The sequence below is a fragment of the Glandiceps talaboti genome, chromosome 21 (assembly GCF_964340395.1).
Source record: "Glandiceps talaboti chromosome 21, keGlaTala1.1, whole genome shotgun sequence".
NCBI classification, from domain to species: domain Eukaryota; kingdom Metazoa; phylum Hemichordata; class Enteropneusta; family Spengelidae; genus Glandiceps; species Glandiceps talaboti.
In genome coordinates this window covers 7,301,172-7,373,260 of record NC_135569.1, presented here as the reverse complement: position 1 = coordinate 7,373,260, position 72,089 = coordinate 7,301,172, and the positions used below count along the sequence as shown (strand labels likewise).

The following is a 72,089-nucleotide window of genomic DNA, read 5'->3' as shown; positions in this document are numbered from 1 at the left end:
GATAGGCAACTGCATAATCATTCAGCAAATATCTAGCATGGATCAACATATGGGTAAATATTTTTAAAAACTGTACAGCTGTGCTACAACGCCATTGGCGGTTTTTTTTTATAATGTCCCAAAAATATTTATGATGACCCAGAAAAATGAAAGTCTCACGACACTACGTGACTATGTCCCACTCTTTCAAAAGGCTGGCTGCAACACTGTTTAATTCATATAGAAGGATTATTGAACAATTTGAAAGTTATATGTAACAGTTTCAGTAAACAAAACAAAACAAACAAAACGTAACAAAACAAATAATGAACATGCATTTCTGGACTTGATATCTTTCATTCATATTTTATCAAAAGATGGAGTCTCGAAGGATTGGATCATTCTAATGAATGGTGGAAACCAATTGCGAGTAGAGGACTCTGATATTGGTTGTAAACCAAAACCCATTGAAATGTTAGAGGAAACGGACACCTCGTCAACAAAGAATTTTGCATCATCTTATGGATGGTGTCATAGAGTTCAAGTCATTGATCTGATTAAGGAAGGGTGCAGTGAGTATGTAATGGATGAAATTCGACCTGATATTGATATATCAGAATGGTAAGTGTGGTCCAATCTATTAGTATTTGTCTGTGTCTGAATTTACTACATAAAATTTAAAACACGCACACACTCACATACACACACACACACACACACACACACACACACACATACACAATGTGAATGCATGCATGCATGTACACATGTGTATGTATGTGCACATGTATGTATGTATGTATGTATGTATGTATGTATGTATGTATGTATGTATGTATGTATGTATGTATGTACGTACGTACACATGTGTATGTATGTGCACATGTATGTATGTATGTATGTATGTAAGTATGTATGTATGTATGTATGTATGTATGTATGTACATATGTATGTATGTATGTATGTATGTATGTATGTACATGTGTATGTATGTGCACATGTATGTATGTATGTATGTATGTATGTATGTATGTATGCATGTACAACAGTACATATGTACATATGTATGTATGTATGTATGTATGTATGTATGTATGTACACATGTGTATGTATGTGCACATATGTATGTATGTATGTATGTATGTATGTATGTATGTATGTATGTATGTATGTATGTATGTACATATGTATGTATGTATGTACATGTATGTATGTACACGTGTATGTATGTGCACATGTATGTATGTATGTATGTATGTATGTATGTATGTATGTATGTATGTATGTATGTATGTATGTATGTACACAAATGTATGTATGTGCACATGTGTATGTATGTATGTATGTATGTATGTATGTATGTATGTACAGTGTATGTGTGCATGCATGCATGTTACTTGTTAGTGTTGGAAATTATGATCTTCAAGTTTTACTAACAAAATGATTTATTTTTCTACTGTAAAAGTGTGTAATTTAAAAAATTGTCAACTTTAAGATTGAGTTACACATCACCCAATTGTTTGTTTTTGTGGTATTATTTAGGTATGCAGCTCGGTGGGACTGTGGTAGTATTTGGGAGATGAGAGTTTCTCTCTCCAAGAAAACTTACAACTCCGTTCAGGACATTAAATCATCTGTCAGTTCTAGACATGGAGGACAGGATGTATTTGATCCAACTGACTGGGGCATTGCTAAAGGTGATATCATTGTAGATACTTTCATATTTGGGCCCCAAACAACTCCTCAGTGGTCAGCTGCCGAATGGCACAAGGTAGGTGTGAAAATTAGTCTGTCTATAGATATGTCATATACCATTTATCAATATTAACAATGTTACAATCGAATTCATATGAGCAACTGAAAGGAATAGACACAACTGTGATTTTCAAGATAAACTCAATTGATAAGACCCCTGTATATAAACAATTACATTCTTTGGAAAGTCCAATTCAAAAAATCAACACCAAGTGTGGTATCTGATAACAGGAGGTAATTATTAGGGTCTGGGTCTGTATACAGCTATTCTGATAACATCAACTTCAGTCAGTCTAGCTAAGGCATGTTGTATTTGATGACCTCCTGTCATCAGATACCATACGTGGCGTTCTTTGTTTGAATTCAACTTTTCAAAGAGAGTAGTTGTTTATTGATGTCTTGTGTTCAATCTCAGTTTAAGGTTCAATCCATTTTATTGCAAGATTGTCTATAAAAATAGTGATTCTAGTATTAAACATCAACTTCACTCAGTCTAGATATTGGCGCCATTGTATTTTTTGACCTACTGTTATCAGATACCACACTTAGTGTTGATTGTTTGAATTGAACTTTCCAAAGAGTGTAATCGTTTATATACAGGGGTCTAATCAATTGAGTTTATCTTGAAAATCACAGTTGTGTATATTCCTTTCACGCTGGTCATTTGAATTTCATTGTATTTCTTTGACGAACAATATATGCACTGGAAATCATTAAAATACCAATAATTCGACATTTTACAAGAAGTCAATTGTAACGATAAATATACTAAGTACAAAAATAGATTTGATCATGATCACTTCAATGTCACTGATTGGATTAGCTTTATTGTACAATATCATGTATTACAGCTACACAAATACTTTTGTGTAGCTGTGACAGTACAGGTGACATTTTAGAAGTAAAATTAGGAGATCACTGTGCATGACTCATTGATTATAAACAGATCTTTAGTTACTCTCTGGTGTTCCCCTTTAAAGCACAAGCTATTCAAACATACACGCTTACAGGTCCCACACTATGTAAATATAGCCAGTAGCTATAAATACTCAGACAAAACTTTGTTTCCAAGCAGAAAGTTACAAAATTTATTAAAGACTCTTGCCCCAAGTGAACTCTATTGTCACTGAAATAAGCTCAACGTGATGGATAGGGAAGAACTGCATGACTTTTCATGCACATGTTTACCAAGAAGGGCTTCTCTCTGACATGCACATCTGACAACCACTAAACTTTGAACACAAAATCTGTCATGTATAGTCATCTTTATTTGGTTTTTATTTATTTTTATAGGTGAAACATACATTTACTGGTTACGGTCCTGGTGTTAGAAGTATTATATTTGAAGATGCATCCAAAGATACACAGTTTTGGGCTGGACATTATGGTGGCAAGATGAGTGCTGCAGTGGTAAAGATTAAAATGTCCAAATGATGAATGCAGTTGTAAAATATTTAGACCAAAAAAGGAAAAAATATGTTAAAATGAAAGTGCCACAGTCTGAGTTTATAAGCTTTTTATGCTAAATTAAAAATGCTCAATATATAAAACATTGATTAAACTATTCTTGTGTAATGTAAAATGTCGTTGAAAACCTTCTCTGACATTGCAGTTGTCCTCTGGTTTTGTTAGAACAGTTGATTGCATACTAAGGGTTTTCTAGACAACATAACACTACCATGTAAATATGTATGAAATTTCACTTTATGGAGACATCACTAGAAAAAGTATCTGTGGGTTGCCTTGTCTCAGTGTGTTTCATACATATGAAAATGTACAACATCAGATGATTTATAAGTTACATCTTAGTACCAAGTTTGGGTTCAGACAATTGCAAGTGATGGTCAAGTATGCTTCAGTAAGTACAATACTGTGAGTAGCTTTTTCTGTAAATGTGCAGTAAAAATCAAACCCAAAATATAAAACTCAACTTGTGCCCCTTTAAATGATTTACAACATACATTTGTATATAAACAGAAAAGAGATAATATGTACAGAATTTAGTCATTTACGCATACTTCGTGATACATTACATATTTAGGAAAGAACATGTTTTGTTGTGTTTTGTCAGGTTTAAACAACTACTCCAAAGAAATAAAAACTACTCCCTTGGTTAAAAAAAATACTCACATGAAATAAAAACTACTCACATGGTAAAAAAAAACTACTCACATGGTAAAAAAAACTACTCCCATGTAATAAAAACTACTCACATGGTAAAAAAATACTCACATGAAATAAAAACTATTCCCAGGGTAAAAAAAACTACTCACGTGGTAAAAGAACTACTCCCATGAAATAAAAACTACTCCCATGAAATAACAACTACTCCAATGGTAAAAAAAACTACTCACATGTTTTAAAAAACTACTCCTGTGTCCTCATTAAGCCTTCGTAGATATCAGTACATTGTGATGTAATATTATATTGTCATATACTAGATTTTTGTGACCTGATGTGGTGCACTCCACTTGAATATTCTGCTGGTGAAACTGCACTGTTGGCATTTATTTGAACTCACTTATCTTTGTCTGATATCAAAAAAGGTTGTATAAAATTTAAAATTTATATAAACACCCCCCTCAACACCAAACACTTACTAATCATTGTTAGTACATTCCTGATAATGATGACGAGATGTCAGTGAAAATTAGGATTCACTTCCAAGAAAATGTTTCACAGTGTGAGTAGACATTTTCACTAGTAACTTATTAAAACAATAAGGCCTCAATGGAACTTGCAATCCAGACTGAGCATGCTCAGACGCAAAGGACTATGGGATTATCTGAGGTTATCGTATTACCTAATCTGGAGCTACCGATAAAAAAACCTCCCACAATAGTCAAGGTAAACTATGAATTGACCATTCGTGGTTGCAAACAATGTAACAGTATTGTTTACAATACCAATTCATTAGTATTTATTATCACATTTCCCATGATGCAACATTCAACATGGCGGGTTTGCAAGTTCCCTATTCCATAGAATAACAGATATTTCCAAAAATTATAACCATGAATAATGTGATACAATGCATGTTCAGGTCAAGCGACAAGCCCACAGGCGAGAACATTGTTTTCCTGCAGGCACTTTGATCAAGCATGTGTTATACCGCTGTCATAAAGAGGAGTGTACTTTTTTCAACAATTGATCAGGTTTACAAGTTGGCATACATACATACAAACATACATATATATGAATTTGCAGGTAAACATAGAGCCTTGATGTCTTTTTTCATCATTCAAATTCTATTGTACATGTAAGTTTGACCTTTGTAAATTCACGTTTTAAGGTCACTGATATTAACATATGATTGTGTTGTTTCCAGTCTGAAATAATGTTAAGCTGTGCATAACTGTACATTGTAGAGGAAAGATAGGGGAACGTGTTTGCTATTGAAGTGGTGATTCAAAAATAGATAATGAGTATAAACTAAGTAATTGTAGATAAGACTGACCTTCCTAGGTATGTCAATAAGTTGATATAGATAGATAAAGTAAGATTCAGAATACCTTTCTGATTTGCCAGCATGGTGATGGTAATATTAGGCTGCATGTAGTCTGGTGTTAACATTGGGCATGTGCAAGCATTATAACCATTCCATTTGATAACACATGGTGAGATGCTTGTAGCAGGTTTGTGTTAGTATTACTGAACTAGCCCAGCGTCAGAAGCAAGTTAGCTTAGTTTTAATACTGATGTAGTCTGTTTGCTAGTTAGTCCAGAGTTAGTGCTGAGTTATCCCAGTGTTAGAAGCAAGTTAGCCAAATGTTAACACTGAGCTAGCCTGTTGGCAAGTTAACACCGAGTTAGCCTGTGTTAGAAGCAAGTTAACCTGGTGCTAACACTGAGCTAGTCCATTACAAAGTTAGCTCAGGGGTAATGCTCGAGTTAGCCTGTGTTAGAAGCAAGTTAGTGGGTTGTTAACACTGAACCTAGCCCAGTTTACAAGTTATTCTTAATTAGATAGTTTGTAAATGTTTTCATTACACAACAACATTTTAATATGAATTGTATTTTTTTAATTGCAAATCACATGTTTATTTGTGTGGGTTACCAAGCAATAATTGTTACCAGCATGTCAGATAATTTAGTGATACTTATAAAACTATCCTCAGGTATCTCTCAAAAACTGTTAACTGTTTTTTTTTCATGACTTGAAGGATAGAACTTTAATGTAGTCAATATTACATATACATTGATATCTGTAAGTGCATGAATTTACACAAAGTGGACATTTAAGGAGTTTTTTACAGTGTTTTTGTGTTAATGCTTTGCGATATCAAGCAATACAGATATCAGCAATACTGAAATCTATTACTGCCACCATATGGGCATTTACATATGTAGATCAGATGATAGTTTTTAGTCTGATGTAAGATAATATAAATACCATTGTGATTTAGGTGACATGCCACTTTTCCTTGTATATTGCCCATGGGCAATATCATCCACCCAAGTTGATTGACACTGTCACTGACCTATCAGTAACTAGAAAATTTTCAGAAACAAATGAAGTCTGTAAGTCAACACAGGAAAATTTGGGGTATGATAAAATGGACCTTTGATGAGACTAGATCTCCTGGTAGTGATGTTTAATTAACAAGTAGTGTACAGACAAAGGGAATAGGATGTGTGAAAGATTAGCAGCATGTCTGAGCCACCAACTAGGAATACATTGCAGTTGGTAACAATCATGAAACAGGGACAATTGTCACTGCATATACATGTACTAGACTCAGGAGAGAACTTTAGAGGTGTGAAACAGTGAATATTAATGAGAATATTTCAAGTTCAACATATGCGAATGGAAACTAAAATTCATAAACTTGAGCTTAGTAAACAAACATCAGATACAGTCTAGGTCAAATAGATAGTAAGTTAAGAAAGTGTCTCTCAGTGAATGTTATCAATATATGAATAATCAAGGTATTATGACTACAATATCTGTCTCTGATATTTTCAACTGCTATGACATTATCCAGCAGCAATTGACCAATCACAGAGTATCTTTTTATACTATCAATGTTGACTGCTTTTCCAATATGGCTGCCTGCGTCACCGAATTTAACTTTGAACTTATTGAAAGGGGCGTTGACATAGTGACATTTTGAGTAAACTATTCCATCAAGGCTTAATTTTGCACCATTGTATTGTGGCGTTATCATTTTTGTTGTCACATTTCACATCAGAGGTAGTATCTATGACTGTTAAAATGAACAAACTGGGATTCTCAAAGTTGTAATCACAACCATAATAACTACATCATTTTTCATTTCCTTGTGAACTTGAACAACAGTTTTAAAGTTTAAAGGCAAGTTGAATCCTATTTTATACCTATTAAACCAAGAAATTATACATTTGATTGTTATGATGATAAGACATACCTCCACCCCCATCCCGCACCCTAGGATATATTCAGTTTCAATTTCATCTGTGTTTTCAAACTCGGCACCAAGTTATTTCAAATGTCTTAATGGATAGGAAAACTTGAGATTTGACCACTGGGTGTAACAACACTGAACTGATACAATAGTAGCAGAAGATATTATACAATGAAAATGAAATAGTTGTGTCATTGCATGGTGGACAATTATTGTATATTATTCAGTTACAATCAAGTTGTATCTTAATCATTCAATTTAGTTTATCAGTGTGGTCTTAGTCAGGACTGTCAACTAGTCATCAAACACTGTTTTCTCAGGACTAGGGCATTTAGGATGACAACATATTACTTTGATATGTGTATTGAGGCTTACATGATCGCCAAAAGACTGTAAATGATAGACACACTTAATGATCAAAGCTGACCATTCAACAATTTGAGGTTGTTTTACTTGCTAGATAAGAGCAGTTTTCACACATTTATCATGTAAACATGTTTTATTTTATCATTTTTGTACAAAGCTCCCTTTTTTGCTTAAATCAGTCAATTATATTTTATATTGAATGCATGTTCTTGAAATTTGAATTATATAAAGACAACACTTACATGCTATATTGTTTATCTTGTTTCAATTTTTATGTGTCTGCTTGGATAACATGAAACAATTGTCATCGTCATCATCATCACCATCATCACCATCATCATCATCATCATCATCATCATCACCATCATCATCATCATCATCATCATCATCATCATTATCATTGTAATCATTATCATATCTTTCTTTTTTTAAATGTATTTATAAAAATAACGTGAACAACAACAGAGCTTAGTACTAAATATGGAATTTGTGGTTTCTAAGGAGATGTAGATTTTTGTTGATATCAAATAAGATGCAAAACTTTCAAAGGTCATTACTTGAAAACGGGAGTACTTGGTCGGGACTAACCCCCTTTGTTTTTGTTTTTAAATATTATCATCATTATTATCATCTTCATCAACATTATTATCACTATTATTATGACCATAGCTATTACCTTTATAACCTTTGTCATAATCACCATTTACATAACAATTGAATTATCATAAACCTCCATGACAGAGGTCAGTTGTAAGGTTACTCATAATCAGTTTACGATTGTATGTTTAGTTAGTGTAATAATCTCCCCAAAGGTAAGATGCGAGGTCACCTGTGAGTGTAACATGTGGTTCAAATCGCAAAGCCTGTTGAACCCCCCCCCCCGACCTTTTGCTCCCTGGGTCACTGACCCCCATGGCCTTTTGGCCCCCCCCCCCCCCCCATAATGTATCGACATAATTTCACATCGTCAAGATGAATTGATCAGGAATATACATAACACTGACTTATAGTCCATGGATATGGATTTCATGCATACTACTATCACACCGGTTCATTCAAATGAAGCATTTAGGATTCTTCGAGGTTATTGAAACTCGTACTGAAATACTGTCGAACTGCATGATGATTGTCCGTGATGTGGTGAACAATATAGAACATATTAGGTGTAAACGGCGTCGTTATTTTAAAACCCCAAGTTAACACCTATGCCATCGTGATTCGTATTGTTACGAGAGAGCGAGAACTCATTGTCGACATGTCTCCTTTCATACTGATAATACATGATGTCTCTATTGTTATCAAACAAAAACAATTGGACAGAATGCTTCTTTGTTGTAAAGGAACGTATGGTGATTCTAGCCAACCAAAGGACAAGGCACAGACTGATTAATATTGTTGCTATGCTTTTTATTTGTGAACAAATGATTTCCTGCATGCAATGACTTGACACCCCAAATCAACACTTTAGTCTGTTGTAAAGTATCCAAGGCATCGAACATGCCAACTCAAAATTTCTTTGGAATAAACAGAACAATATGAGTAATTTCTAATTCGCAACAATTTCTGACATTGGAATTATGCTAAATTGTCGTTAACTGTTGTCATGTCGAGTGGGTTATTTTATCAATTGAACATTCAAAATAAATAACCGCTTGTCCTCCATCAGACAAGAAAAAACACAATGTAATCACCTCCGATTAAATGACAATGTCAGTGTTATATAACAACGACATGACCTTTTTTGACACATTGTGTAAGCAGTCTGGCGGAGCGAAACTTGCACTATACGTGTATTCATGTAAACTGTCAAACGCCAAAGTAACAGCGTACAAGATGACGTCGTTTACTCAGCTCTATTCATTTCTAACCACAGAGCAGATATTCCTTCTAATACTGTTGATATGTTTTGCTTGGATTGCGGTGTTCCAACGTCGCCATAGTAATCTTCCACCTGGGCCAACGGGGTTACCCATCATAGGGTGCTTATTCTCTCTTGGAAGAGTACCATACAAGACGTTCAAGAAATGGGGACAGACTTATGGAGATATCTTCAGTGTTCGACTAGGGACTGAGTTGGTCGTTGTATTAAACAGTCACACGGCAATGAAAGAGGCTCTGGTCAAACAGTCTCATACGTTTTCATTAAGGCCAACTAACTCAGCTACTGCACGACTGTTGAATAACAAAGGTAAGAACGAATGGTGTTTTAAGTTGAGCAATGCTATTTTGCCGAGCTATGCTATATTAATACTTGTGTATATACAGCTCAGACCACCAGAACCTCACTAATCACCCATGATTTCGCCAAATTCGTAGGTAAACTAGCTATGAGCCTCCATGACCTTCTTCGTTAGAATTTGATGTAGTGAAACTTTTTGGGGTGGGGGTTCGAATGTGCCATAAATTTAGAGAAATTGCTGGCCACAAATAAGCACCACAAAGTGTCTGTGATATGCAAGAATGGCTTGATTTTGACCATTAATCCTGAAAGTCAAGGTTAAGAACAGAAGGAAGCTTGCCTCTGATAATATGGTAAATACTTGACTGGATCAATGTATTTTAGCTTTCAGGGTCGGCAGTGAAAAACAAGGTGGGGTCGGGCAACCGGAACCAAAGAATTATTTTTTAGGCCGAAACGATGTGGAAAACATGGCTGAATCACGATTTCGTTGTCAGAAAAATGTTCTTTCTGTCACTGTTTTCAAACGTTGGCCATCTGTTGAATTCGTAATTTACTGTCATAGGATAAGTTTCCCCATATGAGACACTGGCTCAGACTTCAGTTAAAGTTACATACAGGGATCAATTGCCTCAATTTCGAAATAACTGTGATTATTTCTGAGGTGCATAGTTCGATCGTTCAAGGACTAAAAAACTATATTCTTAGACCAATGTATATCTGAAACTATCTGGTGATGTAACAGATCTAGATCTGTTCTATATGGGACAATAAGTCTTATATTTTTTCTTACTTTAATTTGTTACAATTGAGACCGGATTTGCATATCATCATAGCAGTATAACATAGTGGTATGTTGTTAAAACCTTTGAGATCCCAGTATAACTTTGCCTCTGACACAGATAAAAGTACACAGTTGAAATTATTTTGTGTGTCTTAATTTTTTAGGTCTTCTTGATGCCCCTTTTCCTGACTGGCAAGGACTTCGTAAATTTTCAATAAGAAGCCTTCACGAATATGGGATGGGACGAAATCTAACGGAAGGGCGTATCCTTGATGAGAATGACTATCTCATCCGAAAACTACGTGAGCACCTTGATAAACCAATTGATCTACGTCACCTGTTCACGAATGCTGTGTCCAACATCCTGTGTGCAATGCTGTTTGGTCATAGATTTGACTACGATGACAAGAACTTTAAACGACTGCTTACACTGATCAACAATGTTGCCAGAGATTTAAATTCTTCAAGTGTTTTAACGTTTATTCCTATGCTATGGCATTTACCCTTACCGATGAAACGTGGCTTGGAGGCAAGTGTCAACAGTGTAATGGATTACGTTAAGATGAAAGTAGACGAAAACAGAGAGGAGATAAAAGATAAAACAGAGGGGGAATGCTTCATAGATTCATATCTACTGAAAGTCAAGGAGTACCAAGAAAAGAAGCACAATGACAATGATAAATCTCTGTCATTTCTTGAAGATCCTGGGCATCTTGCTTCTACTTGTTTCATCCTATTTGCAGCAGGGACAGACACTACAGCAAACTCTTTATTATGGGCTGTTCTTTACTTATGCCTACACCCAGACGTTCAAGCGAATTGCTTCCAGGAAATCGATAACAAAATAGGGTCTGGTACTATTCCATCCATGTCGGATAAGTCTAAGCTACCATACATTGAAGCCACTACCCTAGAAGTACAACGAATTGCCTCTATAGTACCCCTTGGTGTTCCCCACATGACGTCAGAATCGGTATCTATTCGCGGCTACTGCATCCCAAAGAATACAATGGTGATGACTAACATTTGGGGTGTCCATATGGATGAGAGAGAATGGAATGATCCCAACAAATTTGATCCAGGTAGATTCCTAGATGAAAGCGGAAATGTCGTGAACAGGAACACTATAGTTCCATTTTCAATGGGTAAGTTAGAGCATCAATTGAGATCGGTTCTCAGGGGAAGCTATTTGTGAATAGTGTATCTATATGCAAATGAGGTCGATATGGGTCAATAGTCCATACCACGTGGTACGATCAAAGCTAATCACTGAAGGCTGTATGAACACTAGTATGTGAGCTTTAATATTTATAATATATGAAAGGAAATTCGACATAAAGCGAATTATCTGACCTCTAAGTCGACAATATAAATGGAAGACAAATTCATCAGACCACTCAAAATATATGACATAATCTCAATAATTATCAACATTTATCAATTATTCGTTTGTCTTTCTTTATAGGCTCCCGTGACTGTCTCGGTTCTGAGTTAGCCAAGATGGAATTCTTTCTATTCCTGACTCTGTTGCTTCAGAAATTTAAGTTCGAGCTACCAGAAGATGACAGTCCCTCAACTGATGGAACCGTCGGGATTATTAATATGCCCAAACCTTTTAGTGTCATTATTCGTGAACGTGACAACGTGTACAGGCGCGGAGAACCGTAAAAAAACCATGATCGGCATTTCAGTTTTTTTCCATACATATTATTTTTCTGATTTTTATGTCACTGCGAGAATACTATCATTACTTTGCTCAAACCATTAACGTGGTCCCCTCCACAACTATTCATAATTTACTTAGAGAGAAAATATTAAAACAGTGTGCCAATAGTATGAACACTTGGCTGGGGATACATATGTTTTTTTTATGAGCAAGGCAACATTGAAAGTTAGTGGATATGAGATCATTATCAATGCTGACTGGTCATCCCCACTGAGTGACACAATAGCAGCAGCACACACAGTCAGGTACTAAGATAAACACAGATGTAGAGTAAAGACGCGTGACTTCATCAAAACTTCAGTTGCGCTGTATGCAATAAAGCCAATCAAATTTATTGTTGCGTCTGCACCCACTGAAAAACTACACCACAATTAAATCATTCTTTCAAGTATTATATAGACAAAATAGACCTCGAGTTGACATGTAAAATTTCTAGTTAATGGTATTTTAACAACTTTCATATATTGTTGGCAGTCTGATCGAAACAATAATAATCCGGTTATAGCTAGTGTGGCATATAGTCTGTCCAGAATGTGGATTTACAAAAGCATTGGAAGCACTGTGTTTTATCGTAGGTGACCATATATGATACATGTTACTTTAAACAAATACCAGGTATAATATTTCAAAAAATTAAAACTTAGTAACTAAAATGACTAAGAAATAGACTTGTCCAATTTTTAACCTTTCATATTTTCACATTTTGCTAATACCTAAATGTTTTCGAGACACTTTGTACAATGTGACGTAATCAATTTTGTCTGTATTGGTAATATGATAATTACAGAGAGGAAACCATTGCTAAATGATAACAGGCTAGGAGAAATCTGAAAATTGTGTGTGTGTGTGTGTGTGTGTGTGTGTGTGTGTGTGTGTGGACGTAGTTTCGCGTTGTCACATGTCAAAAACAAATTGAGAACGACACACCCGTGTCCTTACAGCCCCTTGAGATGTTTCAAACGTTCTGCAAACCAACAAAAGGTGGTAGTGTAGCCCCCTATAGAAAATACTTGATGATATTAAAAGCTGAAAGGACTGTATAAATTAGATACACTTCACTTGTATCTTTTGTTGGTGGTGGAATTCATTACTGAAAGTAGAGTTCAGTCACAATCCACTGAAATGGCTTTTTTAACTCAAAGAAATAGTGAATGTTATCAAACATTTTCAGAATTATTACACACATGGTAAAACTGTCACTTTATGTTGTATACAAATACAATTAGAACAGTCAAAAAGAAAGTCAAATCAAATTTTAGATTTTCAACACAAATATAGATGATTTTAACAAAAAAAACTATTTTACAAAAATCAACTAAATTATGACTGAATAAAAAAATAATTTGCCTGGGTCTGCTGTTTTGAGTCATTGCCTAATTTTCATCACACAGGACTTATTCCGCCTAAGATCAACTTTCTGTGTACATTTTCGACGAATACTTTTCCTCGATCAGTGCACTATGAGCTTCTTGGGCATAACCAGTGTTGCTGTTATTTTTTACAAATTTAGTGGACTGACCAGGTAAAATATTCATGACCATGATTTCCAATACGAGTCTCAAACGAAAAAGTGGGTCTCATGTGAAATAATACGGTGTTATTAATAATAACGTTAGTTTTTATATGGTGCTTTCCCACTTTGTGCTTACCCCTGGCACAACAGTCCTTTATACTTCCTCAACTCCCCGGGAAGCATAAAATCCATTGCAGCCTTTATAAGTGTATAGGATTAAAGTATTCACATTGCAACCTCTATCCTACCAGGTCCCCAATTATACACCTGGGTTGACTAAGGCACATTTGTGGTTCAAATCTTACCCAAGTCCACTCAGAAACAAACCGCAGTGATGACGCTTGAACCTGCAACCTGCAAATTCTAAACCATTTGTCAATCATGACTCCACACATGAAAATTTGAGGAGTTCCCCCTTAACACACCCTCTCCCTTTCAGTGTAATTCTATGCAAGTGTACGTTAATTCTTTTCACTGCGCTGTTCTGCTATGACTTTGAACGGTTGAGATAAATAAACAGCTCCAAGTATTCCTTCTGTCGATGGTACCGGTGTATTGTCAGGCAATTTGAACTTGAACTCTTGTATCACTCGTGCTAGGAAGAGAAACAATTCCATCTTAGCCAGTTCCGAGCCAAGGCAATCCCGTGGTCCTGTGTCAAGACGGAATTAGACGAAGAACAAATATTAGTATGAACTAAATCTAGTGTTACACTACTCGAAGAGATAATTAGAATTAAAATCAAAATTAAAACCACAATGAAGTATTACAATTTCGTCCCTCTATGACGTCACAAAATCCCGTGGTCTAGGTGGGACCGGAAATACCCGAAAACTCTCGAAGTAAATCCGAAGGGAACCGACTGAAAAAAAAGGCATTTTAAGGTGTTTGCAGACGCTTTTTTAATGTTTTAAAACCAGAATACGCTTAAATGCTTACTTCCTTCATGAATATTCACAGCTCATCATATAATAATAACACTCGTGTCTGCTAAGACCCCTGAGGCAACAGTGGAAGGTGTTTCTCAGCAAGAGATGGAAATATTTTTGAGACGTGAAATCATGAAATATCTCAATCTCAAGAGGCTATAATTTATGAAAATACCTTTATTTCCTTAAGTGGCTTTCTCCTTTAAAATTAATATAATTGATGTACTTAGCAACCACGTCATTGCAGTCTAAGTTATGCATAGGATATTCGTATAGGTATAATCATAGACAGCGGACCCTGTCTATGGTATATAATAACCCATGCATGTAAAATATACAACTCCTACACCACATTTTACTATCGTTACACTTTCTATAGAGTAAACGCGAACTTACCAACAGCAAATGGCATTATATGATCTCTTTTTGTTACTTTCCCCTCTTCATCCAGGAAACGACCAGGATCAAATTTATCAGGGTTCTCCCACACCCTTTCATCCATATGGACTGCCCAGATATTTGAGAAGATCGTTGTATCTTTGGGTATGACGTGGTCACCCAGGATGACATCTTCAGTTGTCGCACGCGGACCAGATAAAGGAACGACGGTTGAATATCTGTGTACCTCAAGTATTGTTGCTTCAACAAAGGACAGTGCTAATCTATCGCTGTACGAAGGTTGCTTCTCCAAACCAATCACATCTTCAATTTCTAGAAAGCACTTTTCTTGAATTTCAGGGTGTAAACAAAGTAAAAGAACAGCCCAAAGCAGTGCGTTTGCCGTCGTATCAGTTCCTGCACCAAATAAAACTAAGCAAGTGTTTGAAAGATGTTCAGGATCCTCAAGAAATGAGTTTGATGCATCTTTTTTGGTTGATGTATTCTCTTTATATTCTTTCTCCTTCAGTAGATATGAATCGAGGAATGACTCACTTGGGGTATTTTCTGGCAAGTTTTTGCGGTGCAGTTCTACATGTTTGTCAATGAAATACATTACATCACGGTACGTTCTGGTCAAAGTACGTTTTGTCGGTAGTGGCAAATGCCACAGTGCTGGTATGAAACTCAACAGCTGCGAAGAGCAAACACTTTTGGCCATTAGATTGCTAACTTCAAGCAAACGTTTGAACTCATCATCGTCATATTCAAACCTTCTCCCAAAGAGCATCGCACACATTATGTTAGAAACTGCATTCATAAAAATGTGGCGTACGCCTGTCGGCTTGTTGTTCAGTGCCCGAAGAGCGGCTGCGATGTGTTCACTTTCATCCTGTATGTTTTGTTCCGTTAGATTTCGGCCCATTCCGAATTCATGCAGTGTATTTAAACAGTATTTACGTAGTGCATACCATTCTGGCCACGGAGCGTCGAAAACACCTGTATGGGAGAAATAAAGCAGACGATAAAACAATCTGCAAGTACTAGTGTTAAACTTTCTTTTGCAAATGTGGACATTTTACAGCCCGTTACAGGTTACGGTTCACTGGCTGTTTGATACAAACATCCAGAAACCAATAAAGAAACTGTATATTCTACCGGTACACTAAGCCAGCCAGATTGCAATTTTTTACTACAGTTAGTCTGTTATGAATTGAACCGTTTTAATGTCATACAGCTAGATGCAGACACGCGGGCACCAATGTCTTGATGTCTGCATTTGATGTCTGCATAGTGGCACATTGTTTATTAATTCATTTAGACAAAATGTTGCAAGAATCTCTGTTCATTCAATCTAGATATCTTATCCCAGTTTCTGTGTGATTGTATGAAGCTGAGCCTGTGAAAGGCAACTTGAAATGGGCTGTATTTTCTCTCAACAATACTTGGTTAAATATTTTGTGCAAATTGTTTTTCCAAGTATAAAAAAAACCCTAATAAAACATGTTTTATTCATTACGAGTCCCAAACGAAAATCGAGGAGTTATCAGAGCATGGTGTTTCTATTACACTGTTTAAACTTTGTATCGTGTAGTAGGTACCTTACAAGTACAAGGTCAATATACTGGCCCATAGTAGGTCAAGTTCCCTTGAAGGTCGTTCATATCATTTTTGCATAGCATAACGTCTCACCTTTACAACCATCAAGTTGTGCAAGATTCCATGTCCTAGGTCGAGCAGAAAACTTCTTTGATTGCTTCATAAGGGCCTCTCGGATGGCATCCCGGCTGTTTAAGACCACTACGAGTTCCGTTCCCATTCGAACGCTTATAACGTCATCATAAACCTTGGCCCACTTCCGAAAAACTTTCTGTGGCATTTTATCAATATATAACAAGCATCCAATAATTGGCAAGCCAATGGGTCCTGGAGGTAGGTTGCGTGGTCGACGGATTGCCCATCGTAAGGTATAAAATGTTGCTAGAAATATCAAAAAGATTTCAGCAGCATAGACTATTGAAAGCATCTTATAGGATTCGCGCAAAGACACTAGAAGTTCAATGTGTATTTTTGCTGAGTTGGGCAAGCGCTTCACAAGACTTGTATCCTTACACGCTGATTGATGTGAAGGCAGAAAAATGTGCTGTCTGTTCATTAATGATGAAACTCAATTATCAATCCGGCTAGTCACTTAGTGGTATATTCCCACTTCAATATTAAAATATTTCCTAATTTAAAAAGAAAACTGTCCTCGTTTCCTTATATAATTTCACTCTGCATGCCGAACTCTTTGAATGTCGCACAGAGTTAAACAATTTAAAGTGATTAGGCAGTGAATCTTACACTGGGCTTCCATTGTCAGTGTCACTAGGCTTGTCAATTATTTGAACGCACCTGAGTTCGATACAATGTGTTATAAGGACATGATCCATACATTGTCATTGTACTTTTTATTGTACTCTCGGATGCGGATGCCTGCCTTCTATATTGTCAACAGTAATTGCACACGGGACACATCATGCAAGCACCATCGCGACCTTTAAATTTTCCCTTGTCTAAACTAGACTTTAATATTAATAAGACTGATTATAGGGGTCACCGACATCTACTAAGGGTCGCCGTTTGATGATACTTGGTGTAGGCAACTTTAAACGACTGCTTACACTGATCAACAATGTTGCCAGAGATTTAAATTCTTCAAGTGTATTTTATCTAATTTAAAAAGAAACCTGTCCTAGTTTCCTAATATAATTTCACTCGGCATGCAGAACTCTTTGAATGTCGCGCAGAGTTAAACAAATTGATTAGGCAGTGAATCGTATACTGGCCTGCTATACTATTCTTATGGTCACAAGATTTGTCAAACTATTTGAAAGAACCGAGTCCAAAGTACAGTGTGATTGATGAGGGCATCACCTTACATCGGCCTATATTGTAATGTCGAATGCCTGCCTTACAGGGATTGTACACAGGACAAATCGAGCAAGAACCATCGCAACCTTCTTCCCTTGGCTAAATTAGACTCTAATATTAATAAGACTAGCTACAGGAGTCGCCGACATCTACTAAGGGTCGCCGTTTGAGGAGTCGTGGTAGAGGCAACTCATTACTAATTAATAGGGTAGCCAATTTGAGTAAAACGTGTCCATTAAATCAGCAATAGTACAGTTAAATTATATTGTGAAAGAAAAACACAACACCAGCTTTTCAAAACACTACTTTATTAAATAACACCTTTTAGGTAAAACTTATTTTTTAAGTAAACATCCATGCACAATGCACATAGAGGTCAAGGTCAAATGTCAAGGTATCAGTAGAAAGCTCATCATGAATGACAATGGTGTAGACACTCATATGTGGTCTTTATCTTTTAAGCTTCCAGAGTTAAATGCAAAATGTTTAGTTTTACCACAAATATGACCACCATTCGTAGGTTTATCATTCTCATCAAGGATACGCTCTTCCGTTAGATTTCTTCCCACCCCATATTCGTGAAGGCTTCTTATTGAAAATGTACGTAGTCCCTTCCAGTATGGTCACGCAAGGCAGACTAACAAGACTGACCATAGACCCTACACCAACAGGGTCTATGGACTGACTAATCGATGGTTCGCTACATCTCAGTAGAGTAATTAAAACATGATACACACATAAAAAGAATACTGTTAGGTGATTAAATATTTAAAAAGGTTTAAAATACAAGAAAAACATGTGATACCTGTCAGCTACATTCTACCTAAAGCTAAACATGGTTGAAATGGGACGTTCACTCATTGCACCTTGGGCTTCCATACCCAGCAGCATGAGTTCACCGACACCGTGTCCAAGCCTATACCTTACTCTCCACAGCCAGGCCTGAAGACATGTAAACAAATACGTGCATGGACATAAAGTAGCTATGAACACCAGCATAAAACATTCCCCTAGCAACGATATCAGGAGGTCTGTTCCAGACTTCAATGGTTGTACGAATTCAACTTCTCCTCAGGGAATGGGTTCTGGCCTCAGGTGTTGATAGAGCGTGAGATGGTAATTTCAAGCCATCAATATGCTAAGTGTTGGGATAATTTCTAGCCTACTAGTATAGCTCAAATTCTATTTATGTTGTTTTTATGATCACAAGTCTGTGGAATCTGGACCACGTTGTTTGACTTGTTTCGGGTCTTTACATCTGCCACGTCGCTTAACCCTGCCCCTTGCACAAACCTCGAAGACGAACTCAAAGAATTCCACGACTGTAATGATCGATAGGCCAATCCATAGTCCAAGAGCGCCACCTATATCAGCCCACAGCCCACTAAGCTGAAAATCGAATCACCGAAATTGTTTTCATACATGTATGGTATTACGAGATTTTCAGATAATGAGAGAGAGAGAGAGAGAGAGAGAGAGAGAGAGAGAGAGAGAGAGAGAGAGAGAGAGAGAGAGAGAGAGAGAGAGAGAGAGAGAGAGAGAGAGAGAGAGAGAGAGACTTTGAAGTAGCCATATGGATTAGGATTTGGTATTTATTGTACGTACAATAACAACGATTTTACATATTTTGATCAATCTTTTTAAATTTATTGAACAAAGACGAACTTGGCAAATGTTGACATTGTTAGAATGGCAAATGTTGACTTGGCAGATAGATGTTGACATTGACTTTTCAATTAGGAAACCATGATGGAATTGTTTTATAAATTAGAAAGCCAAAATAAATAAACAATCCTCACCCATATGGCCACTTTAAGAAATTGAATGGAAAAAAATCAATGAATTGAGGGACTAGTTTATGATATCACAGAATATTTTCACTGACATTTCTGATGCATGAAGGTATAGTTTCAAAATATAATGAATTTCGATATCATCAGGATTTACTCGTATCTTAAGCTTAATCATTTACCGGATAGTCTTCAACTTCTGATAGGCGTTCACTGTTCAACGATTCAAAATAGAATTTTAGGCGAGCCAGATTACGACTGTAGAAGGTAAGGAGAGGAATTTAGTAAGATAAAAAAAATCATTAAGAGCAACAACACATAAATATAGCACAAGTTTGGTGGTATTGATTAGTTAGGCGTAAAACAATTGTTTGGTTCCGGTTACCCAACCCCCACCTAGTTTTTTACGCCGATCCTTTAACTTTTTTTATATAATAAAAAAATAATAAAATCGGGAAAATTGTGAAGTCTCGCAAGAAATGGTGAATGTCGAAACTGACATCAACTTTGAACAAATATAAAACTGTTTTCCCAATCTTTAATGGCTGTATATTTGATGAGAAGAAACCATTAACACAGAGATCATATGGAAAACAACAGAAAACTAAACAACCTGAACTAGACAGATATGCAAAATAGATATATATATATATATATATACATATATATATAAATAAAATTAAAAAAATCTACCTACCACCTATTCTAGAATTGAATGTAATTGAAACCACACAATTATTTTGTTAGTTTTTTTTAAACAAAGTGTCATTTGAGGAATTCGGGGGGGGGTCGACATGCTTGTCCATTTGACCTGTCGTAGAAGTATCAGACAGTTAGTGTACCAGTATCTCTTCTATTCAATGGTAAAATATAATGTATGATCGCAGTATGCGCCTTAAATTAACACATAAATAGTAAACCAAACATAGAAATTGTAAATTTTGGTGTAACATTATACAAGAAGACCCGAACTCATTGTAAGTTAAAAATCAAGACAATAAATCAGGGGTCACCATTTGTTGAAATTGAGGTAAACAATGGTATTACGAGGAAACAATAATTGTAGAATCTAAAATGGCCGCCGAATACTGTGTTAAACATTATAGGAAAATTAAGACCTTAATGTAATCGCACAAATGATGATTCAAACCTGTTTGATTATCAACTAATTTGCCCTCAATGTAGATTCTTCCTTAAAAACATAATTATTTCATGTCCTTCTGAATATGCATAAATATGTTGTTTTGTGTCCTACCTTAAATCTTTCTTTTTATGGATGGGTCGGATCTTTTGATTAACCGCCACTAGACTGCTCCATAAGCGATTCTAAAATTGAAACCATATCCTAAATTATGAGTAGTTCAACCATAAATACCATAATTAATTTTTTAAACTCAATGAATATAGTTTTAAAAAAAACTATGCATGACTCACTCTTTTTTCTCTATTACATTGTTTAAGAAGTGTAGTGTATTCTAACTTAAAGATGATCTAGACACTTCACTTCTATCACAGGCAAGTAGTCTGTGCTTCTGACAACAAGGTACATATTTTCATGCATATTAACATAGAGTGGATTTTCAATTCATTTGCTTTTACTTTGTTCAAGAAACCTGAGCAGATATTAGTTTAAATCAGGAAATAAATTAAGGTTGTCGCACACAGATTTGAAAGAGAGTTTAAAATGCGCTGGATAATGTATTAACTTTGTGGGAAAATAATAGGTTGTCACTTTCCATTAAATTGCAAACAAGATGGCGAGTCCGGTATGTGTTTGTTGTTGGATTCTTAACTCACCGAATAGACACTGGAAGGCCAGGACGTCTGTGACATTGTCTTCGTATAACTAGTACTTCTATTGTAATTTATGAAATAACAAACGTACATAAAAATTATAGGATTTAAAAAGAAAATGTCAAAAAATATAATGAATCAAATGGACAGATGCGATGATAAGGCATTTTATAACCAAAAATGTCGACAACAAACACAGAAGACAAGCCTTGAGTACACACACAGACACATGAATGAACGAACAGACAGACAGACAGACAGACAGACAGACAGACAGACAGACAGACAGACAGAGACACCCATGAACGAAAAAACATACATACATACATACATACATACATACATACATACATACATACACACATACATATGTACGTACGTACGTAAGACGTACGCAGACACTAATACAGACACACACACGGGACTAGACAATGGTCATGGTCTTAAAGACTAAATACGCACCTGCAAGGTTGCTTACAATCACATCCGAGCTTTCCACTCACGTAGAAGAAATACATAAGTTGTACACATGCATCTGAAACAAAGAAATTGTTTATGTTTAGGGTTTGAAATCTGAACCTGTTTATGTGAAACTTTTCCGTTGCCAGACTGAATATGTTTATAGCAGTGCCATTATCCATCCATCCATCCATCCATCGGGTCAGTCAGTCAGTCAGTCAGTCAGTCAGTCAGTTAGTCATCCATTCAACCATGCATACATATATACATACATACATACATACATACATACATACATACTGCCTGCCTGCCTGCCTGCCTGCCTACCTACCTACCTACCTACCTACCTACCTACCTACCTACATACATACATACATACATACATACATACATACATACATACATACTTGATAAGGTGTTTTAATATTATTTCTATATTCTCACCTTGAGTCTTATTTAGTACGTCACACAGTGGTACATCTGAATACAGTGTATCTACACATCCACATACCTTTGACATATTGCTTTGAAGACAATCCTTCTGACAAGCCTGGAGAGAACAAAATTTCCATTTTAAACAAAGAATGATAGAACTCATGAATATGCTAATTATAAAGACATAAACAAGTGATTGTCTTGTCAATTGAAATATGACCTATTTTTCATCTATTTCGGGAACAACACGGAAATTTTAGAAAGTCATTTTTTTTTCTATTTTGGGGGTCTAATGAGCATGAAACAACACATTAACTCAATCTAGCTAGGAACATGGAGAAGGATGAGACCAATTTTACGGTTCATTATTGTTAACACCTGTCTGATCGTCGGGGGCAGTGTATGTTTAGACTTTGCAAATCAGAGGTACGTGACTTGTAATTAATTGTCAATTCGAGCCAAGCTCATACTGATTCGGAATCTTACAAAATATCGAACGCTATCTAAACATTTATATTAATGGCCACAACATAAATAGATATTTGATGATTCTTTTTCAAAATGTCTACAAATATAGGAGTCACTACTTACTAACATAGAGTACGGGTAAATTCCAGACTCAACAAATTCTTGCATTGTACATTTTCCATACGGGGCGGGCATTCGGATCTCATCATACTACAAAATCAACACAGAGTGGAGTTTTGCAAAATTGCAAAATTTAAAGAAATGTTAATAAATTTACATCTTTTGACGTTTTGCCTTTGCATAACAAATAATCATTTTTTATCCGCGTGTTTTGGAATAGAGTAAATAAACAAAAAGTAAATCACATATGATTCTACATAAACACACATAATTTGCATGCATGTCTAGAATTTAAATATTGAACTTTGACATGACTAACTTTTGTCGTACATTCTCAGTAGAACTGGTGACCTTCGTCTAGTACATTACATTTATAAAGTCACATTTGGAGAGGATAGTGTCAAAAGCAAGGACCTGATGACAAAAATGTTATTTTGAGAGAAAAATGACAAATTATAAGTATTTTACGGCCTAAACCCTTATGACCCCAAGTAAGTAAGTCACTATTTTTCCCCATTATCACTTGGCACGATTGTGGGTGAGATCGAGAGAAAAAACAGCGAACTATCGGGAAACGTCCGGAGCATTTTAGAAATATGTCAATTTTAGAAAATGACAACAACAAAAACCAGGGCCTTCCAACTGTGAACCAACAAAATCACAAAAGGTGGCATTAGAAAACCTTTGTACTAACATTTTAATTTAGCAAACAATTGTGTCCGAATTTAAGCATTGTTACAGTACAAATAAATACTGCAGGAATGATAAAATTCGTCCAATGAAAAGATAGTCAATTACTGGCGAATGGCGACATGACATACCTTCTTTAGCATGATCGATGTGGCTGTTCCAGTTTTTGCGTCCATCCCCTCATCGTCTGGAAATGGTGCTTTGGCAGGGTCGTGAACAACGAAGCGAACTCCCGATTCCTGGCCGAAAATACTGATGTATTCGTCTTGTTCAGTGTATAAAGTTAATTTAAGACCTTGACAAAATATAAAGGAAACGAAAGTGCAATTTAACTAAATCAGCATGTATTTCAATATTCTAAATGTGATACTGATTCTTGCAATAAAATCTAAAACTGTTAACCCTAGAAGCAAAGTTTTTCTATTTGAATACTAGAAAAACATAACTCAAGTAATTATGCTAATTTATGACGTTATATTCATAATTAAAATACTCTCAATACATTTCTGATTTCCAGCAAACATGAGGCAAAAACAACAATCAATCCATTTACCAAGGGCTTTGTTTCAGGCATCGTGCCAATGTAGAGGTTAACCAATGTCTACGGTTAGAGGGCTCTCTTTTTCACAGAGAATCGAGTTCTGACACATCTAGGCTATCCTAAAACCTGCATTGGAGCTATGTACATGAGAGCTTTACATATACTGTAGGTGATGGTCGCCTAAAGCACATTAAAGAGGAACGCCAATCCCGGAAATAAAGACCTTTTGATGAACTTGGGTTTCTGTAGAGTAATTTCAAGGTAATAACTTCATTGAATGTAATAGGCACTTTAAAGTCATGAATATTCACTAATAACCTATTGCTATTGCATAGACACTTCTGTTGTTGACTCCTATGAGGTAATGTGGCCCACAGCAAAGATCCCCTAATGAGGGATACATTTCAACTTGATGACTCTCTGAGTTCGCGTGTAATTTAGAGATGAAAAACAACGAAATGACTCTCCAGAACCTTTTTTTCCTAGAATGGAGTTCCACTTTGATATGGTCCGTTAGAACCACTAGTTCATTACCGAATCCAGATCCTGTATTCGAAGCCATTCTGATTGGAGAACCATCTCGTCCATGGTTGAAAGTGTAACAGTTACCATAAACATCGTCTTGGAATTTATAGAAATCCCTGCAAAAATTTCATGAGAATTGTTAAAGAAACAGTAATTCTAAAACTGTATAGCGTTTGTATTTAACGCATTCTTGTAAATAATGCTATGATACATGAGAAGAATTGTTGCTTTCAAATTTCATTAAAGTGGTCAAATGGATGAGAAATTGTATTTATTTTGAGTTTTCGATTGATGAAACAAATTCAATATGTTTATAGCCACTTTAAATATCAGATTCACATCTTTGCATCACTGACATCAGAGTGATTCTGACTCATTAGCTTTTGCCATCATCCCTTGAATTTTGTTTAGGGTTGTGAATGTTAGTACGCCCTCACACAGTTTAATAACCTGGTTGTCTTGGTTGACTGAGGACATATTGTTATATTCTTATACCTGATACTGCATTCTTGTTGATCATATGTACATTGCAGAATCAAATCCTCCACTTGATGTCCAAAGTTTTCCACTTCTCGCTTCGTCAGTTTCAGGATATGTCTCAAATCTGAAAAATCTGGAGTGTGGCTTGAAACTAGGAAGTGATCCCACAATGGTGGGTATTCCCTTGGAATAAAATCAACAGGTCTATTGTAGAAGTAGTGTTTTCGGAATTCTTCATAGATTAGGGGGTCGTTTGAAATATTCAGATATCGAATATTCCAGTCTTCCTCTGTAGTGACGTCACGCACATCTAGAGAAAGAAAATTCAAGATATTGTTTTTTTCATTTCCTGTATGTTTTGAGTATTGTAAACGTAATTTTTGAAGTTTCATCTACCAAGTAAAGTAAATTAATCAGGAATCATGTGTTGTACTCACCATCTGGGTGAAATGAAAGTATTAAATTAGCCATGAACTGACTGCTGTGCATTGGGGTTAGGGAATTCTAGGTATAGTGACAAATTAGTTTATTCTCATTGAGTAATCCTCCTCAGGATCCTTGCTTACCGTAAGTGCATCTCGTTTCGTCTTCTTTAAAATAGCAGTCGGTGAATCGATCACAAACACGGTTACTCGGTATACATTTACTGACGACACTGGTTCCATCCACGTGTCCACCTCGACACGTGTACTGGTTAGGACTACAGACTAGAATGACAAACCGAATGCAAATATCTTATTTTCTTCAAAAGTAGCGACTTAAACATCGGGTGTTTGAAATTATACTTTCCATTGGCTATTCTATTTACAAAATTGGTTTCTTGTCTAAAAGTGCTTATTTCATCTCTGAATCAAAATGTGCTGCAATGTTAACCTAGCCAACATTCTACGTTTGCACAACCCCAAATAAAGTGGCCATGTTTTCCTACGAGAAGAAATTAAGTAGAACATTTTCATTTAAGTCCAAGTCTGTGTTTGTAACCCAGCAATAAGGGATTTTACGTCTCGTTGCAGATCTCGCGAGATATGCAAATATGCCTAACAACAACGGTTGTCAAACATGTGATCGCGGTCAAGCTTTCGCCGTGGCAATGTGCGATGATGTTGAGAACAATAGTGTTGCTAAGTGTTTGACACTTTCAGCTTGAAAATCTTCAAGTGGTCGGTATGGATGTAATGGCTCAGGTGGGATCTTATGAGATCTGTCACTAGACGAAAAGCGGCTTATTGTAAGAACCTAAAAATGTACAATAAGATAAAAGTTAAAACATAGGAAAGTTCATTCACTAAATTCAATACCCATATCCCATCAATATGGCCATTTTAAACTTGTTTAAATACGTACTTGTACAGTTCATTTCATCACTTCCATCTCCGCAGTCATTAACACCATCACATCTCATGTCAAAGTTCACGCACCATCCACTCGAACACTGGAATTCACCGATGTTGCAAATTGCTGACGAAAAGCCCAAAATATTAGCCACAGCAAACTAACTATTGAAAATGAGGATTATGATAATCATGTACATGTATATCGCACTAGTATTACCAGTAGTGCCCTAGGGTTTGAATAGTGTCCGCCTTATGCAAATTATGTCCATATTACAATATATATATATATATATATATATATATATATATATATATATATATATATATATATATATATATATATATATATATATATATATATATATATAAGCTTCACATTCTCTGCATAAACGAATGATAGAAACAAAGGCATAAATAATCAAACTGTGAGGGCGCCCTATACACCTCGGTTACATATATAAATAGAATGAAATCCAGACAAAAACTTAATCCCGTCATTCTGTTTGAGTACAATGTGTCCAAGGAAAGGAGTATTCGATATTACCTTGGCAGTAGAGTTCGTCACTCTCATCATTGCAATCTGGTTTGGTTGGTTCATCACAGTACAGGTGTTCACGTATACACTGACCACTACGACATCTAAAGTAACCATCAGGACACATATCTATGTAGGGATTTTAAAAGGAATATATGTTTATAGGTAATGTATATGTCCATAGCATTTGTTTTACAAATAGAACATTGCTGTAAATAACTCTGAGTCAAAAAGAGGATAAGGAAAACTTATACAACTGCTGCTCCTTTTGAGTTGACGTTTGACATTTTCACATATACACTCGCATTCACTCACATTGGTCGGTTGTCAGGGGCAACGTAGTATTATGCATAAATACCAACTTTAAAACATGGTATTGAAATATGGATGTACATTATATCAAAATGTTTCAGGAAAAAGAAATAGTAAGCGAAAGTGTATCGGCTAAAGTATCTGTCAAACGATAAACAATTGATATTCTCCTATGAAATAGAAAGAACTTTCCAACCAAGATAGCAACAGGTTATTACAACCCTTACAGCAGTTGTGTAAAGATAGCTCTCATCAAAATGTCGTTTAGTAGTGGTGGACAACTGAAAACTGGCTTTGAAAGTGCCTAAAACTCTCTCTTCCGTATGCGTATCGCACTCTCAAGCCGAAATATACATATCAATACTGGGTGCATCTGATGTAGGTTTCGTGCCATATTCTTATCAGTTTGTTTATGTCTAAGAAAGTTAGTTGTATTGTTCTATACAATATGGCTAACTTTCACAGACAAAACACACTATGGCTAACTTTCACAGACAAAACAAACTATGGCTAACTTTCAGACAAAACAAACTATGGCTAACTTTCACAGACGAAACAAACTAATGCTAACTTTCACAGACAAAGCAAACTATTGCTAACTTTCACAGACAAAACAAACTGATATCAGTGTCACCTGCTATAATTTCTGCATCAATGTATGTTGGATAGTTGTGAGGCTTTTCGGTACCTTCAAAGCCAGTTTTAAAAGTCTACTACTGATAAAAACGAGTTCTGACAACAGTCGCCTCTACATCACTTCTGCAAGGGTTGTAAATTCTTACGATTTTCGCAATCAATTTCATCAATTCCTCCTACACAATCCTGATGACCGTCACATCGAAACTCGATAGGTCGACAGAACGGAGGACAACTGAGAGTATTGGCCGGGCAGATGTCTGTAAAATTAAACAAAATCCAGCGGTAAGAAAAAATATCAGGAATATCAGGAATAAAACCTAAACATGTCTTAGCTGACGAGAGTTTGGATTTAAAAAGGTGTTTTAATTTTTACACATTTCGTGCTTGAGAGATATTTTCCAGCTTTCGTTTTTGTTTGTTTGTTTGACTGTTTGTTTGTTTGTTTGTTTGTTTGTGTGTTTGTTTGTTTGTTTGCTTGTTTGCTTGTTTGTTTATTTGTTTGTCAGTTTGTTTGTGCGTTTGTGCGTTTGTGCGTTTATTTGTTTGTTTGTTTGTTTGTTTGTTTGTCTGTTTGTTTGTTCGTGCGTTTGTGCGTTTGTTTGTTTGTTTGTTTGTTTGTGCGTTTGTTTATGTTTATGTGAAATTTATATGTTTATTTATTTATATTTTTATACGCTTATTTGTTTATAAGATTGTTTCTGTATACATACAGTCAAGGCAGTTCTCTCCATCTTCCCCTTTGTGACAGTAAGTCGTCCCATCACACCAATATACCTCATCTATACAGAACGATGTTTCTGTTTCTCCGTACTGTGAATCCTTGCTACACATCTTCCTTGTACTACCACAGTCAACTAAATAAAAATGAAATTGTTCACAAAGGTTTTAACATAAGAAATGAAATGAATAATGAAGCCAAAATATAAATGACTGTTTATATTGTTAAAACCCTGGATGTCACAATCCCCCATTCGCTGGCCGAGCAAACCATCTTCTATAGACAGTTACTGTAGTACAGGGAGTGCTTTGAAAATAAACTTGGTAAACACATGTAGTCGCTATATAGCACCCAGTCTGTGTATCTGTTACTTCCATGTATATGGAAACGTCACAATACTATCATACACATAAATAGATTTAGTAATTGTGTTTGCTTTACAAGTGAGTATGTATGCTTACTTTGTTTGTTTACAAGTCCCTAATTCCTGTACGTACAATTGCACACTTGTACACATTGTAAAGCCCTTTCGCAAATACATATTGACGAATTACAACGTATGAAATGTAGTAGGTGTGTTACAAATACATGCGCAGGTTAAGTAAACATATGTCTGACCCAATACTCTGTTTATCTACAAATGGGCCCGTCTGTTCACCTGTTCCTAAGCCCCGCCTCCCACCCCGTCTCTACTCCTTACTATCTCCTCAATAAGTCATTATTATTACTTACCCTGTGTGCAGTATTGTTCATCACTTCTATCAAGACAATGAGCAAAATAGTCACATCTCTTCTCTCGGTCAATGCACTGTCCATTGTCACAACGATACTTGTCAGGGGAACACACACCTAATCCGAAACGAAATCGAATAAATGACAACGTTCCCATTGCTTTCATATTTTAAATGTAATGGAGCTATGTTTATAGCTAAAATAGTAACACCATACTTAACACAACAAACTAAAATGTATGTAGGCAACAAGTATAACACTCACTTGCAGAGCACCTCTCCTCGTCTGTTGTGTCTTCCATAGAGTTTATTGAACAGTCGTAGGAACCGTCACACTCTTTCCACGCAGGAATGCAAAGTTGTGACACCTCACATTTTAACATTCCCTCTGGACACACGTCTGTGTTCGGAAATATGATATTTGGGAAAGATAAACTAAAACACAGATGTTCTACCCTTACATTCACAGTATGGCAATGTATCTGATTTCAAGACTTTCAAAGACAAACACATATACTTATACACACAAATGCAGAAACACATACATACATACATACATACATACATACATACATACATACACACACACATACATACATACATACATACATACATACATACATACATACATACATACATACATACATACATACACACATACATAGAATCAAACAAAATTGTATCGTTAACTAGTAATCTTTCTTTAAATGCTATTTTTATAACCTTATTAATAGCATATTTCTTTCAGTAGTGTAAGACATAGAAAAATACACAACAGAGGTAGTTTATGAATTGGTACGAAAGTATTTAAATAACCATACTAATCTAACATGGTCGTTAGAACGATTAGTTTAAGTTAATTATGTTATAGATATTCATGTGCCGATAACACTTACAGGATCCACATGCTTGTTCATCTAGTCCATCTACACAGTTATCATAACCATTACATCGAAGTGGCAGTGGGATGCGTTCATTATCACTACATTGCCATGTCGTCATGCTTATATTGTCTGGGAAAGTAAAAAAAAAAAACAAGTTTATATATAAGTAGCATTGAAAAAGAATGTATTTCACCAATTTATAATATTAGATTAAGCACACTACTTCTATATCTATGGTTCCATAGTTTATGTGGTCTGTTGTTAAAACACACACACGCACAAACACACACACACACACACACACACACACACACACACATACACACACACACACACACACACATTGTAAACACATATGTGTGTATGTGCGTGTTTTGTCCTTATTTGTCGTGACTTTCCGAAAATTTTAAGAATGCATATCACCATGTTTGAGTCCACGTCACTTACCAGGACACGATATTTCGTCACTTCCATCGCTGCAGTCTATTTTGCCATCGCATATCGCGTCGTCTCTGATACATTGTCCGGTTGTACACTTGGATCTGTCGAATGGACATTTGAAGTAATCTACATAATATATAGAACAAAACCTGTTACGGTTTTTCCGAGTTTGCATACATTACAGTAAATAAACCAAATATCTCATTTACAAAGATTTCAACAAGTCAATTAATCAAGGCTACATACACCGATTTCTGTCCAAAACATGGTCCAACAATTAGCTGACAATTTATGCAAGTGCATATGCATAGCATCACACATAACAATGTCTACTCATAACAAAAGATGTGTCTGGGACCCCGGCCCATTAAGGCATCTATTTTTACAGTCCAGGTCGACGTCATTGACAAATAAGACAAGACTAGCGTGACTAACCAGCTCATAAGATAGAACTTGATGATAAAGGCGTCTTAGTGTAAAACAACTCGTCTTTGGTACTCAGGGAATAAGATCTCGTATTGCGTACTTCGGTTACAAAACTCGGAACATCTTTTACCATAACACCCCCCCCCCCCCGACACACACACATAATGCAGATATCAGAACGAATAAAATGCAGTGTTAACTAAAAGAATAAAACTAAACTTACGATCTTGACAGTTTATTTCATCGTCACCTGTGACACAGTCGAATGACCCATCACAGATATGCGAATCCGGCAAACAAATTAAAAGATATTGGCAGCTTATGGACGTTGTACCACCCGGACAGTAGGTCCGTGACAAGGGGACTAAATGATGACCATGACAAATGCGGAGAAGGTAAAACGTATTATTAAAGTCCCAAGTAATCGACTTCATTTCGTACAACAATATTAAACAAAGTTAATGTACAATTGAGACTGATTGCAAAAATATTGGCTAATGTGTGGTTATAATGGTGTAGGGTAAGTTTGATAATTATGGGGGGGGGGGCAGAAACATTGGCTTCCTACGTAACGAGAAGCTGGGTATTAACAAAGACGGTATATTTGTCATAAGAAGTATTATAAAAAGTGAGTTACAAAAGCGATTGAATCATGTATATAGCCCAAATCAGAGTTGTAAATAAAGTTAATACGTTTGAATGGTTAATGGAAAACAGACTTTTCAACAAATTTGAGTTTTACATAAGGCATTCAAAAAAATGAACTTACTTCCAAGACACCCCAAATCTCCATCTTTTTCACCCATATAATATTGACAAATGCCAGCTTATAGCATGTTAGGGAGAGAATACATAATGCAGAAGAAGGGAACAGATTAAACATACAGTATTCGAATCAACCACGAAAATAGCCATTTATTCAATCAATTATAAAGTCACATATATCATACGAATGCAAAATGAGTCACGTACGCATGTATGTATGTATGTATGTATGTATGTATGTATGTATGCTGTGTATGTATGCTGTGTATGTGTCCATCTGCTGGTATATTCTCTGTGTGTGTGTATGTCTGTGTGTGTGCCTGTCTGTCTGTCTGTCTGTCTGTCTGTCTGTCTGTCTGTCTGTCTGTCTCTGTGTGTGTGTCTGTCTGTCTGTGTCTGTCTGTGTTTCTCTCTCTCTCTCTCTCTCTCTCTCTCTCTCTCTCTCTCTCTCTCTCTCTCTCTCTCTCTCTCTCTCTCTCCCCACAGTATGTTTGAATTTGATTACTGGTCAAGCACGTGGTTTAACTCACCTTTATATTTTTGACACCAATCATGTTCATCAGTGCCATCATCACAATCGACTCTACCATCACACATTTTATGGATAGGTATACACTGCCTTGTTTTCTTACACACAAATTCGCCTTCTACACAATTTCCTGAAAAAGTAATAAACCTTTCAGAATCAATCGCTTCCTCTGTCAACTACTATTAGAAGTATTGTGAGACAGACACAAATGCAGTTACACTGTTACACACATTAACTGTTAACACTTTAGGCTTAGTAATAAATATCTCGCGATACTACATGTACAACAATATGTATTTAATGAACCCTGATGAGAAATATATACAATGCAAAAAAGTGACATATCTTTAAGTGACACCTTTTAACTCGTTCGTTGATCAGAACAGTGTCGATCACTCACTTTGTTAAAGCTCAGAAATAGACACAGTATCAATTCGAATTGTCTTTGTTATTAAAATATGACAATATTTGCAAGGGCGTAACAAGTCCATGGCCATATTACTATTTTTTTAAAATATTACAAGTCTGTCTACTAGACTAGTTACATATGGTGGGTTAGATACTTACTAAGAACACAGTTCCCACGTCCTCGTTCATCACTGTTGTCACCACAATCGTTTCTATAGTTACACTGTAACTCTTTTGGTAAACATTTTCCGTTTTTGCATTTGTATTGGTCAGGGAGGCATTCATCTGTTGCACAATAACATAAATGAGACATTTAACTACATGATTTCAAAATCACCTGGACCATAATTATCAGCAACAGCAGTAGCACCGCCACCACCGCCACTAAAACTATCACAACCACCACCACCACAACCATCACCACCACTATAACAACCATAACAACCATCACGATCACAACAACAATCACAGCCACCACCAACAACACAACCACAACCACCAACACGTCACAGTCACCACCACCACCACCATCACATCCACAACACCACCATAACCACCACCCCCACCACCACCATCAAACCACCACGATCACCATTACCACCCCTACTACTACCAGTGGTACGACATCCTATCATACATTTGAAATACCCAGATGAAACATGCACTTTAGCGATCTATATTTTCACAATAAGATTAGATTTTTGATAGCTATACATGAAAACGCTACTGATATGTATGATTATTATTTAATATAAGGTTGGTGTAATATATCATATAAAGCAAAACAAAAAATAAAACGTAATTTGATTTACATACCTCGCATACAGTCTAGTTCATCAATAGCATTTGGACAGTCTACTTTGCCGTTACACCACATATACCGTTTAATACATATCTTGTTGTCTTCATCACAGGCACGGTCACCTGGCATACATGGACCTACAATGTCAATATTGAATATTGTGAAAAATTGTCACGATAAAGTGAATGACTACTGTCACATAGCATAGAAGTACTAGTGCAAATAGAAAGCGAATAATGTCCTCTGTATGCAATTTAGGTCTATAAGGAAAACTAGTCAATACCATGTGACGCGATCTCAGCCAATCACTGTGTTATATATACACTTATTGCCTGGCTATGAGTTACTATTAGGTAATTAACCAGAGGGTAGCAACTAATTTTCCAGGCTGAAAGCCAGGGGGAAAAATTCCTACATAAGAGTGAGGGGTAAAATTTCGTAAATTAGCGCCCGAATAAAGAATGCATTCTTTCCAGAGTCAAAACAAATCACATATAGCACTCTTGTGCTCATAAAATAGTGCCCTAGGAAAAACTGAAAACATATATTGCCTATGTATGTATATTAAGGCCATTATGGGTCACTAGTCCATATCACGTGACACGATCTAAGCCAATCACTGACGGCTGTAAGAATGTATGTATTATAACATATTGCAGCCTTTTTATAACATAAGAATTCGAAAACAAAATTAATGGATGTAGCTGTAAGGTTTTATATAGTAATTAACATTTTGTCTACCCAACATCAATTTCCATCCGTCAGTGTCATGCATTTTGAAATGGATGTTTTAATGATGCTGTGTCACACAAAATTACTCATCTAGGCTGTCGTCTGTGAAATGAAAAGTTCAGAGAATGCTATTACAAAGATATTGCTCACTAGCTCCCGTTTTGGCTTCATTTTTTGCCCCGTTTTTTTTTTAATGAATGATAGTTACTGAGGGAGCGATATCTCACGGGGATCGCCACTCCAGGAAAAAGACTCCAAAGTGTTTATTATAGTTGAATGAAAAATCATGAATAAGAACAATAGTAGTGAAATATAGTTTTGATTTATTTTTTTTGTGACAATAGAGCGAAATGTATGTGATGTGAAATCATGAATTGACAGTTTAAAACTCGACGTACATGAAAATGTATATATTGCCTAGTGCCTCTTAAATTAATGTGTTTTGACTATTCCCGGATACATGGATAATTATTGAAATATTAAATGAGCTATTTTTGTCGATGATGGGTTTTGTATTTCAACTGTACCCATAATCTGGAATGCTAGAATGTTTGACAACACTCACAATATATAACAAATATTTGAGTTTAATCTATTTCTGACAGTTTATTAAATTGCTTTTTGCATCCCTGTTATATAGGTGTTGATAATTATATCCAGGCAGTAAAACCAACAAATAGACTAGACATCAATGGATTGCCTTATTCTATCTATAACAGTTGACGAATTCCTGTACCTATACTAGAAGAACAAACATCATAAATATATCATAAATTATGTATATCATAAAATGGTACATCCTAATATACACATTATGTGACAGTTAACTGTGGCTGGTAATTTCTAGAGACTCGTGACAGCTCAGCGACAGGTTTTGTTCACTGTAAATGGTTGTAATTCTTTATTCACATCAAATTTTCACAAATAGTTTTTTAACGTTTGACAGGCTGACAATGGTACTTATCCATGCTAGATCTACAGAATACGTAGTTACGAAAGGCAAGTTGTATTGCCTTGCTCTAAAATAAATTATTTTGAGGTCATTTTCTGTTACATATATGACTAAAAGGCGATTTCGGGGTGGATAAATAGCGAAGCCTATCGACACCCTGATATTCCAATGCGGTAGAATATTAGTATCGTTCACACGAAATTGATACTCTATATGCAACAATAATTGCTGTGGTGCAGGCGGGGTCATGGCCCCTGGTTATATACATAATTATACCTACACGTGTGAAGAACATTGTTTATTTTCCATCTAACAAGTATAAAGGTCATGGCGGTTATGTTTCCACCTATGGTCATGAGAAAGTGTACTTGTGCTAATTAATCATAGGCATATCAGTGTCAAGGTTACTTAATTTAAAGTAAGTTGATGACTTAATTGTTCATAATTTATGTAATGATCAAACTAGTTTAAAGCGGTTTAATAATTATCCAATATCTTTCAAAGGGATGATATCGACTTTATCTTCGATTTAATCCTACCCAAATCATAATACTTGCTTCATTTGACCCATAATTGTTTATTGGTAAAATTATTTTTGCCATTTTTTGTTGAATTATCACTAGCAATTTATCAGTATAATGTTTCTCCCTCTGTCTAGATGTCTCTGTGTCTATCTCTGTCTGTCTCTCTCTGTATTTGTCTGTTCTGTTCTGTCTGTCTGTCTGTCTGTCTGTCTGTCTGTCTCTCTCTCTCTCTCTCTCTCTCTCTCTCTCTCTCTCTCTCTCTCTCTCTCTCCCTCTCTCTCTCACACACACATACCACCACCGTCGCCACTATAGCTAATGATCATGTTTAAAGTTTCGAATTTCCAAGTCTAAGCATTGTTGTATAAGTTGCCCAGAATGTTTCAACAATTGTAGAATGATGTATTATTAGTTGCTATCGCTTAAACGAAGAAATCTCTATTGCCATATCAATTATACTCACCTTTGTACACAAATGAAAACTTTGGTTTGTTAACTTTAGCCAGATCTCTATATGTACTATTTGAGATGGCAGACAGCCTTAGCTTATTGGAATTGCACACGGTCACTGCTGGAAATGGTTCCGAGTCACCAGTTGTAACTTCTAATTTCAACGACACGTTATACTGCAAGTATTTTGCAACAAGGATCCCAACATGTACACCATATCCAATGAAGGCCATTAGGACGACCAGAGTCCAAGCCGCTTTCCTATGAGAAGTTTTTGAATCAGCGATACGGGATATGCCATGTGAGGTGGTCCTCAGCGCGAAACGTTTCGCCAATTCACTCACCGTACGTTTTTTCTCAGTATCTTCCATTATCAATATTGAAGTTATGTGCTTATACACGTAATGCAAATATTACAATCACAATCTTGTTGTTTTAATGCAATGCTAATGTATGTAAATCGACATCCACTTAATTCACGTTATCGACGTCACTTAGTCGCAATAACTCTGGAATAATGAAACTCTGGACTAGACTGAGGAGTCCTCGGCGTGGCAGGATATGTGCTTAAATGTAGACTGACATTATCATTGTAACAGTTATATTACTGTAGACGAGTAATAAAAACCTAGCTGATAGTATCATAATGCTCCATTTTATATAATACACGTATTTCTCGAGATCAAGCGGCAGTTTTGAACATTATTCATATCCAATCAACTACTTTCAGTGTATAACAAGGACGACAATGTCCGTGAGTTGCCACACTACGGTTCACAACATAATATATTTATTGTTTCTCATATACATGATGACAACTACATCTTATAAACCACGGTTTAAAAACGTCTTTTATTGAACCATTATGATTGGCAGACACCTAGTGAATAATTCATTGCTTTCGAATGCGTCATGCGTCAATCATTAACCTGGTATTTTCATGAGCCCCTTAACTTGTAATAATAATAGTATATACTAGTAACAACAATAATGATACAGGTTAATATACTTTGTAAAAGCATGCACATACGACAGGATATTTTATAGTGTTATGACAGAAATGTACCTACTCTTTTGCCACAGTGTTTTAGAATTTCAATAACCCAATCGTAAGACTGTCTGTCAATTCCATTTTAACTGTAATTGTTGCTGACTGAACTTTTTGTTTATGTATCCTATTTAGGCATAATAAAAAAATTGCTTGGTTCCGATTACGCTCAATTTTAGAATAGGTGGTGTACGTAGATTTTTTTACTTCATTATATATTTTTTTTCATGTGTGAGTGTCTAGTTCAGGTTTTCTATTGTTTTCCAAATGGTCTCTGTGTTATTTTTTTCTTCCTATCAGATGTACAGCCATTACAGGTTGGAAGAATAGTTTTATATTGTCTTTTTAAGTTGATGTCAGTTTCTGCATCCACTATTTCCCGTGAGACTTCACAACTTTTGCCATTTTATAATTTTTTTCTCGAATACGTAAAAAAAAGTTTAGGGTCGATAGTGAAAAATTAGGTGGGGGCCGGGGAACCAGAACCAAACAATTATCTTTTTAAGCCTTGTGATTTGGAGTCGCCAATGATTGCTGTCTATTTTGCCATTTCTCGTAGATTATCACGCTCATCACGAGAAAAAGTCCACTCATAATGCTCATCAAACTAGCAAGCGAAAACGAAGGTTGGTACGATCCGGTATAATCTTTCAAATAACCTGGGAACAGATAAGAAGGAAATCAAACATGTATGCATAGAGGAACTGTGATCAGGTGTCCACAGACATTGTGATTGTTGTCAGGGATGACAGGAATTCCTGATATTGGAAATGTTCTGGCTGGTAATCTTGAATTGATTATCACCTTTGTTAAACACTAGAAAATACTGATTGATTGATTGATTGACTGACTGACTGACTGACTGACTGACTGACTGACTGGCTGGCTGGCTGGCTGGCTGGCTGGCTGGCTGGCTGGCTGACTGACTGACTGACTGACTGACTGACTGACTGAGGACTCGGATCGAGGAGCCAAATGGCCTAAGAATGAAATAATTGATGCAAATTGATTATAGGTAGATTCTAGGTTTAGGTTAGTTTACTGGATATTCCTAAAAAGCAGGATGGGACCTCCTTAACGTTTTTTATTACAACATTCGTCAAGTTTGTTACACGTTTTTGACGAAATGTATTTAAAATGTCGGCAATTTTTATTATATCTGTTCTTCACAGAAATTATTACGAATGTCGGCGATATTCTTACAAATGTCGGCAATTTTATTTCCATTGTCAATTTTTACAAATGTTGGCAATTATTTCAAATTTAGGTTATACAATGGATAAAACGTAAAACTGTTGCCACTTAAAACAACGAGTACAGAATTATGTCATTTTATTTAGAAATGCGTTGAAAATCAATGCAATACCTTAGAGCATGTCAATGCTACTTACCTGATATGGGAGGACCAATAAGTTGTGCTAACCCAGCAAATAAGAGCAACCAACCGTACCCAGTTGTAAATGTACTGTCTCCGAGAATTTTCCTGGCGGTTACAGAACTTTGTGCACAAAACCAACCCCTTCCAAATCCGAGTAAAAAGGTAATAATCGATCCAGACACAAAATTGGTTGCGAAGAAACATATTGCAAGTACCATTGTGCCATAAAATGCGTAGCCACAACCGATATATTTAATTATATTTACTTGGAAGTGGCTGGCTAAGAATCCGAAAAATGGTCCTCCGATTGTTGTCCCGATGCCGAAAAAGGACAACAATATTGCGGACTCTTCTACCGATAAGCCGTTGCTTATAAGTAATGGCGCCAAGTGAACTGTAGAAATGCTAAGAGACATTGAGTGGACGAATTGACAAGCGCACAGTATGTCGTAAAGACAGTAGGTAAAGATAATGTGGCAATCAAAGAATTTCACACAGTTTTTAAGCTTACAGTCTGTGGGTGCGCACGGTCGCTTTTTATTACAAATATGTTTGGATTGGTAGTTGTCGTCAGTTACAGAGTCAACGTTGTTCATATTCTGTATATTCTCATCTTCTTTGTTTACAAGAATATTTGAAGATTCCAGATCCTCGTTTACATTAGCATAATCAGTACCGGGCAAAGAATCGTCGATTTTGTCTTTCCATTCAGATGTAGTACTGTTTATCGGTCTCATAAAGGCGGCGCAAACACAAATATTAGCTGTCATAGCCGCGTATATCATGAACGATCCTCGCCACCCATACTGATCTAAGCATATTTGGAATATGATAGGAAGAACTATTGACCCAACTCCTATGCCCGAATAACCTAAACCAGTGACAAATGAGTGTCGCCTCTTGAAAAGGAGTCCAGGGTACGCAACTGCCGGTGAAAATGCCAACCCATAGGCTAGCCCTGCAAGAGAGTATACATTACCACAATGTAACGATAATGTAACGATATTGACATTTCAAAGGAGAATAGGTGTTCGTAGAAGATACGAATACCAGCTATTAATATTCAACGTCTTGAAAGAAACATTTAACATTTGTGCCAAATTTGAATAACATAATTTGATATTGCATGTCTGATAAATGACGTATAATACAGACGTACAGACGCACGATACACATTCTAATACAATGTATTTCCCCCTTAGTGGACTAATTAATGTCTGGCTGTAACTATCATAAAATCATTTAGAATGTCTTAAAGCCTAGTAAAACATACGTTTTCGTACCCAGGATTGGCCTCAACAACATCGATTTTCGGATTCAGTGGATAGAATGTCGACTCTGCAACACGTGATGCACAAGATTACACTAGTCTGAAATACTCTAACCACACTCAACGAACCATCTTTTCAGCAAAGGAGACCTTGTCCTTGGCTATTAGTATGTCTATAATAGCAGCCTGTTATGACACGTTGGTGGATTTTGTGGAGTCTTCTGAAGTGATATTATGTGTACACCAAGTCAATGTCTCTCATAGCATAGCAATTTATTGCAAGCTTCATTTTATCAGTTTTTTCACAATAAATGAAAAAAAAATGCTAACATCGTTTTATAATAATCCTCATAGTCATATATAAGGTTATATGCTTTCAAAAATTATGAGTATGCTTACAAACATATACCAGACTCACCGTTAAGAATTCCAATACTGGCAACTAAATGCCAAATTCTTGTTGCAAATGAACTAAGAAAAATTGATAAGAAAGACAGAACACCGCCTGTCATTACCACTTTGCGATATCCATACCTCTTAGCACATGCTGTAGATATAGGCCCTATATGAAAATAAAAATGGAAAGCACCACAGTAGTAAAAAAACATGAGTTTTTGTGAATCCATGGTAAAATCTCTGACAACCAACGTCATCTTTCGAAGGTAATGCATAAATACAGCATAGCAACACTTTGGATGTTAATCACATTATTGAAGTAAGGGACGATCACACAATGTGGCCCAAGCTCAAGCTCAACCCCCCCCCCCCCCCACCCCAGTAAACGAACATTGATAAGTGCGACATCAAACGCATATACATATGGTGTAAACTATGATAAAAACTGTAGTGGTCACACCAATACGATCGATGTAATGTAAAAAAACATGATTGTAAACATATTAAAATACTACCAGAAACCTAGCACTATGTCTCAAATTCGAAATATTTATCAACTTATCAGCATCTCAGTAGTAAATACAAAAGCTGTGTTATCATTGAAGGGTGAAATTTGGTTAGAAGTGCGAAAATGAAGTTCAGCAATTGCATTGACGCCAGACCCCTCCCCCTAAACGAACGAAGTTCACTTATTGTGCTTCTGTGACATTGTTGTGTGACCGTCCCTATAGTCAAAAACACTAAAATATTTGGCCAGTTTTAATATCGACTACGCCGATCATCAAAGAGTACACTTTCATTTGGTGTATATTAACAGTAATCATTCCACTATGATTATATTAGTCGAATTAAGCTTAAGCATGAGTAGGCGGTCGAGGACGGGTTGAAACTTATATATAGACATCGCAGTCGAGAGGAAAAGGCTAAATTTATTTGTATTTTCACCCATGATCAAAGTGTTATATAGCAGGAGATATTGAGTTGAGAAGGATATGTTTAATGTATGCTTACCCATTATTAAACCTATGGCAGGGGATATTGATATAATCCATGAAGTCGTGCCAGCGCCTTCTTTGAAATAATCACTGAGTGCAACAAAGAAAATTCCAAGTGAAACTAGAGTGCCTCTCACAAAGAATGCGTTGATGAAGAGTCCAACGACCGATAACCATCTCCATCGACCTTTACCTCTATGTTCCTCATCCTTGGCCATAGTTTGGATATATTAGTCCTCTTTTTGAATGAAGACAGAGTTTGTAACACTCGTGTTGACATCTACACTAGTGTGATAGTATGGTCTTTGGTTTGCTTTCTGAGTGCTACTGAAGAACAATATATGATAATACTAATGACAATGTGAATGTGTCACTTGTAGAGCTGAGGTCTAAGTCAGTAATTGTTTTATTATATGAAATGCTATATATTCACGGGTGTCAACGTTTCATCTCCCATGATCGATGGCAGGTTCAGCCATCATACGCTTCAATAAAAACTATTATCAGTGATAATAATAATTACATAATGTATTAAATATAGAAATAATTGTAAACATTTCAAGCAATATCACATGCCCATATATCTCCATTTTTCGACAAATAACAATTTTTTTCACATCCCTAAATTCTACATGTAGTTCACAAAGAAAATGTATGTTAAATCTCAGACAGGTAAGAAATTTTGTAGTTCATTTTCCAAGCTTGGTCATAAATAAACAAAACAACACGCGAAGGGTACATTATATCTTATTGGTTATTTATGTATAATTAGTAATAACTACAATGATATTCTTACAGCTCTTTTAAATAATAAGACAACATGTCATATAATATCTTTCTGAATATAAATTAAGGGTAAGTATGAAATATAATATTAAAGTATGGAATGCTATACTAAATCACCAGATCTATTCGACAATACACTCACTGTCACAGTTTTCGGACAGGTTCGTGTTATTCGCCGATTACTGTTGAATAAGGCGAAAAAGAATTGCTTAGTTCCGGTACCCCGACCCAAACTAGTTTGTGACTGCAAAACCAAAGCGTTCTTTCAGGTAATCGAACTTGAAAAAATTATTGAAAAATCGAGAGAAATAATTGCAGTCACGCGAGAAATAGTGAGATTTGATGATGCAATCGTCTTGCGTGACCCATAACACAAAGGCCATATGAAAGGGCTCTAGATAAATATCGGGGACCTGAACCAGACCAAAACATAATTACAAAAATATTTTTAAAATAATACAAATCCTACCTAACCACCCAATTTTGAAATTAGGGGTCATCGGAACCCACAATTTTTTTTTATTTGGCGTAAACGTTGACAAAAATAACATCAATTTGGTTTAAACAATTTCCTTAGGGTCATTTTCAACAGGCTCAAAAGTCTGAAGTAATTTTGTGGATGAATTTAGTTGTCGAATTTATATCCCTACACTGTACTTTGGACTCAGTAATCGAACGACAGTTTAGTAGAGCCAAATAAAAAAATTATATGTTTGCGATAACCCGACTGATACTAAATACTGTTTAAACATTTAAAATCAACAAGAAATTCTTTGTCTTTTTGACAGTCATGTACGTCTGTTTTCTTTCCCCAGCGATTTGTGTACATATTTCATCAAACTGTCACAGACGGTGTACTCTGACCGACATTTTGTTTGTTTTGGGGTCGAAGAAATATTTTTCAAACTTAAAAACAATTACAAATTAAAATAAAATAACATCCCGACCTACCTACCCTTATTTCCTACGGCCATGTTATCGCAAACACAATTTTTTGTTTTCACCTAATGCCTAAAAATGTTTTGTTCCGGTTACCCAATCCCCACCTAGTTTTTCATTACCGACTCTAAACTTGTTTGTTACTTATTCGAGAAAGAAAGAAATGAAATTGGGAATATTTTGATGTTTCGCGAGGAATATAGTGGATGTGGAAACTGGCATCAGCTCAAAAAGACAATATAAAACTGTTCTTCCAATCTGTAATGGCTGTACATCTGATGGGAAGAAGTAGAAACCAATGACACAGGGAAAATATGGAAACAACAGAACACATAACTTCCTGAACTAGCTATAGACACACACTGTCACAGACATGGAAAAAATTACCCACCCTAGGCCTAATCATACAAGTAAGACGTTCACCCCGAATTACGTATTGTCTCGTACGTTATAACTTTATGCTAGCCGCTCCTTTGATTGAAATCCAAGGCAAAAGTATATCTCAATGATGTATTTTAATCACCGTTACACTATAGTTGGTTGTTTTGATTATCATAAACACTGCTGTCCTGACGTGCCCTACTTAGGAATCTTTGGTCAAAGTCCAATGTCGTGTCGAGAATTCTGTCATTAATATAATAACCGATGTCTAGAATGTTCTAATTTAACAGTTGGCAGGAGTTTAGACCTCAATTCAGATACAGTTTGTACAAATAGACAACTTAGCGAACTTACTACTATGCCAATCCGTATCAGTAAATCATAGCCCCTACATGAAGTCTATGAGTAAATATACCACAGACATAAAAGTCTCTGTACCAACACCATAGATAATAACTAGCATGGGCACCACTATTACCAAGTCCCTATCCCTCCAAAATAAAACCACACTAACCAGTCCTCACGCTGGGTAGCAATCTTAGGACCAAACCCCAATTAGACGCTCAACAGCTCGCTGGATCTGATCTTCACGCACGACAATCTTACCACGCTTAGCTGTCATGAATAGTCAGCCAGCAGTCTAAATTTTGACACATTGCGCGTGCGATTTTTTTTTATCTCATCTGCGCATTTGCGCATGAGTGATACTGTCCAGAATGTCAGCACATACGTCATATCGGCCATCACTAGCATCATAATAGCAAGGCTAAAAATGTTGAGTGTTGTCATGGTGCCATGGTGTCTAGTCTCAGAGCGACTTCTAAGTGTACTTATCAGCTGCTCAAATGGACTGAAATAAAAATCTTACCAACATTTGCTACTTTTTATCGTCTTCCTCGACAAATGTCTCTGTTGGTAAATTTTTCGTTAAGCCAGAAGATAAAATGTAGCACTTTCCTGTAGGATGAAAATAGAAATAGTAGATGGCCAGAAGTCATAACAGGAAGAGAAATAGTTGAACGATAACGGCGTGATACATCAATTAACATTGACCTTACGTTCAACCCTTTCATGTGGAGATGTTTTTATTTAGCACCTTCCCACACTGATCAAATCGCTTTACAAGACGAACGATTAGCATCTATTGTTGTTTTTTTGTTTAGAGTTTAAAGTGGCAATATGGATGAGGATTGGGTATTTAGTTTTGATTTTTGAAATAAAAAAAAACAATTTTATCATTGTTTCTTATCTACTTGAAAAAATCAACTTGAAACAACATTTGTAAAATCTGATTTTGTAACTCAATACATTGTGCAAAACTATAAAATGTGTAACAAATTCGTTATTGTACGTACAATAACAAGATATTGCACATTTATTAATCTCTTGAAATTTATTGAGTTACAAACAAGGACTTGGCAAATTTTGTTTCACATTGATTTTTCAAGTAGGAAGCCATGCTGGAATTGTTTAATAAATTAAAAATCAAAAGTAAATACCCCAATTCCCATCCATATGGCCTCTTCAAGGCTTTAAAGATACTTTCAGGGTCTTTCCACACACACACAACACACACACACACACACACACACACACACACACACACACACACACACACACACACACACACACACACACAAGAGCAATAACACATTGACATTCATTCATTCATTTAATCTACATTACCTTCATGGATTTTAATGCTCAAAAAATTAAATCTTACATCAAAACGATTCGGCAACCAAATATATATTGTTTGTTTGTGACCATTGTCTCCAGTCATATAGTTTGTGTACAACTAGAACAGTCACCATAGAAGATAAACCAATTGGAACTATCAGCAGTTCTCAGATACATGCACTATTTGCTATAACTAAATATATACTGTTGCAGCCTTCAGTGATTGGCTTAGATTGTGTTACGTGGTATGGAATAGTGACCCAGAGTTAGCTCAGTTAATATGCATAGAGCGTGTATTAGTCACATTCTATTCCCCCTAGGACAGCAATAGTAATGTAGAACGGGACTATGGAAAGAATACATGCCTGAGATTATGATGTGTTATAAAACACTTATCACCTGGCCTTATGAAGGCAGTAGTAGACACCATATTACATGCTCGTGCTGTATGTAGCAACTGTTTCCCTCGGAATTTAGTCTCGGGATGTAGTTGCTACTTAACAGCAGGGGTAATACACATCTACTAGTGCCCTCATAGCCAGTCAAAAAGTGTATAATCTACCCATTATAAGGTTAAATCATAAATTCATATGATTAGTGATATACGTATGTTTTCTGTATTCCACGTTCAAAGTCGCATTTGTACTGATCTACTCAACTTGATCTGCCACCTTGAAAGAGCACTTGTGTTTTTGACGACCAATACAGGTGGCATCGTTGTGATTTCCATGAGTGACCTAGATGGCAAAGTTGAGATTTTTAATATCAACCTAGGTAGCAGAATGTGGTTATGATGATTGCTTAAGTAGCTAAGTAGATGATCAACCTAGATGGAAAAAAAATTGACTTTGATAACCAATTTAGTTATCAAATTTGTCAACTTAAGTGGTACAATTGTGACTCGGATCGACGACACGGGTTGTAAAGTTGTGACTTTGATTGTTAACCTAGGTGGCAAAATTCTAATTGTGATCGTTGACCTAAGTATCAAATTTGTGTCTTAGGTAGTTGGTTCAACTATGTGTAACATGGCTCGATTATTTATAATGTAATATTCGTCCTGATAAACCCTGTATTTTTTCTCATGGTTATATACATACGTATATATAAGTGCTTTCAATTTACATAATTGTTTATTCATATACAAATTTACATTTTTTGTAAATTTTCCGTTTTGGAATATATTTAAAATACAATATACAGAAATGGATTGGGTGATTTACACTCTCGCTAGAATAGCTATTGAGTCCTCAAAGCTGCAATAGATGTAACTGGACTTTTTTCCAAAAAGTATTTTGTTTGCATATATAATTTACTAGCTAGTAATATCGTGTACACCCTAAAGAGTATTGAATCACCTGTCGAAAAATGCATCTGAGTGGCTGTACACATAATATGCTAAAACAAATCTAATCAAATTGATTTTTTCGGTCCGCACCCGAAAATCAGCGCCCAAGTGCGATCATGGTTTCAAACGTATGCTGTACTACTTCTGGATAAAATGGAGCTCTAATTAAATGACATGTGCAATATCTAATTATTGGTATTTTCAATTCTCAGTGAATATATATATTGTTGATTGTGAGATCTAAAATAATACTCTAGTTACAGCTAGTGAAGCTTTAGTGCAAATGAAATACCAAGAACTTAGATTTTTCTAAACTTTTATGTGGAAATTTCAAAATAATATCATAATTGAAGCTTACGTCATTAAACTTAGTTATCAACTCAACTCTAGCCTACCATCAGAAAAGAAATATGTAAATGACTCGGAGACGTCATCAATACACAGATATTGCGTCATAGAAACATTTGTATACATTGGGTAGATTGGCAGATGGGGAATGCACCCCAAGCTTAACAAGTATTTAGCAACCCTTATAATTAACAATAATGATTTAGTCTTACTAAGAACACAAACTGTTTTTTTTTTAAATTTAGAAACTTGTTTTTATATTCCATGCTGAGTATTATACAATCTAGTCTATGAGTGAGTATATACGTCATAGACCATAAGTTGACACGTGAAAGTATTTATATATCTCCCTCTACATAAAATTGTGTTCACAAATATCCCCCACCACCACCCAAACTATCATAAAGTCTCGTTAATTCTCCAAAAGTCTCAAAACTTCTCGTCGATTCTCAAAAAGTCATTTAGTACCAATTGGATCATATTTGATGGATTTACTAGGAACCATTCGCATCGAAGGTTCATATAAAACAGCGTCCGAAATTTTACATTTCCGAAATTAATTGACATCATCAATCAATTAAACATGACTGTACTGCTGTTGTGAATGTTGATCGGGGTCATAGGTCACTGTATCTTCCATCTACATTTAGACGTGCACATAGACGTGTCTACCAAACTGTACACTTGTCTACTGGATTCATCGGGCTTTTTTCAGGACACTCAAAGACATCGGCAAACTCCGGAAGGTTGGAAATTGGTCCAATTACCCTTTGAAATAAAACAAGAAACTCGTCAATAGAATCATCATCTTAATCATCATAATAATGGTCATCATCACCACAACCTCCACCATCACCACCATCATCATCATCATCACCATCGTCATCACCACCACCACCACCACTACCCCCATTTTCAAAAAACCGTTGGTTCTAACACCCCCGCCCCGTCACAAATGTAATAAAGGTGGTGGTGTTCCATGATTGTAAAGTGTGTTTATATTTAATGTCAGAATTCTAGAATTGACGATTGTAATCTTATTAACAATTATACATACTATTTTGAAAGTTATAATACTGAATATGGCAGAACATGAAATGCCATGTTAAAGTAAGTCTGATTATGATATAAACATTGAACTGATGTACCTGTATTGACCAGGACTGTGAACACCAGTCAATATTCTATTCCTTGCACCCTGCTCTGTGTACTTACTGCACCATATCTGGAGTAAAGAAATACAAAAATAAAATGTGTTTAGGATACTTCATATACAATAAATGGAGAGCAGCACACAAAACACTTTAGTGAAATACAGTACATTCCATGGCACAGCCATGACAGGAGCTATTTTTGCAACATCCTGCTCAAAGTAGCAATTTCGAGCAGTACATCACAGCACAGTGCATCACAACACTGTACAGTAACCAGCATCCCAGGACAGTACAATAAAAAGGGAAACACATCAGTACCAAACAGAATGGTTCAGTAGTGTAGTGTAGTGTAGTGTAGTGTAGTGCAGTGTAGTGTAGTGTACTGTAGTGTAGTGTGCTGTGTTGTGTTGTATTGTATTGCATTGTATTATACTGTATTGTACAGTGCAATGTGATACAATGCAATGTGATACGATGCAACACAACACAACACAACACAACACAACACAACACAACACAACACAACACAACACAACATTTTATGAATGATAAAATAAACCTACCTGAGCGAAATTGACAAAGAGCATCTGGTCTTGAGTGAGATCAATGCCCGGTAAACGCAATTCTTCACCCTCTAGGTTATCTGCGACCCATTGGCGATAGCCCTGAAATCCAACATATGTACCAGTGCAATAATCTTTATAATGTTAATTCGTGGTGGTTAATTATTTTGCATTTGAACCTACATACATAACATTTGCAATCTCATCCTCCAGTTGATGTTTGTGGGCTTTCACCACCCCCCACCCACCCCCCACCCCTCGTAAGACACAGTGCATTTATTCGTTGGCACAACGGAACATATATTGCGTCTTGGACGATGCCTTAGAGTGGACCATGGTTGTACGACGACCCCCCCCCCCCACCTCGCTTTGTTTCACTGTCTGCTTATCTGTCTCTTGATGCCTGCCTCTGTCTGTCCGGCCGCCTACCCCTGTCTTTGTAATTGTGTATGTCATTTATCGCTGTCTGTCTGTCTGTCTGTCTGTCTGTCTGTCTCTCTCTCTCTCTCTCTCTCTCTCTCTCTCTCATATTACTCACCCTGTACGTTTCCTTCATACCACCGTTGTCAGCAATGTTTTCACCTTGGGTCTGAACACCGTTCAACTAGAAAACACAACATAATGGCCATCAACAAATAACATTTAGCATACATATTAATAACATAGTCAACTCCAATAGGACACAATGTTGTTATAAAAGAAGTATTACACAGGATAGTCATCAAAAGATGTACAACACAACGTGATTATCAAATCACCAATAAATGACAGCTGTGTAAAACGAAACTGTGGACACCATATAGCATACAGCCCATTTCATTTAGTGTTCACTGGCTCTGTTTGATATAATCACTCAGAAACAAATAAGAAACTGCACATTCTACACGTTAAGGTAGCAGGATCATAATAATGTCTTCCTACATTTACTCTAAGTGAAATAAATCATTTATAAATGCACTGCACGGAGATGCAGACACATTGGCGCCAATGTTTTGATGTCTGCATTTGATATCTGCATGGTGATAGGCAAGTTCATTTCATCTAGACAGAATGTCGCCACAAAATGTATTCATTCAAGCATTCATTAATTACTTTATGCATGGTTGTACCAAACTGAGCCATTGGACATACCAAGAAACGGGCAGTAACACAGCATTGTCATTAGAAACCATTCCATTTACTTTATTTTCCAAATAAATATAAATAATTTTAAAATAAATAAAAACATAAATATAATACAAATTAAAATCAACCTTCCAGATAATACTTACAGTCATGTTACATTCGGACATGTAGTAATTCCCATACTGGTTGACAATACAGTTAGCTCTCTCTGTATATGCTGAAATAGACTCATCGGACCACCATTGCTGAAGATTACCATCTTTGTCATATTGGCGCCCTCTGTCGTCGAACCCATGGGTAATTTCATGTCCTATCACCATTCCAATACCACCAAAATTTAGATATCTAAGTGAAAGTAAAGTATGGTTAGTTATTAGTTCTTCCGCGACACCTCTCAGCGATGCCGCTTGGACGGTGCCGTAAAAGAGGCTGTGGTTTATGGTTTACGACTATGATCCACTGTCTTTGCAAAGCATTATTTTAATATGAGTTACGGTGGTTTGCTGTTGTGATAACGATCTTGTGTATTGTTATTTTCTTCTAAGTTTTCCCTGCAGATACTATATTTCTATGGCATTGTTCAGTGTCTTGTTAAGTATCATATTTATAAGACTGATAAATTAATCGATAAATTGATGATTGAGAAGGGATGGTGGTTGTGGTGGTGGATGTGGTGCTAGTGCTGGTGGTATGTGGTATTGGTTGTGCTCGTATTGCTGGTGGTATTGGTGTTGGTGGTATTGGTGGTGCTGATAATATTGATGCTGGTGATATTGGTGGTGGTAATGCTGTTGATGGTGCTGTGGTATTGATAAAGCTTGTGGTAGTGCTGATGGTATGGGTAGTGTTTGTGTGGTGTCATTGATAGTGTTGTTGCTGTTGTTGTTGTTGTTGTTGGAGGTGGTGGTGGTGGAGGTGCTGGTGGTGGTGGTGGTGGTGGTGGTGGTGGTGGTGGTGGTGGTGGTGGTGGTGGTGGTGATGTCATTTGTGACGTAATACTTACTCTGGGGAATCTTTATGATAGAAAAGTGGCTGCAGAATTCCAGCTGGGAAAGCTAATAATTGAAAAAAATAGAGAAATATAACTGCTCTTTACACCCGAACATTTTTTGCAAACACGTCAGCTTCAAATTACTGGGTCGTCTGGGTGCTACGGTGGAAGGCGAAGGGAACGGTCACTCAATTATTGGCAGGGGAAAATTCCACTGTTTCCGAACATCTGGGGAAATGGTATTGCATCGATGTGTCAAAAGCATTAAATGTAAGAGCCTGAAAATGTGAACAACAGTTTGTCTTCCTATAAAGATTCGTCGTTGAGGGTGCCCTACACGATGTTGCGTCGTTTGTGGCGCTCCACGTCATTCTGTCGCGAGCACTGCTCCAGGAAATACAGGTATTTTCATAAACTTTGGGCTCTGGAGAATCATTTCATGATTTCACACTCACAATTTTGGCCCGGTTGTTAAGAAACACCAAATTGAAACTTTCTCTAGTGTTGTTACAGTGGGACAATATTGCTCAAGGGTCTTAGCAGACATAAATATGTGTTAGATGGACACTGAATATTCATGATTATTTATCTGAGCAAAAACTATGTATGTAAAATCATGAAATAACTCTCCAGGACTAAAAATGTATGAAAATATATTTCTAATTCTTGAGTGACATTCCCCTTTGACACATCGGATCTATAGAAAAGGAAACGTGCCATATAGTATACCTAATACTTTGCCAAAAGAGGCAGGACGTGAAAAAAATCAAAAATATATTTTTCATCTGTGACTCTCCATCTCAAAATAAAAATGATAAAAAATACTTACTGATACTGTTACTGCTAGAACTGTAGAAGGCATTAACAATGGCAGGACCACTTGACCATCTGTGAAAATACATTGCAAATACATTGTTATAGCTAGGTCCTTGTACACTCACGAAAACGAAAATTATTTTAATCTCCGACATATTTTATCTTTTGATGGCATAGTACCATAAGTTGTTTCCAACCTTCGTACATTGCTAGGTTTCATTTTTCAAGTTACTTGCCTTTTGGAGTGAGGCTCTTTTGTCTTGAAAATGTCACGGTTGATGGTGGGAATGATGAGACGAAAAAACAATATCCCGATTTTGGAAACTTCGAAAGTAATCACTATTTGAAGCAATGAGAACTTCTATTCTCTGAATGCATTCTCCTTGACCGTAAAACTATGATTGGATTATACCAAAAACACGTTTTCAAGGGGTGTGCAAGTTAGAGTTCCCCCTTGGGAACAACAATGTGTAGCCTATACCTACTTTATGGGCCGCGTTATTGACAAAGGTGCAATTGTTAACAAGTCATCCAGTCTGGGAGGTGGCACAAATTCGCACGTCACTTGGTGCTTGACCAGATTGTCCAAGATTGTGATGTCTCATAATCAATTTAAAAGATAAATAAAAATAAGTTTATTCTTACGCAAGTTTATCGACATCTGTTCTCAACTTTTCAAAACTTCTCTGTGTGCCCTCTTTCAAATTATCCAAATAATTTTCAAAATATTTGGTTGGGTCGAAGTCATACTGTGGAAATAAACATCGTTACATTGAATCATACTAAGACATTTCAAATTTGAACAATTAATAGTGATGCGAAAAACAAAAGGGTGGTCTTAATCTAATTCAACGTTGATGGCGTACTTATGTCTTGACGTTGACTCACCTCATCAATTTGAACGCTGGTTAACCTGCTTGTTAAATTGTTCAACACATTACATCATCATTCTTTTTTGAATAAATGAATGACAATATATATATATATATATATATATATATATATATATATATATATATATATATATATATATATATATATATATATATATATATATATATATATATATATATATACTTCAAGTTGTAGGCATGTGGATATAACCTCAGACCACCTGGTATGTAAAATCGTGACGTCACACCGGCGGTGACGGTATTTAATATATTCCAGGTCCAATCCCAACTTCAGTGGTAATCCTAGGTACAATCGAAATCACAGCAGTGCAGATCTGTTTTCTAGAGCGGTCTGAGATACAACTGAAAACCGTTTTGAACAAGCGTATTGTATTTGTATAGTCCATCGAAATCGTACAAACACTGCTTCATGTCATCGTCTGAGTTGACAAAATGTTTACTAATGTCGTGTTACTTACATTCTTGTAGTATTCATTAAGCTCATCGTCCTTCTTTATCCAGTCTGGGTAACCTATTTTCCTGGTCATACCTGCCGCCTTTGGGTGAAACAATATATTTTAGTATAATTTCGATCTTAATAAATGAAAATGATCCTATAATGTCATAAACTCGTGAAATAGGGACATTTCTTTGAAAATGGCAAGAGAATGATGTAGTATAATAGTGGATAAATTCCCCCACTGCCCATGACGTTATCGAAATTGATTGTCTGTATGTCCGTCCGTCTGCCTGTCTGTGTGTGTGTGTGTGTGTGTCTGACACCCATGCTCCCTGTCTCTGTCTCTCTATATGTCTCTCCCTCCCCACCCCTCACTCCAGCCCTCCCTTCCCCCTTTACCAACCTTTTCTTTCGCCACTTCTTGTGTCGGTGCATCCATCCATTTAGATTCGTCTACCATTTCTAAGAATGCATCCTCTAGGTAATCAATCATGTCATTTGTCTGTGAAGTCAGAGAAAACAGTCATCATTTTGACCTTAAAACTGTGACTAGAGATTGCATTTACAACATGTGACACAACGCTACTCTCTCAAAAAGCCACACAGAACTACACTAGCTGCAACGGGGTCGTGTTTTAAAACCGTTTCGACTTACTCGTCATATCGAACATTCTGAACGGAATTGAGTAACCTGTGGGTAACTATATATATTTGTGCAACTGTAGATATAATATGGTATAATCAAGTTGACTTTTGGGTCCACACCCAAAAATCAGTCTCCAGTTTTATTACGATTTCAATCTGTTGCTTTACCATTTCTGAAAACCACCGATTCCTACTATAACATTTACAATGTCCAATTGTTGGTATTTTAACTATTTTCAGTGAATGTGTATTTCTGGTTGTCGGATTAAAAATAATACTCGTTACAGCCAGTGCACAATTAAAAGACGTTTAAAATTTAATTTTAATTTAAAATTCGTATCTTTTTTCCAATTTTCCAAGAGGTGGATGATTTCGTTTGATTTACTTTTTCACTCAGATAGTTTATATCTACTATCTTATCCCCTGGGTACCACACCGAATAAACATGTAATCAGTGAACATACTGATTAGCTGTAAGATGGATTCCCGGGATTGATTATACTTACATCGAAAATTAACATCGCATAAAATAACTGAACTATTGTGTCAGGTTTGCTTGAAATCAGTTGATGCATGGGTGAACGCACGCACGCACGCACACACACACACTCACTCGCTCGCTCGCTCGCACGCACGTACGCATGGAACAAAAATGTAATAAATTGGCCCGGCTAAAGACTAAATCTGTTAATTACCCTGGCTAGCAAGAAAGGAAACTATATACGTACCCGAGTTTTGCTCTCCTCGTCAAAATACTCGTCCACAAACATTCGTCCTGTTGCGAACGCCATGACGCCATTCACGTGACCAACGCATGACTGCCAACGTGCACTTTCTGATGCAGTTCCGTAGATAACTTCGTCATATTCAAGTTCGACATCTCTGAAGGCTGAACTGAGTTGACTAATTCTACCCATTGTTATCGACCAAATTAGGTAATTCGCCAGAGTCCTGTTAAAACAGAAGTTGGCAGAAAAGTGTTAAATCATTCATATATAAAGCACCCTCTCTTGTCCGGTGTGTGATCATTGGTTAAGAGACAGAGACAGAGACAGTAGACAGACAGACAGACAGACAGACAGACAGACAGACAGACAGACAGACAGACAGACAGACAGACAGACAAGGGAGGGGAGGGAGAGAGATTTTGCCTGTCTCTCTGTCTCTCTGTCCATCTGTGTGTCTGTACAGTCTCTGTTATTGGGTAATGATAACAAATGCTATGGCTTCACCTATTGATTTTATACACGAAATGTTTGAGAGAGGCATTCTCATATTAGCATACAACGTTAACACGTACCTGTTTGGCGTTTGCTCTACAAGAACTGTTACATCCTTGACGTATCCCGGCTCATACACCACAATGTCTTCACTGTCTTTCAAAGAATCGCACCAACTGGCACGCAATCCTTTATAGAATCTAAGCCATTCAAACTGCAACGACAAATGGAAAGCGATTGTTTTATTCACCTCGAAGAAAATACGTCTCAGTAAAGGCTTACTACAATATATCAGCAATGGTGTAGTAGCACAACATCGGAACTGTACAGTGTATGTACTTAAAATCACACCCTGATCAAGCCTTGTTATGCAATATTAAAGCATAATTTTACTGTTGATATGGATAGTATCGTAGTTGCTGGTGACTAATTGTCATATTATTTGAAAGTTTGCCTACCCATTCCTGTTGTTTATCTTTGCAACATACATAATCATTTCACGGTTGCTATGGGCGCGGTCTTATTGCTAGGAGCAGTTTTTATGTTTATCAAAATGCCTACCCAACCCTTTGAAATATACACCATTATTTGACTTTTGCTATGGGCGTGGTCTGATACCGAGACAAAATACCTCACAGTGAAAATTTCTGCTTCAATATGACAAGAATTGATTACAACCAATCAAATTGGATCCATGGTAGACTGGCTACAGCACCGAAATAAAATGAATTACACATAACACTATCAACGACAAATCCTTAATCTCTGGGGTGTACAAGTCTGCCATCTTGGATATTGCATTGTCGGAAATATAAGCCTGCACAAACGCTGCTGTAAACAGAATTAAGCAATAAACCTCAAATAATCTACTCTCCCCGTTACCCAGTCACTTACAGAAGGGATGTTCGACCCCCCCCCCCCACACACACACACGCACACACACAGATTTGATATTACATCAACAATAAATGATGCCGCCGGGTCCATGACCCCACATAACAGTCTTTTGCATGTGCGCATGCTCAATTTTGTATGCCACTTACCCCTGTAACGTTTTGTTGGAGATCTGCTATCGTCATTTTGTTGTACAGTGCGTTATTGTCACGACGTTGATCAGCAGGAGTTGTCAGCTGAAATATAAAAGGAATAAATAACAGTTTTATTAAACCTAAAATGGACGCACATTTGCATCAATGATTAATTGGTTTTTCAAAACAAGTAGTTAGCTCTCCATATCAGCTTTTAGAGGGACGCAATAACTTAACTTTTTTAACTTTCAGTAAATAGTTGAAGTCGATTTCGTCTCTCATAAAACTGTTTCGGTTAATCTTGTGCCATACATCACTGACACTGTAGTGCTTGATACAATATTACAATGCTGTACTAAATAACCTTAAATGAAACTCAAAACTAACTAACTACACACACACACACACACACACACACACACACACACACACACACACACACACACACACAGATATATATATATATATATATATATATATATATATATATATATATATACATTATTTAGTGTATTGTATATATATAATATATATACCTATATGTATATATATATATACATGTATGTATATATATATATATATATATATATATATATATATATATATATATATATTTGTGTGTGTGTGTGTGTGTGTGTGTATGTGTGTGTGTGTGTGTGTGTGTATCACTGTAGTATTTGATACAATATTACAATATACTAAATAACCATAAAACTCAACTCTAGTTATGGTTAGTTAGTTACATATATAAATATATAAATATATGTTGAGGGTAGAAGAAAATCAAGTCGGGTTTTTCGTCTCTACAAGCCTGTTTCGTGAGTAAATCACTCGTCAGGAGACCTCCATCAACATCTCCTGACGAGTGATTTACTCACGAAACAGGCTTGTACAGACGAAAAAACCGACTTGATTTTCTTCTACCCTCAACATATACTCCGCTCTGCGTGCAGACGTATCGAGCACTGTACTACGGACAAATCTTACCACTGACTTCCTAAATATATAAATATATATATATATATATATATATATATATATATATGAACTATTACAGCATTGAGTGAAATTATGTTTTGCCAGAAATGTTGCGTTGCCATCACAACCGATTTCAAACTTAATACAAAACGGGAAGAGAAGTCTGATGACGTGCGTTCTTTTCTGCTTTTTCTATTATTACTCAAGTAACCGTTGTTCATTTTCTGTCACCTGTGATTCTGTAAAGCTTTTGAAGGTCGCGTCAAGAATTTGTAACAAAATACCAGTGGTCAAGTTAACGCAAATAAACTTTGAAATGTTAATGACCTCAATACAAAACATACCATTGTCATATTTGACATGATATGTTGATGTTCGATACTCACATTCGCAATTTTGATTTCAAAGTCGATGAGGTCAGTAAAGTCTCTTTCAGCAGTACTCTCATCAGCTCCCAACATAGTGGCTATTGTCGTCATGTATTTGTGATAAGCTGTAAGATACTGTAATAGGTAGGTTTGGTTTAGAATGCATACATACATACATACATACATACATACATACATACATACATACATACATACATACATACATACATACACACACACACACACACACATACATACATACATACATACATACATACATACATACATACATACATACATACATACCTTTTAGATATAACGCCTTAAATACAATATCAACTCATGTACCTTATTGTCCCTTCCATCTTCTAGATAATATTCCCTGCTTGGAAGACCCAGTCCTGGTTGGTCAAGCTATTTGAGAGATCACAAAGAGAATAACGCATCCCATTAATTCGTGCAATGTTCAAGTCTGGGTACACTGATGTATTGAGTGTTATACCTTGCACATGCGTTTTCGTTCACACATTATTTAAATTTGGTACTCTCTCAGAGTGTGATAAAAATGTTCTGTCTATAGTAAGAATGCTTTCTCGATAAATTAATCTAGTTAAGATCTCATTTTCTTACAACTCCTAAAAAAGATATTAAGTTGTAAGTTTGGTGTGTGAGGGATATGACTTTGGAAATTCCTTGCTTCCTCGATGTATTTGGATTATATGGAATGTGAGACTGAAAATGTCTTGCCACCTCGAAGCATTTGGTTTGAGTGGAATGTGAGACTGAAAATGTCTTGCCCCCTCGAAGTGGTTGGTTTGTGTAGAATGTGAGATTGAAAATATCTTGGTACCTTCAGAATATATCTTGTTGAATCCTTGTTGTCCGTGCCAACGTAAGTGTTGTATATCATAGTATTGCCATATTCGCCACGTAATTTAGAAAGTTGGGCTACGAGGTCAAAGCTTCCACTGTTCCAGTTCCCTCCTTCTTTGTTCTCCAACACTGGCCAACCACCAAGCTGTGTCATCAAGTCGGTGAGCGGTTTACCACCTCGGCTTTCAATTTTCTCTGGAACATTAAAACGACATGGTGAAATACTTTTATAGCATATCTACAGTGTGAGTGTTCAGTAAAATTTGAGATATGCTGAATAAAATAAATACTAATGTTGAAACTTACCAATATCTGTACAAGCTATATAGTTGTTCTTGACGTTTTCGATAGGTTTGATGTCAGATTCAAGAACGGGTTCTTCCACTAACGCTACAAACAGAAATGGAGTCAATTTGAGAACTAGGAAGTAAATTGTAATAGTGCTCTTTCAGTTTACGACGTATCAATATATCAATGCTATCTTAGGAACGTCCCGAACACTTTCCGTGCAAGTGACTATTGAATGTATATATTCAACGTGTAGTGTACGAGACAAAGTCGCCCTTTAGAAATATTGAAATTCTGCATGATACTCATACTTTGGCGCCCTAACAATGACAACCACTGTTTTAACATAGAACCTCTGTATGAGTTTTACAATCAGCATATTATGGAAATCATGTGTCAGTCGCAATATCCATATATACAGACCCTTCATGTTAGGGTGTTAACCGCTCTTTCTCACTGGAGTGGATTACCAACCTAATGCATTGGCAGTAATATACCATATGGGTAAAATCGGCGCCAACTGTAACCAATACTAAAAACTATGTATAATATCTAATCACAGTCGACTCTTGCATAATTAATAAGATAATTATAAAAAAATAACATGAATAACTTATTTTGATAATGACGTGATGACAAAGTTATAGACAGTGTCCCTTTAAATGGGTCAAGGTAAAATATTCATAGACGGTCTACCTTTCAGTTTTCTATCTAGATCATCTCTTAGCTCAGTGAATGTATCGTAACTTGATCGATCTTCAGGGATGACGTTTTGATCGAGCCACGAACCACATGCATATTCATAGAAATTATCACATGGCTCTGCTTCAACGTCCATTCTTCTCGCCATATCTCCAGCTGCATTGTGGGTAAATGCTAGTATAAATACCACAGGAAAAATCTCGAACGAGGATATCCTACCTTTTAATTTGATATCCAGATCATTCCTTAACTCAGAGAAGGTCGTGAAGGTGGATCTGTCTTCGGGTATGACAGTCCTTTTAACCCAATTTCCACAAGCAAATTCTGAGAAGTCTGTGCAAGGATCTATTTCTGGTTTCATTCGTTCGGCCATGGCTCCAGCTAAACGATTGCGAACGAGGTTGTTTAATATCGGAACAACTTTTATTTACATGTTACTGATTTAGCCAAATATGTTAATTTATTAGACCATGCCATGTAAACTGAGAAGACGTTCTTTTGACAAAGTTTTCAGATATTAATTCGTTATAAGGTTGGTGTAGTTTTGTGGAGAAAAATCGAAAGAACAATGTTTTGTTAGAACATGCAGAGGAAGAAGGGTTAGTTCACTATCCATATCACAAGAGTGTGCAGCATCTAACGGTATTGCTTTCGTTTAGTTAGTAGTTAGTGTGTTGTTGTTGTTGTTGTTGTTGTTGTTGTTGTTGTTGTTATTGTTGTTGTTGTTGTTGTTGTTGTGTGTCTGGACCAATCGGATCTCTCGATATGCGCAATTAATACTGGTATGATACAATACATGTTGTATAAAAGCAAAGGATGACATAGCGGGGAGTAATTTCATCTTACCCATCATAGCACAGTGTGACGTCAGACAATACTTGCTGTCACCGTTTACAGGACTTTCTTTTTTGTCATCCTCCAAAATTATAACAACTGCAAGACAGAGAATGTACGAATTTGAAAACAATCTTAAAAATGCAAGATGATGGTAAATTAACAAAACTTGTGGTAAATAGGTCGTGAAACAGTGAGTTTAGCTTATTTTAGTGCAATATACCATCCATATATGTGTGTGTCTATGTCTGTGTCTGTGTCTGTGTCTGTGACTGTGTATATGCCTGTGTCTGCGTCTGTGTGTCTGTGTGTGTATGTGTGTCTGTGTCTGTGTGTATGACTGTGTGTGTGAGTGCCTGTCTGTATATGTGTGCGTTTGTGTTACTTTCATATATAGTTTTTTTAATGTATTAATGATGTACGTGTTGCCTATAACGATGCCTTTAGAATACTGTTTAGCACCTGATTCAGTAACCCCCCCCCGGCCCGGGGGGGGGGGGGGGGGTAACTCCCATAGACGGCAATACGGAGACGGTCCGTGCGAAAGGGGTCGCTTTTTTAACAGTTCGAAAATTGATGGTAGATATTTGTTTTCATATTGTTGTGGACATTATAGAGAATGACGAAAGAGAGGGCTATCAAACAAACTGGGTAAACATTGGTGATAAAGATGTCACGCCAATCTGTGGAACTTCTTTCTGTCGTTGTCCCATTCACAAAGACATCGCCATGTATACATAGTTAGTCTGTTGATATTTTTTGTGATTAAAATTGACTACTTTTTTAAATTTAAACTTTTTTACTTACGTTGCTGCAAATCGAGAATATTGTTTCACAATTTCAATAGAAAAATATAGTTGATTTTTAAAAAAAAAAGTAAAACCCAGTGCTCATATATATTGCTCCTGAGTGAATTTACTCTTTACTTACTGAGAGCAGCTACCAATCCAGCACATGCGAAAAATAAGATAACAGATATGACAGTTAGAATTGTGACCTTCCTGCTGCTTTTGCCATTTTCTTCGTCGCTTTCCATTCTATACAATTCTGATTTACTGTTGTTGTACGTGACCGCCATTTTGTTGCTGATCAGAAATGGAGAGAGAAAGATAAATACATGTAAGCTGTCCATGTAAGGATTGACAGACACTCTTTGCAGTGTCTACATATAATAAAACAACATAACACTGAATTTGCCTGTCAACATTACACTGAATCAGTCTGTCCGTCTCTGTCTGTCTCTCTGTCTCTGTTTGTCTGCCTCTCTAAATATGTGTCTGCCTCTACGTCTGTCTCTGTCTTTCATTGTCTGTGTCCCTATCTCTGTAACTCTGTCTGTCTGTCTGTCTGTTTGTTTGTCTGTCTGTCTGTCTGTCTGTCTCTCTGTCTCTCTCTCTGTCTGTCTCTCTGTCTGTCTGCCTGTCTGTCTGTCTGTCTGTCTGTCTGTCTGTCTGTCTCTCCCTCTCTCTCTATCTCTCCCTCCCTCCCTCCCTCCCTCTCTCTCTCTCCCTCTCTCTCTCTCTCTCTCTCTCTCTCTCTCTCTCTCTCTCTCTCTCTCTCTCTCTCTCTCTCTCTCTCTCTCTCTCTCTCTCTCTCTCTCTCTCTCTCTCTCTCTCTCTCTCTAGCTCTCTCTCTCGTCCTCCTCTTGGTATTCAGTGTTTAATCTGTTTTAACCCACTGTGCTGTCTTTTCTCTTTAGTTCTTCTTATGTACACATACATGTAATTTCAATACAAAACATAAAAGGATGTATAACAACTGGGTTGATTAGTGCCCCGTAATCATACCCTTATCACCTAAACAATAATAACTCACAGAAATCGATTAAGTGGGCGGGTCTGGTCATAAATACATCATAAATACGACATATCATATAAACATATCTCGTGCTAAAATAACAGCGATATGGAACAATGGTGTTATACTTTTTTGGAATCTTGCCAAGAGAGATAAGACAAGTTTTTACAATGGCTGTCAATCATAACTGTCACATTGTCACATTTTCACTCTTAGTTGTCAAATGTTGGAACACTTTTTGTTTAAAAAGTGATGATAAGGAATACAAACAACGAAGTAGCCCGAGATTATTAACTTTCAAATTCTTCACTATATAAACAAATATATACCAATTGCAACGCAAGCCAAGTTGAACGCGTTTGAATAAAAATATGGGATTTATACCCTGGTCGTTCTGCTGTGACGTCATGACAATGTGCAATGGTTCTGTGGTGCTCTAAATATGATTCAAAATGCTATTAGTTGCCATAACTTTTCCCGATTTGTCATGAGTTGTGCTTGTACATGCATAATTATATCATCCATCAATATTTTTTTTTCTCTCAGCCGAAAAATGCTCCTGACTAAGGTTTTGTCACTTTTCGTCTTTCAATTTGAGTTGATGGGGCTCCCTAAGTCACTCGTGTTTTTATGGGCTGATTGAAGACAAATATTTGGGAATATTTAACATATAAAAATCCTGTATGTTTGTCAACGTCTAGTTCTGATAGGTCTAATACATGCATATCCTTTTCATTATCTCAAACATGTTTTTCATCAATCGACAAGGAAAGCAAAGTGTTATTTAACCGCATGTCTCTCCAATAACGATATCTGACGAACGCTAGCCAAGGACCACACGTTCCATTTCGAGTTTTCAAGGACGTTTCATCTTGCTAGAAAGAATGTACACCAAATTAGAAAAAACACAAAGTTAACCTTCCATTACACAGGGTATCATTTTTGGTTTAAATATAGCTTACAAACGTTGAAATAGAAGCAGATTTAGCTCAGAATGTGATCAAGCCTTTCAAAGGCAACAATTACTGTAGATTAGGGAAGATTAATGTATATTTGACATTAAACACGACCATAACGTCCCCCCATTATGATACTACGTCCCAATAATTGTGCAAGAGTTTTATTGTGACGCTAGGTCGGTGCAATTTATATGGTGTGATAAAAGGCGAAACGAGTTTTCAGTCGCTTGCCGTATAGTACAGTGATATCACTAGAATGATTGGTTTGCCTACATCTTTTAAGCGGTCTATGAAATGTGAGATTGGACATACATTAAACCCACTTTGACAAGATAAGGGTACTGAAGTCTATCACTACTACATGTCAAAATCTAGCTAGCTAGGACTGTGCCGTCATATATCTCTGCATAATACATTTAAAACATTTGAATATGCATGTGTTGCAAGGACTACAGCCGGATGGGTTGTGTCTCAATCTTTCTATTCCCACACTTACAACTAGTCAACTTCAAACACAAACGAACGCGAACGCATCATGCATTTAGTACGGGTCCAAAGTGCTGCCAAGGGTGGCTAATACTCATTTGTGGTAGCCACAATAACGCGGGCCCGGTCTAGATGAGACGGATAGAACTATATACAAACAAACTATATACTTGTTTTATAAACTATCCAGGAACACCGTTTTTTAATTAAGGCTGTTCCAATTTATGCCCCCAAGCGGCACATAAGTGAAACCTTCTACTACTCTATATATATCGCTGATTTCGCAATTTTGTTCCGACTTTCGTGGTAAATACAATAACCTAAAGAAGAAACTCCGCCAAAACTTTCCGAAACAAACAAACAATATGCCAGTCTGAGACTAGATAAATACAAGTAAAGTGTCTATGTTTTTTTCGGGTCAAAAAGTGAACTCGTCAAATAAAGATACGTGCCATTTTTTCAGGCTGTGGTTTAGGGAATCGTGTGACCAACAATAATGAAGGCAGTAGAGTAAATGTTCACTCTATAGGCTCGAATATCATTAGAAAAAAATTATTCGACAACGTATCTACTCAATTGTCAGAACAGTTTGAATAAAGGGCGGCATTTGCCCGTGTTGTTCTGAAGCGGTCTGATTGCTGTTTAGATTGTCAAGCCAGAGAAAATAGCTCGTAAAATGACATGTCGAAGACTGGGCTTTGACAAAAAGACATTCCATAAAGTCTCACCCTCTCACATGTACGTAACAGGATCGACTTGAGAATAAGCCACGGCTGAGAAGAGATTTCGCCTTGCCAGAATCACCTACCCGAGTGATTGCTGGATAATTTAATTCTTAATTTTTTTAATTTACTGACATCATGTTTGCCCAGAATCTTAATCGCAAGTCTGTTTCTGAATTCTACTATTTGAAATGGTTGACCTATAACCTACATTGCCGAAATGTTAGAATTTGTTCCTATAATAATATTTTGGATCGTAACGCATGTGCTGGAAATGGAGTGTTTTGTTACATAGCCACTTATATACTTAAACATTTATATTTATATCTAGTAGTTAACCCAACGTGACATGGAAATTGACCAACTTGAGATATTATTTCATTTGATTTTGACTTGTTGAACAGTGATAAATATATATATCTGACTCACTATCTTGCGATCATCATTTTTCAGTTGCCTGCTGATCGCTGCATGGCGTAAAGCTCGGGTTTCTCCTAATCTATGTAGCCTTGTATATTGAATTTAGTACTTTCCTCCTTGATCTAATATACAATCCAATTTGTATATTATTATTATTGTTATGTATGTATGTATGTATGTATGTATGTATGTATGTATGTATGTATGTATGTATGTATGTATGTATGTATGTATGTACATATGTATGTATGTATGTATGTATGTATGTATGTATGTATGTGTGTGTGTATGTATGTGTGTGTATGTATGTATGTATGTATGTATGTATGTATGTATGTATGTATGTATATATGCATGTGTGTATGTGTGTGGGGGGCGCGTGTATGTACTTGTGTATGTGCGTGCGTGCGTGCGTGTGTGTATGTGTGTGTGTGTGTGTGTGTATGTGTGTGTGTGTGTGTGTGTGTGTGTAGATAGATATTCAAGGGTACAGGGGAATACGTTGAGTAAAATTAGAAGTGTAGAGTGTTTTAAGTCATTTCCCATTACACAATGTTAATGTTACTGTATTTTATCAACTCAGCGTACCGTGCTAAAGTTGTTCTTTTGTTGAAGGCGTTTTCAGTAAATCAGAAGATTGCAAGTTGTCAGTCCATAGATAGGAACGGCGACTTACATCGATATTCCATTTGCAATTTACTACATGAATGAAACACAGTCATTGCAGCATTCCTAGGATTGTTTGGTATTTGAATAATTCTGACATTCAGCTTTTCTCACGTTGATTGTGACTGTACATTCTGTCTTAAACCGCTAGTTTCGCAATCGGGTATCAAATTGCCTATATGCGAAGGCAGCAAGGAGAGTTTGTAAAGGTTGTATCTCGGCCCCATCTGAACACCATTTCGCACTTCTGAAGCCATCTAAGACAGTGAATTCCACGTGTGTTTACAACTTCAACCGTTCTATGTACTACCGCAAACACGTTGCTTAATATCCCCGAGAAAGAGAAAACGGGGCACTGAGGCTACCATTATGTGTACAGTGAAATACATATTTATTTGCGCCTAATTATTGGTTATTACCTTGGCAACTGGGGAGGACAGATAGAAACTTTGGGATATTCGAATATGATAAATAAAGTTTAGACAATGAACAACAGAACATCACTTCAAATAACATATTCTTAAAGGGCCGTGTTTGAAACCTGAGTCACAGCATTAATGTTATATTATCATTGGAGCTATAAGGACATTTTTCGATAGTTCTGCCAGAGAACTATCTTTTAAACCTAACTTTAATCCTAATCCGAAGTGGACCTTTAATCTTCCTGGTGATATTTGCATACCATCAGATTTACATATCAGTTCAGGAAAGTAAACGATAAACTCCTATTTATATAGGCCTACACACAAAAAAATAGTTTATTAAATTTGAACTAACTGAAGTCGGAATTAAGTAAGTGACTTCCACCTTCGAAATTGATAGATATACCAATATGATGTATTCCACTGTAAATGTACATAATTTGTGACAATACAAAATAGTATTTAAAACAATGACGCATTTTATTCTCACGTGATGTATGACGTCATATAGCGTGACTTGTCAATATTTGAGTTCATTGGTCAAACAATTGATGGTTGCGCTAATATGAGATATGAAATATTGAACAATGACCCCTGTGCAGGTGGTGTTTGTTATGGGTTGAGATCATCACCAAAATAGAATTACTTTATACATATTTTGTTGTTGTTGTTGTTGTTGTTGTTGTTGTTGTTTTTCATTATTTAGTTAGTCTTTTTGACTATGATTTCACCATTATTAAATATATATTTAGTCTTTGTTTCATCATCATTTTGGTGGTCCCAGCATTATTTTTGTCATTATTTCATCATTATTTGGACACTATTATTTAATCATTATTTGGACACCATTATTGCAACATTATTTGGTGATTTATCATTATTTCATCATTATTTGGGGGGTATACATTGTCCCTGTATAATCAAAATAAGAAAGTGGTCAAATAAAATAATATGTTTAGTACCTGCTTGACTTTCATATCTCAAGTGCTCATCATCCTAAATCACTTATAAGTGAGCAGGACTATTCAAATGGTGTCTGTAAATTCAGCAATATTAAAATGCCCTCACCAATCTGGTTCAGACTGGACTTAATCTGGACTTGGTCAGCCTTAAACTAAGTGAACTATGACCTCCCTAACGCTTTCACACAGTACTGTTAGGTTGGCGGAACTAAAAGTTAGAGCGGTCCCAGAGCGGACTATACTGTCCAGTGTGAAACCCCCTTTTAGCTGAGTGTAGACCCTGGAGGGTACCTTATACTGTTTTTTTTCCCTTGGGGACGTAGGATTAGAATTATTCGGATTGTAATTATGCTATTACTTTATATAAAGTGACCATATGGATGAGAAAATGGTATTTATTTTAGATTTTTAATGACTAAAGTGACTTTCAATGGTATGATTGTTCTACGTGAAAAATAAAGGCAAAACAATAGACAAGGCCTGTGATCAGAAGTTCAACACATTGGAAAAACGAAACTGTTTTTAAAAATGATGTCATGTAGAAAGCGTTTTTTGTTACAAACCCATATTTTGGCTATGTTTTCTCACAATATTTTTTTCGGAGTACGAAAAACATAATAGAGTTGTTTATTAATGAAAACTACGAATAAATATCGTATTTGCTATCCATATGACGACTGTAACTAAGTAGTCATTAGGTCATTTTCTTAAAGTTACCTGCAGACCATTCTCGCACACCAGAGCTGTTATTTCTTCCGCGGCATTGCGAAATAACCTATTGACAGCGCGTTTTAGACGGTGCCGTAAAAGAGGCTGTGGTTTACGACGATGCCGCAGACGGCTGATATAGAAAGCAAACCGGAAGTTAGGTTGTTTATTTTGACCCTATGTGAACTTGAAGCGATAAACAACTTACTGTGGGTTTGGGTTATCTACGAAAGTCGAAACTGTGATTCCCATGGGAAATAGTTTGTACTTGAGTTATAGTACTACTAATTTAAATGGAATGTAATATAAGAGGCGATCGCCTTACTCAAACCTGCACTTGCTATAGCCAAGGTATTATTTTGTCGATCAGACGAACCAACAATACGTTGACTGAAAATTAGACACTGTACATATCAATTAGAAGTTTACTTTTATCCATAAGGCGTAAAAAAAAATTGTGGTTCCGATTATATTCAATTTCGAATTAGGTGGGGTAGGTAGATTTTTTATTTTATTTATTTTATTTTTTTTTCATATATGAGTGTCTAGTTCAGGTAGTTATGTTTTCTGTTGATTTCTATATGGTCTCTCTGTATTATTGGCTTCTTCTCATCAGATGTACAGCCATTACAGATTGGAAGAACAGTTTTATATTGTTTTTTTCAGTTGATGTCTGTGTCCGCATCCACTAAATATTTCACAATTTTCGCGATATTTTTTCCTTTTTTCCTCAAATATGTAAAAGAAGTTTAGGGTTGGCGTGAAAATCTAGGTCAGGTAACCGGAACTTTTGGTATTTGGTCTAAAAAGTACAGCAATAAGTTGAATCATGATTCATTTGAGGAACTGATTGGATATATTGCACCGTACTACGTGTAATACTACACAAATATGTTTACCTACACGCAAAGCAATAGATCTCGTGGTGAAAACTACGAGTAAAGTCACTATACCCAACAAAACAGTTTCAGGGAACGTCCCAGTTTCACCTAGTACAGCTTTATTAACGGGTTTTATGCGATCACCATGCGATGCATCAATCTCAACCCCCACGTATCAAGACCATTTTATACAGTACAGTACAGTACAGTACAGTACAGTACAGTACAGTACAGTACAGTACAGTACAGTACAGTAGTTGTTTATTATAGTGACATGAGGTTTACCCGAAAAGTTTACATTGACAAAAAAAACAATAAATAATAACACCTCGCAGCCCATATATAACACTGGTTGAGATGAATTACTAGCTTTACCTCCCGCTTTGTGAAATTATACCAATCAACGCGTCTTCATATTATTAAAGACAAAGCTTAATACATATTTGAAACCTATTAAATATCTGAATGATTCGAAAGGTCAACTGTGCGTTGCCTATGACGTGTACATAAAACTTGTAACTGAATTATGCAAAATATTATTTTATTGAATATTCGACCTTCGACTTATCATGGTGTCAAGACATTTAAGTGGGATTGAGGTCACATGGAACAGAATGCAATACACAAAACTCTATAGTTTTAAAATATCTTTGTGATAAATTTTGCTTGTTTTTCAAAATCTCATTAACCACAATTGAAAATGTGTGGGACCAGAGTTGGTTTGATGTTGAAACAACCAAATAAGTAAATACAATATTATACCCAAACACAGACTACATGTATACGCAACACAGCTACCCTTAAACCTTGTGGTCTCATTATCTAAAGTTATCGTTCACGGTGGTTTGGATTGTAGCTTCTAATACCGGGATCACAACACGTCTCTGGGCTACTACATATAACACCTCATCAATTGAATACTTGGGCTTATGTTATCTCATTAATGTCCATCTTATTGTATCTCAGACCGTAACACGGCGTGGCAGGTTACTGTATATTGTTCACTCTGTCTGTCTGTCTGTCTGTCTGTCTGTCTGTCTGTCTGTCTCTCTCTCTCTCTCTCTCTCTCTCTCTCTCTCTCTCTCTCTCTCTCTCTCTCTCTCTCTCTCTCTCTCTCATTCTCATTCACATACAACCACGCAGAAACCAACAAGAAAGAATACATCCTTTACTTTAAGATAACAGGAGTGTAATTTCTTGTTACATCTAGCCTACATTGTTACATGTAGCCTACATTGTTGCGTTTAGACTACATTGTTGCATTGTTAGCCTACTAGTCTCAACGAAAAGAAACATGATTAAAATATACTGTAACTAGACGAAGACACGCAAGCACCAATTACAATGTTTTAATGTTCGTATTTATTGTGACGTGCATGCAGATAACATTAGTAAATTTCAAATTGACAAAATGTAGCAAGAAACTGTATATATTCAATTTTGCTAACTTAAAGTGTAGCATATGTAATTTCTTTATTGGTGGTTGTATAAAATAGATTGAGTGGACAGTAAACTGCAATGCGCTGTGCAATACATTCTTCTTAATAAGAGCAAATTATTACCTATATAAATATAGAAATTGGTCGCATTGTTGACACATATATCGCGTGTAACTTGAACTTCAGAAACTTTAACTTTTTATGAGTCATTGCGAAACAACGTAGAACATGAAACTAAACCACGGCACTTAACATTTGATGAAGTCAGATTCATATTCATCATCAATTTGTATTTTCCAGCATAGCTCGGATTCAACCCGATGTCAAATACAGAAGTAGTGCGCTAAAACAGAGATCTGTCAGTGGAGTATATAGAGCTCCATTTTACCAGGCTAACTATGCCTCGCTCGTTTGCTATAGTAAGTGTATACGACGAAACATCCCAAAACATTCAAATCGTCGTCTTCGTCAACTTAAGTCAGAAACTGGGGCTGCATGTGGTGTAATCGTGTATGCTAATTATAAATATATTTTCTTCGTTGTTAATGTGGTACATATACAGAAAGCAGTCATTAAAACTAAATTTTTATGGACGACTAAAGCCAATATCATGTAGACAATTATTAGTCAAACACAACTAGCACTAGTAATACTATGAATGTGATGGATAAATACCATTTCTAACTTAAGATATGTTACATCATAGAGCACTTGCAGTCATCACTTCAGCGAATTGTACTGTTTTTACGATCACAAACTCGAGATCTGTGGTGTAACCCAATATCGAGCACGAATAAATCACAAATAAGTTTATTCTTGTTACAAGATGATTTTCGTTTTCTTCGGGCTATATTTTTGCGAAGTTTTTTACTGCCTGAAAAGAACACCGGCGTTGCAAATTTCTCATGATAGTTACCTCCTTTATATGTAACTTGATATCAACAATATGCCAAAGATTATATGTCAGCGGCGGTAATCGAATATTCTGTTCACAAAATGTCAAAATTTGAATTAAGTAGGTCAACGAAGAATGTTTTAATATTTGAATCCGTGTTTTATGATAAATGACCACTTCTGCTAATAACTTTGAGAAGGATGTATCAGTAAACAAATGATAAGGACCTGGTAAACAAAACAACCCCTATTACGTTTAACTATTATTCTCGCGAGATTCTCGCGAGATTTGGCATATCAATCGGCGCGGTGGTGTACAAGGGTATACGATACAACGAAGCACACACGGACAACGTTCTTGCAACCTGATGCGTTCAACTGAAGGTCATTTATACTGAGATATGATATTTTCAGCCCCCTTAATGTACATCATATTTGCTAAATATTCCATTATACTACGTTCAGCAACTACGTCATCAGACCTCCATCACGGGGCTAGAAAGTTCAAGTTCATGTTTCACTATCATGCAAGTACATCATTAGAACCGTGACAGGACCTCTCGTTATTGTTTCTATTTTGACTGCCGCTTGAAGCGTCGCTAGAAATTTTAAAAGGCATCGATGATAAATTGTAGTTGGTACATACCCAATCTGATTAAAATCTAATGTGGTGAAAGTGGCTAAATGCTTTATTTACCTCTCTTTCCATCGTTTTGTGTCGTTTGTTTTTGTTCCGAGTGATCGCCGCCTTCCATCTCAGGCACTACTTGGGAAGGCGGCGCGCCGCGATCACTCGGGGGGAAAAAACGACACAAAATGATGGAAACAGAGGTAAATAAAGCATTTAGCCGCTTTCACCACATCAGATTTTAATCAGATTGGTACAGACCGAAAGTTACAATGTAGCACTTTAGTACAGACGTGGTTTAATTTTATGAAGACATTGTTTTGACTAATGCTTCAGACACTGTGTTCGTTGTCTCAGATACCAAATATATTCTGGTATTGAAAGTGTTGTGAAAGTGTTGTGTCTGATAAATGAATTATCACGAGTGACACAATGTTGCAGTTACAGTTGCAAATTCTACAGACTTATATATAGGCGCCAAGGCTCTCACTTCTGGTGATGTTTGAAATATAGGTAAAAATCAACACTTTAAGTCAATTATATTGATGTTGGGCAGACTATATTTTAGACAAAATCGTGATCTTGGTTGTAGTGCTTTTCAACTGAGTTTTCGACAAGTCGACTAATATTGTGAAAAAAAAACCAGAATAGTTATTTACAAGGCGGTGTACAGTTATCACTTGAACAAACAGATACATATTTCTAGTCTAAAGTATATTTAACATACAAATATGTTTGTTTATTATGTAGTGTACACTGTGAGAAACAAATAGAACAAGCCAAAGTAAACATGTTAATCAGTTGTTTCACTTTTTCTAGATTGACTTTTAGATAAGTCACTCAATAAAACATTTCACAGCCATTCGTCATGATTTTTAAAAGTGACTTGACTGATAAGCAAGCAAGGTCAGTGCACAGTACTGTAGTATCGTCATTTCGCGCCATAAAGTTGTAAAAAGGACTGATATCCAAAATTTCGACGATGAGAGAAACGACTCTAAACTGTTACAAAAAAGGTGTTTTTCTAATGTTTGAAGAGGGGTAATCTTTTTCCGTACATAAGTCTGCAATTGCAATGTCCTAAAATTCCATAGGCTAGCCAAGACGGCATATACTTAGTTACTACCGAACTAGAGTGACTCAAGAGTTTCAGTCAGGCATGATTGATATTTATAAGTTCTAAGTGTACGTTAATTTGTTTTAACT

The 72,089-nt window shown here is 36.3% G+C and overlaps 6 protein-coding genes and 1 long non-coding RNA gene across 7 annotated transcripts in view; 2 read left to right on the top strand and 5 right to left on the bottom strand.

Moving 5' to 3' along the window:
- The window catches only part of LOC144451334 (F-box only protein 44-like), a 9,326-nt gene extending 1,612 nt beyond the window's left edge, over window positions 1–7,714 (top strand). The window contains exons 2-4 of the mRNA XM_078142145.1: window positions 357–600; window positions 1,524–1,752; window positions 3,030–7,714. Of these exons, the coding sequence (XP_077998271.1) occupies window positions 357–600; window positions 1,524–1,752; window positions 3,030–3,170 (614 nt within the window). The 3' untranslated portion in view covers window positions 3,171–7,714. The remainder of the gene's footprint in view (window positions 1–356; window positions 601–1,523; window positions 1,753–3,029) is intronic.
- Window positions 7,715–9,319: 1,605 nt separating this feature from the next.
- On the top strand, window positions 9,320–12,117 carry LOC144451793 (cytochrome P450 2U1-like). Its single transcript, XM_078142696.1, has 3 exons — window positions 9,320–9,674; window positions 10,614–11,594; window positions 11,915–12,117. The coding sequence occupies exons 1-3, from the start codon at window positions 9,320–9,322 to the stop codon at window positions 12,115–12,117; spliced, it is 1,539 nt and encodes a 512-aa protein (XP_077998822.1).
- A 1,971-nt stretch (window positions 12,118–14,088) lies between these two features.
- On the bottom strand, window positions 14,089–16,874 carry LOC144451792 (cytochrome P450 2U1-like). The gene is made up of 3 exons (XM_078142695.1): window positions 16,688–16,874; window positions 15,014–15,994; window positions 14,089–14,340 (listed from the first exon to the last, which is right to left on the bottom strand). The coding sequence occupies exons 1-3, from the start codon at window positions 16,872–16,874 to the stop codon at window positions 14,150–14,152; spliced, it is 1,359 nt and encodes a 452-aa protein (XP_077998821.1). The 3' UTR covers window positions 14,089–14,149.
- Window positions 16,875–18,941: 2,067 nt separating this feature from the next.
- On the bottom strand, window positions 18,942–23,029 carry LOC144451863 (epithelial sodium channel subunit alpha-like). The gene is made up of 7 exons (XM_078142776.1): window positions 22,978–23,029; window positions 22,396–22,501; window positions 21,955–22,027; window positions 21,496–21,553; window positions 20,954–21,024; window positions 19,881–19,956; window positions 18,942–19,297 (listed from the first exon to the last, which is right to left on the bottom strand). The coding sequence occupies exons 1-7, from the start codon at window positions 23,020–23,022 to the stop codon at window positions 19,112–19,114; spliced, it is 615 nt and encodes a 204-aa protein (XP_077998902.1). The 5' UTR covers window positions 23,023–23,029; the 3' UTR covers window positions 18,942–19,111.
- A 2,753-nt stretch (window positions 23,030–25,782) lies between these two features.
- On the bottom strand, window positions 25,783–27,139 carry LOC144451153 (uncharacterized). The gene is made up of 3 exons (XR_013482284.1): window positions 27,089–27,139; window positions 26,555–26,668; window positions 25,783–25,917 (listed from the first exon to the last, which is right to left on the bottom strand). It is a non-coding gene; the product is annotated as an uncharacterized LOC144451153 (long non-coding RNA).
- Window positions 27,140–37,941: 10,802 nt separating this feature from the next.
- On the bottom strand, window positions 37,942–41,685 carry LOC144451791 (monocarboxylate transporter 12-like; the record flags this gene model as incomplete). The annotated part of the gene is made up of 4 exons (XM_078142693.1): window positions 37,942–38,099; window positions 38,832–39,776; window positions 40,507–40,650; window positions 41,496–41,685. Coding segments are annotated over 4 exons (1,437 nt in total), but the record flags the coding sequence as incomplete, so codon positions are not given.
- A 3,663-nt stretch (window positions 41,686–45,348) lies between these two features.
- On the bottom strand, window positions 45,349–60,977 carry LOC144451354 (membrane metallo-endopeptidase-like 1). Its single transcript, XM_078142165.1, has 20 exons — window positions 60,830–60,977; window positions 59,912–59,998; window positions 59,285–59,446; window positions 58,382–58,465; window positions 58,053–58,270; window positions 57,551–57,616; window positions 57,221–57,337; window positions 55,872–55,958; window positions 54,909–55,042; window positions 54,337–54,559; window positions 53,367–53,465; window positions 52,983–53,060; window positions 52,256–52,359; window positions 51,624–51,682; window positions 50,807–50,858; window positions 49,950–50,148; window positions 49,217–49,282; window positions 48,679–48,780; window positions 48,110–48,186; window positions 45,349–47,729 (listed from the first exon to the last, which is right to left on the bottom strand). The coding sequence occupies exons 1-20, from the start codon at window positions 60,975–60,977 to the stop codon at window positions 47,630–47,632; spliced, it is 2,262 nt and encodes a 753-aa protein (XP_077998291.1). The 3' UTR covers window positions 45,349–47,629.
- Between the last annotated feature and the right edge of the window lie 11,112 nt (window positions 60,978–72,089).

Coding starts and splice junctions, on each gene's coding strand:
- LOC144451354 (XM_078142165.1), bottom strand. CDS start 60,977: ATGGCGGTCACGTACAACAACAGTAAATCAGAATTGTATAGAATGGAA. Junction 53,061..53,366: donor AAGAAGTGGCGAAAGAAAAG/GTTGGTAAAGGG, acceptor TTTCACCCAAAG/GCGGCAGGTATGACCAGGAA. Junction 52,360..52,982: donor TTAATGAATACTACAAGAAT/GTAAGTAACACG, acceptor TTATTTCCACAG/TATGACTTCGACCCAACCAA.
- LOC144451863 (XM_078142776.1), bottom strand. CDS start 23,022: ATGCAAGAATTTGTTGAGTCTGGAATTTACCCGTACTCTATGTTA. Junction 22,028..22,395: donor CGTACTAAATAAGACTCAAG/GTGAGAATATAG, acceptor TCTTTGTTTCAG/ATGCATGTGTACAACTTATG. Junction 21,554..21,954: donor GATTGTAAGCAACCTTGCAG/GTGCGTATTTAG, acceptor AAATTACAATAG/AAGTACTAGTTATACGAAGA.
- LOC144451792 (XM_078142695.1), bottom strand. CDS start 16,874: ATGCCACAGAAAGTTTTTCGGAAGTGGGCCAAGGTTTATGATGACGTT. Junction 15,995..16,687: donor ACAACTTGATGGTTGTAAAG/GTGAGACGTTAT, acceptor TCTCCCATACAG/GTGTTTTCGACGCTCCGTGG. Junction 14,341..15,013: donor TATAATGCCATTTGCTGTTG/GTAAGTTCGCGT, acceptor GTCTTGACACAG/GACCACGGGATTGCCTTGGC.
- LOC144451793 (XM_078142696.1), top strand. CDS start 9,320: ATGACGTCGTTTACTCAGCTCTATTCATTTCTAACCACAGAGCAGATA. Junction 9,675..10,613: donor ACGACTGTTGAATAACAAAG/GTAAGAACGAAT, acceptor TTAATTTTTTAG/GTCTTCTTGATGCCCCTTTT. Junction 11,595..11,914: donor TATAGTTCCATTTTCAATGG/GTAAGTTAGAGC, acceptor CTTTCTTTATAG/GCTCCCGTGACTGTCTCGGT.